Source organism: Platichthys flesus, chromosome 20 (genome assembly GCF_949316205.1).
Source record: "Platichthys flesus chromosome 20, fPlaFle2.1, whole genome shotgun sequence".
NCBI lineage: Eukaryota > Metazoa > Chordata > Actinopteri > Pleuronectiformes > Pleuronectidae > Platichthys > Platichthys flesus.
The window spans coordinates 392,501-447,799 of NC_084964.1; the positions used below are offsets into that span (position 1 = coordinate 392,501).

General features: G+C 39.9%; 2 protein-coding genes and 1 pseudogene across 10 annotated transcripts; all 3 read left to right on the forward strand.

The window, feature by feature from the left end:
- The first annotated feature begins 270 nt into the window (after positions 1-270).
- Positions 271-6,975, forward strand: hhex (hematopoietically expressed homeobox). Its single transcript, XM_062414067.1, has 4 exons — positions 271-936; positions 3,966-4,144; positions 4,691-4,741; positions 4,860-6,975. The coding sequence occupies exons 1-4, from the start codon at positions 540-542 to the stop codon at positions 5,091-5,093; spliced, it is 861 nt and encodes a 286-aa protein (XP_062270051.1). The 5' UTR covers positions 271-539; the 3' UTR covers positions 5,094-6,975.
- Positions 6,976-25,376: 18,401 nt separating this feature from the next.
- Positions 25,377-26,437, forward strand: LOC133931757 (general transcription factor II-I repeat domain-containing protein 2B-like; annotated as a pseudogene).
- A 3,617-nt stretch (positions 26,438-30,054) lies between these two features.
- ccdc57 (coiled-coil domain containing 57) lies at positions 30,055-54,780 on the forward strand. Of its 9 annotated transcripts, none has more exons than XM_062413731.1 (7): positions 30,055-30,158; positions 42,310-42,467; positions 43,250-43,450; positions 43,584-43,742; positions 48,248-48,797; positions 49,825-49,899; positions 53,219-54,780. In XM_062413731.1, the coding sequence occupies exons 1-5, from the start codon at positions 30,060-30,062 to the stop codon at positions 48,273-48,275; spliced, it is 645 nt and encodes a 214-aa protein (XP_062269715.1). In that variant the 5' UTR covers positions 30,055-30,059; the 3' UTR covers positions 48,276-48,797; positions 49,825-49,899; positions 53,219-54,780. The 9 variants fall into 9 exon arrangements, with proteins under 9 accessions (XP_062269715.1, XP_062269716.1, XP_062269717.1 ...); XM_062413732.1 differs by lacking the exon at positions 49,825-49,899 and having other exon boundaries at positions 48,248-48,533; positions 48,656-48,797; XM_062413733.1 differs by lacking the exon at positions 49,825-49,899 and having other exon boundaries at positions 43,584-44,195.
- The last annotated feature ends 519 nt before the right edge of the window (positions 54,781-55,299 follow it).

Genomic DNA, 55,299 nt, shown 5'->3' on the forward strand with positions numbered 1-55,299 from the left:
ATTTTTTTTGTGTGTGTGTGTGTGCGCGCGTGTGCGTGTGCGTGCGTGTGTGTGTGTGTGTGTGTGTGTGTGTGCGTGTGTGTCCCAGTAGCTGCGGAATAGCCTACTGATTCACTTGAAATACAAGAATCTCTTCTACACTGCCATCTTGATCACTGTGGCGCCATTGGAGCTGAAAATAAGCCAATCAGGATTGGTCGTTGGCCACCTGCAGGAAGTTGACCGCACTTATCACCACCCACCTCCGCTTGCAGCCAGATAACAGGCTCAACAGTTGGACCGAGTATCTGCTTGTTCACCCTTGCAACGTGATGGACACCAAAACACTCTAACGGTGTTTTCTACAAACCAGAGGGACTGTGTTTGGTGGGTAAAGGGCAGCCCGCAGACTGACGCTTTCACTCAAAGTTACAGTAGATGGTTAATAGCATGTAAAAACTTGAGAGTATTATTTAAAAACGAAAGAGACGTGGCCGTTAAATAGGAACGCTTTGAGACTGTAAACTGAGTTCCAGTGCACTGCGGCGGCAAAGAGCACCATGAGCGTCCCGCTTTTTGCACCAACTCCGATCCAGCCGGCTCATCCGACTCCCTTCTACATCGAGGACATTCTGGGGACGACTGCCTCCACTACCTACTCTCCTTCTATTTCTTCATCCTCCGCCTCTTCATCCTCCTCCTGCTCTACGCTGACTATCCCCACACCGACCCTTGCGTCGGCCAATTCTTCGTTCACGAGTGTAATCTCACCGTACCGGGCGCCGATTTATGAACCCACGCCGATCCACGCGGCGCTGTCTCATCATGCAGCTGCAATATTGACTACGACGTACGCCACCGCCGGGGCTTTTGCTGGCCCCATCTACCCGTTCCACCACCAGCACAACCGCTCCATGGGGGAGTACGCCCAGGCTCTGCTGAGGCGCGACCCGCTCGGTGAGTTGGGCATATGACTTGCGTTAAACAAATAGATAATTTGTGGTGTAGGCGTAAGTGTTGTTTGCCCGTTTATAGTGAACGTAATTCACAGAAAAAGTCCCTGAAGATTCTGCAAGAGAAACTAACTGATCTAAATTAAGCCCATTTCAGCCTAACAGTCAGACTTGCGCAGATGATCTGAGAGCACTTAACATACTGTGCATTAAAACGATGTTGTTGTTTTTTCACAAACTTCGTTTCAGTACCAACGAAACCAATTTTGCATAAGTGTATCACGCTTGGTCATGCTTGCATATCGAGCTTGCGATCGTATAGTTACATATGACCTATACCTAAGTGAGTGTGTAGTCTTGGTAGTGTAAGCTGTTTTATTTAGTGGCTTTATTATGGAAGGTTGGTCGGCTACAGTTGCTCTGAGTGTTCGGTCAGGTCAGTCCTGAAGAAACAGTTGTGCCTGACCACGAACATATGGGTCACATTGTCATTGCAACAGACATATTTGGGGCCCTTCATTCCATTCAGTCTGCTGTGGTGGTGGTGTGCGTGCGTGTGTGTGTGTGTGCGTGTGTGTGTGCGTGTGTGTATGTGTGTCTGGGTTGGCGTGGGGGGGGGGGGGGGGTAGCCTTGACTCGTTTTCCTTACTCCCATTGTTCTGAAACATCAGAGGCGCAAGTGAGTCGGCGGCGACTTAAACATATTTGTGCTCTAAATCACTTGGTATTTCACTGCGCTCTCTCTCTCTCTCTCTCTCTCTCTCTGTCTCTCTCTCTCTCTCTCTCTCTCTCTCTCTATGCCAGCTTTATCAGGTCCTGGTTCAAATGTGGTAACTGGATCAAATGTAAGTGTCACATATAGACACTGGGGGCAGAGGTTATGTCTACTGTTAATGGCTCGCATTCTTTTTCATGTGAACATTTGTCTCCCTGTCGCTCTGTGATCCTCTTGTGTGACAAGCGGAACGACTGACTTTGTGTTGCGCTAAACAAGCTGGGCCTTTCCGTTCATAACGGAAGCCGCAAACCTGTCAATAGGAATAAATCTGCTTTCAGAAGCTGTTAAATGTTTTCCTGGCTCACCCGGCCAGTCACTTCCTCGGGAGCCCGCTGCACGCTGCTGATTATTTTATCGACATCCTCAATACAGACATATTCAGGAAACACTCGGCCTCTGATAGCCCGGGATCCGTTTTTCACATATTGTTACACTTCCTCTGGCTGGCCAGCGAGGAGGTAACATGGTTTAGCGGCTAGAAGAAAATAAAGCATACAGAGCGGCACGACAGACCTAATGGGATCTTAGAGAAAAGATAAGGCTAGTTTGAGAGCAGGCAACAATAATAAAAGAGGAAGGTTTGGAGTAACGTAAACGAGTCTCATACGTGACAAGCAAAAGAACAACAAGGCCCTCTCAAAGAATGATGTTATGAATTTAGTGTGTAGGCCTGATTTGTGTTTATCCACACTCCCATTTTTTATTTTGTGAAACTTTATTAAGGTGACGGAATGTCCGACTTGCATTAAAGCAAATCAAAGTTTGATGATGAAATCAACTCGAGTTTTTTTTGGTTGCTTAACAGCTCTGTAAAACACAACAGCGAAGATAATGGAGAAGAAATACAAACGGCTGCTACAGTCTACAGTGAAAATAATAATGATGGAAATTATAATAATTATATCATTATAATACACAATAAAGTAAAATTCAGTATTATTTTTATATAACTTATATTACATAGCACATTTAAAAAGAACCGCTACATTACAATGCCATTTGAAATCTAAGACAGCAACATTATATGGATGTTTATCTAAAGCTGATTATAGTAGCAGTTGAAACGGATTTTCTCCAGTTTCAACACTATCTCCTCCCTCTTAGCTGTTTATAGTTCATTTAATAAGCTCAGCTTCACCGTAGCCCAGCTATTTATTTTAATAGGAATAAACACCGATGAATTAAGGTCATCGGAGAGAAAAGCTGTCGACACTAAGAAGTCAGTGTACGTGTGATCTCGACATTGTTTTAATCAGAACAGTAAACAATACATACATCATAAATACTCCCGAATAAAGGACTTGAGGTCTTTACAGAATCATTAGGAATTCCATGACATCTTTTTGTTTTTAGAAACAGATCACATGGGCCTGGATTAGCTAACTTCCTTTGGAAAAGAGCCGCAGTAAGGTCTTTGACAGCAGTTTCGACCGCAACAGATTTATATTGTGTCAGTGAGTCTGTGTCTGTTGGTGGATGCTATCGCCTATAATCACGCCACAAAGGAGGAAGCACATGCAGCGGATATTTGGCCATAGTTTTTGGTCTGTCACGACCTTCCTTTAAAGACAGCATGCAGCAGGCCTGTGGGGGGTGGGGGAAGTCTTCCCGGCCGTTAACTGCAGAGGAAACCAGGCCTGAACCCACTGCTGCGTCCTTTCCCTCAATAAACCTTTACCTTCATTTCAAACAACCCGCAAAACGACTTATCTGAACTCTAACTGTATAGTTTCACCACTTTATCTTATTTTTAAATCATAAAGTACAGTGAGACTGTTTGTGTGTTACACAGTCAGAGGTTTTAATGAATGTGTGCACATGGGTCGCATGCTCATGATCTGAAAGTCTTCTTAGTTTTTTATTTTTATTTTCAGTGTCTGTCCATTTTCCTTCGATTCCAATTTTAAAACTCGTAATGATATTCAGCTATATAAGCAGTCTGTGTAAATATTTTGAAAAACTAGAAAGTGATCATCTTCAATTTCGATTCATTAGATTTTTATTCATATTTTAAGCTTAGACTGTATCAAAAGCTTAGACGATTTTAAGGGACCGTCAAGTTTTTCCCTAGCGAGAGGAATCTGAAAACATTTAACTTTCAATTTGGAAAATGTAATAACATTGCCTTTAACAGAACGTTAGTGATACAAATGAGCCACATCCAACAGTCAAAATGATGGCGAATATCCCCGTATATAATGCAACTTTTTTGGGACTTGTATTAAATGCGCTGTTCTTCCCTCCCTCCTCTAAAGGGAAGCCGCTGCTATGGGCTCCCTTCATGCAGCGGCCGCTGCACAAGAGAAAAGGCGGCCAGGTCCGGTTTTCTAACGACCAGACCATTGAGCTGGAGAAGAAGTTTGAGACGCAGAAGTACCTCTCTCCTCCAGAGAGGAAGCGATTGGCAAAGATGCTGCAGCTCAGCGAGAGACAGGTGAGAATGAAGGAAACATTTATAATTACATGAAGAAACCTCAAGCGGAATCAGACTCAATGCGAGAGAGAGAGAGAGAGAGAGAGAGAGAGAGAGAGAGGGGACGCCAGGACCAGTTGTGTTACTGCAGACGGGTGTTTCTAATTAAATGAAATAAGAATGACATTTATAGATGCAACGATAAAAGCACCAGTTAATAATAATAATAATAATCAATAATTTTGAATGAGAGAGAGAACACAAACTATGGGAGAGAAAAAAGACAAAGCCTGACATGTTTTCTATAGCCATTACTTTAAATTGTTAGATGAATTCTCTAGAAATTATGGACGATGATGAAGTTTCACTCAATTAATAGTCCCTACCAGCAAAAACAAACTGACACCTTTCAATATTGAAATCTTCTTTGACAATTTCAGATCTGTTCGGATAAAAACATTATAATTATATAATCTGTTAATAACTGACATAAAAATGGCAAATTTGATCTGGAGCAAGATTTTAGCTAAATGGAATATATTTGTTTTAAATTGTTCCTTCTCCAAGGTTAAAACCTGGTTCCAAAATCGACGTGCGAAGTGGCGAAGACTGAAACAGGTGAGGACTTTTGACAAATGTCACATGACAAGCATTCATTAAAATTAATTCTGTTCAACCAGGTATACAGTTGTCCAGACCCTTCATTTATAAAGTCATCTGTTTCAATTTCTTTCAGGAAAATCTTCAGGGAGGTAAGAGAGAGCTGGAGAATGACAGTCCAGCTGGGAGGAGTAATAAAGGTGATGAGATGATCGAGTCGACCGTGATGCAGAGCCCGGAACAGAAGCAGACAGTCTATGTGCGCTCTGTGTCCCCGCAACACCTGCACACAGCAATGGACTCTAACGTGACATCAGACGACACTGACCAGGAGCTAGACATGGTGGACGACGAAGAGTACACACGGTAACTGCAGTTCTGAAGGGTTTCGACACTGGATCCAATGGACATTCAGAGTTGGATGATGAAGGCCAGCAGAATCTTCTCACACCTGATTCTGCTCACTCATCTCCATTCAGACAGCTTGACAAAATAATCACTGGTGTAATATTTAGGTAAAGTTTACATCACTTAATCCTCCCATGACATGTCTTTTTGTATATAAAACATATTCGTTTTGATTGTCACTTTGTTATATTGATCACGGTAAATGACTTGTAGTGTATGTTGTTCTTAATTTAGGCTGTTGCCTTAAAATATGATATATGAAATCAATACAGACCAAATAATGATGTGGTTAATTGCTTTTAATAATAATAAACACTTTTTCTGATAAGAATAATTTGTCAAACTCAGCTAGAATTTTATTACGATTTAGTACTTTTCCAAATTGCTACAGGAAAAAGAAAATCGATAAATTACAACATTTTGGCAAAAAACAGAAATATAAATGAATATAAACAAGTTAATAAACCAAAAATATATAGTATATAGTATTTAAACATATCAAGACAAATTTAGCCTTTATCATACATGGCCATTAAATAGACATAATTTGAACGAGAGCAAAATATTGAGTTCACAAGGGGAACATACGTTTTAAGAATGTCATGTATATTCCAAGGCTGCTTGTTTAACAAATCATATGGTCTGCGGTCAATCAGGTTAATAACATTAAATCCCAATTTAAATGCTACCTATGTAGCTATGGTTGGCTGCTCTCACATGAGATCTAAGATATTTGTAGATTGTAGTTTTTTATCTTGTGACTTAATTATACACAATGATAAATCATTAGACTTACAGTTGGAATTAAGTGAAATTATATCCCCCTTTCAACTGGTTTAATCGGACCCTGTTGGTAGTCTGGAATGTTTCATCTACTTAACTAATAATCTTGTTTTATGTACTACAATAACATCATTTTTCGGAGGGATTTGGATAAATGGTAAATAGTCTATATCTAGCGGTGTTCTAGTCTGGCTCACCACTGAAAGTGCTTTACTGTTATGTGTTTTCCATTGACCCTCTTTAACTAATTCATCATTCAATGCAGGACTTTCTCTATGAGAATGGGGAATTTGAGGTTCAGTATCTTTCCGAAGGAAAAATATAGGGAAGACTGCTCTACCTATGGTTTAGTTTACATAAGCAAGAAAAACTATATGAAAAGTTATGATGGAGAGGAGGTAATTAGAGCTTTTACTTAGACAAAACATACATTGAATAATTGGAACAAAGAATAAAACAAAAATACAGTTATTCACTATGACACTTTCACAATTTATTATATGATTTAAGATTTCGGATAAGCCTAACGTCATAGATGCATCAATAATTGTATGTATAGCTGATCAAGTTGTTAGTAATGTTAATTGCTTAATTAGCTACTCGGTTTAATCTATATCTGCATTAAATTCTAAAAACTCATCAATTGTTCTGGGTGAATTTTTCAAACTTGAAAGTAGTCACAATTGATGCACAGACCGGGAAATTGTTGTTATGTGTTTAATTTATTTCAAGCTGCCACTGGACGTGAGGGTCCTACCGTAGCTGTGTATAACCTGAACAGAAGATTCTTGCTGGTGAAGAAAACTCTGGCGCCTATGTGCACCAGTCCTTTCTTGTAACAATTTCAAATACCCATACATTTTTATGATAATGTGCACAGTATGATGCAAATTTGTTTTAGCTTTCATACGATGAAAACAAATTACACTCCGTAAGCCATCTGACCTCAGAAAACAAGACACTGTGAGTGTGACAAAGTTTATATCACTGAATGTAAAATCTGATGTTGAAACATATGTTGCTGGATACATACGTTTCCCACATAAAGCCTCATTGCTCTATTTTACTGCCTCCTAATTTCCCAGCAAATCAAAGTAGCCACAGATTAGCAAACAGTTTAGTCCATGTCGATCGTTGTCCAATCACCACCTTCATCTTCATATAGCTTATCACTGAGCTCTCATGCAGACACTGTGAGTGGGAGTTTTGCAGTAAGTAGATTAGGTTAATGATTGAGTGAACCTTCAGAACAGCAGGAATACAGACAGATAGCAGGGCACTGATTGATAGTCATACAATATGTTTGCAGTAGTTTTTAATATGAGGAATGTTTAAAGTTGTTGAGACATTGAGACATTTAAACTGACATTATGGCCCTGATTTGTAAATTAGGGAAGAATTTTTTACCATTTGTTATTCTTAAAGGCAAGGGGTCATTGCTCCCATAACATGATTGAGTTGCATTACTGAGGTTCAATGGCCTTCCACGTACAAGACTATTCCTAAACCAACAGTATGCACATTGATCTAAGCCTCTGTATTGTGTAATGGTTCACAAATTGTGCTGGGTAAAGTCAACATTAGGGGGAATAGCACACACAGTTGGTGGGTAAAATTTTAAGCAGATAGCTGGCCTGTTCTTGAGTGCCTGTCTGATCTGGTCAATTCACACAAACACTCACACACACACACACACACACACACACACACACACACACACACACACACACACACACACATACACACACACACACACACACACACACACACACACGCACATGCACACGTACACACACGCACACACACACATATAAACGTACACATAAATATACACACAAATTAGTGTATGCATTACGTATGATCAATATTGGACATATTCTTCTACTAATGACCAAATATGACAATGAATCTGAATAAAATACTTAAGTGTTCTTCAGAAACAACCTTAATTTATCTGTATTTGATGCAATGTAATTCCTGGAAACCATAAAAATAAATTATAGAGTAAAAGCAATGGCACCTGAATTATAACAATGAAAAGTCTTTCATGACTGTATCTGCATAGTGTTTTATTTATTTTCCTACAATGTCTAGATCAAATAAAGTTGATACTTAATTTTTTGTCGAGGCAATTTAATGCTTGTGGTTAAGGTTATGAAAAGACTAAAAAGGGTGGCTTGAAGCACATATATGGTGGGTGTGAAGTGCAAATCAACATCAACATCATAAAAAAATTGAAAATCACAACTATAAAATACAATTGCAAACTGGGTAGGGGGACTCATTCAACAACATCTAGCCTACAAGAAAAGGCATGTGCTTCATTAGGCACAAACTGAGGAAAAATGCAAGAGGGCCAAAATTGTCTTCTGCTTTGTGGTTACAGTTTCTGTATTGAGAGTTGTTGTGTTTTGATTTGTTGCTGCTTTTTACCCATCTGTCAGGATTTTCCCCTGTAATGTCATTAGGTTGTAAATATTTTTTTTTTCCAGTAGTTGGCTCAATGGAGTTCCATGTTAAAGGATTTTATGTCCTTACATTTTTTGAAATATTAGCCCAGATGTTCATGTGGACTGAAGACATTCTCTCTTTTGTAATAAAGTTTTTATTGACCTAAACATGTACAAACAGACAGCACAAACAAACATTATTATTACTTTGGGTTACAAAATACCAAAAGACCTGTGTGAAATACACCCAATAAGAACAACAAACAAACATTTAGCAGTAAGAGTAATACAACCAGATCATCAGAGTGTCCCAGCAATGCTTTGAGCAAGCAAGCGTTACCATGTCGTCTGAAGGTTCTCAACTTCATTGGTCATTACAGATAACATGTGTTCATATGATAGTATTTCCAACATAGATTCCCTAAATTTCGTAATATCTTGAGAGGATTTACTTTTCCATAATCTGAGGATCATTTGGGCAGCCGTGAAACCCCTGACCTTAATGACTGCAAAGTCAGATTTTAATATATTGGGGAGTTCTGTAAGTCTTGGTGATACAGATACCGTCGTTCCTATACACCTCTCTATGTATTCTATTACTTTTTTCCAAAAATCCAGTCATCAAAATTGTAAATTGTAAAGTAAAAAAGTTCCTGTCTCAGTCTAACATTTCCAACTTCCTGTTAAACTTAGAAAAAGTAATCTAAAACCTATGTTTACATTTATGTTGAGTAAATTTCCCTCTAGCGTAATTTACAGAAGACATTCTCAAACCTCTGACGATGACAATTTTCCACACCAAAACTATTATAATCTGATTACAATCCTGAAGAATTTAGCCGATACATTATTAAAATATTAGACTAATAGTATTATACTTTCCAGCTACTAAACAAATGAAGATATCCTGGGTCATCTGGGGTCTGATTAGGTAAAGTCCTTTATTTGTCTGTAGCTGTTATCTATAGCTGTTATCTGAAGTTGACCATTCTGATATTCAAATGATTTTTAGATCAGGATCAGTGCATTCACTTTGTAATAGGATGAAACCCTCATTGACAGGACAGTGTTACCACAATCTATTGGCTGTGTGTGCGTGTGTGCGTGTGTGTGTGTGGGGGGGGGGGGGGGGTATTGGTGCACACAAGTTAATGTGTGGTTATATTTGAACGACTGAGGAATGTGTTGACTGTTGACCTTGGCCAAATGGCATCCATTATCTCCCCATGCTGAGGCCTCCCTCCTCTGCTAAGCTGATAAATTAATGAGAGAAAACATCTCTTACATCGATACTAGTGTCGCCAGCAGCCACACAGACAAAGAGAGGTAGAGGAGGAGGGGGAGAGTTGGAAAGGAGGAAACTGAGACAAGCATATACAGATAGCATGGACAAATATACTTGGTGAGACACAGGTTGATAGAATTAGTGGAAAATATAATCTACTTATTTTTGTTTATTTATTCCAGCATTAACTTCCTGTAATGATTGAGAAATATGAAATAGACAGAAGATGAGCGCAGATAACAAGATGGAAGAGTATAGCCTTCAGTGCAGTATTTAGGTGGAAGCTAACTATTCTTATTGATTATGTGTATGACTTAAAGACCAAAATATAATAATTTCACTTGGACTTACGTCCCTCCATAGGTGTGAAATTGAACCAGTAACAGCATTATTCACAAATACAGGAGTCCAGTAATTGGTTTACTGGAAAAACTTGTTTTGTAATTCAACACAGTTTTAATGGTAGAGTATCTCTTTTAATGGAACTATATCATATGCTGGTTTTACCTAATTTGTAGTTATGCATAAAATACTCTATGCTTTATAGCTTGTACACATCGGTTTAAATATGTATGTATAATCCTCGCAAAATGTCTATTCCAAACATTATACTAACAAACCTCATAAAATCCCTCATAGCTGTTGGCAGAATTATCCTCCCAGCCTGGGAATATTTAGTCACCCTAGAATTGGCTGGGCACTGATTTATGTAGAAAGAGAGCCAAAAAAATTTACCTTGTGGTTTTCTGGGTGGCAGAAGACAGGACCAAACGGTTCTTTGAAGATTTTTAATGATAGCAAATTCACATTACGAAGAGGGAAGGTGTGAACCAAGAATGGAAATGGAGATTAACATCGTCCTAGTCCTCGGGTCATTGCATTGCGCATTATTAATTCATGATATATATTTTTTTGTATTTCCTCTATATTTTTCTAAAAAACATTAAGTACTAAAAATAATTAAGAATATCAAGAAATAAAACATAATCCTTGTCAAGTAATTAAAATAAGATGAAACAGTTAAAACTGCTAAAATAAAATATCTTGTAGACCACTTTGATAGCATGGATAGAAAATACAACACAGAGCTTGTGAGTAGGAAAGAACAGAGCTGACTACTGTGGAAGCTTAGGTTTCATATTAATGTGAAATACTATTATATTATATATACTTACTCCATGTTTTTATGTATATTGTGAGGACCCTGGCTTTATGTGTTTTTTGGATGTTTTCTCTATTGCAGGTGTTTTGCCCACCTCTGTGCTAAGTCTGCTACGCTCTGGTCTCCTACTTTGTTTTGCTTGGCTTCCTATTATAAAAGTCAGGCTCCATTAGATCGACTGATGTGTCATTCCATAAATGTTCCATTAAAAAGGTGTGTGTAGACCTCCCTTTATTGTTGTGGTCTAAAACGAGCTGGTCATAATAAAAAAAACTCCATGTCATCCCTATGATCCATGGTCCATGTCAGACATGGAGGATTCCATGTCCTCTAAACCTATTTATTTTGGTTTCATTAGAACAAAGTATGAATATATTTATAACCTTTTTCATGCATTTATTCTGAATTGTAAATCATAGGTTTGATCACGTTTCTTACATTAGGTTTCTACTTCAGGGTTCATATTTTCAATCAATCAATCAATCAATCAAATTTTATTTGTATAGCCCATATTCACAAATTACAATTCATCTCATAGGGCTTGTCATCTAACTAACTTCGGTGTTGGTTTTTAAATATACACAAGCTCAAAAACCCTACCCTATGACTCGAACATACAATTATTATAAAATGACACAATATTGAATCATTTAACAGCTGAGTGATTTTGACCTTTGTTTTTTTAAAACTATGACTTGATGTCCCTTTTCTTGTTTCGGCTCTACATTTTGTTTTGTACATTAATAATACAAAATGCATTAGACCTTAAAGATGATTATTTGTAGACTTCAGTCCATACCTGTTCTGTAGAAATAATTCCAAACAATATACTATAGACCCAAACAGTACTGCCCATTTAACATTCCCCCTTTAACTTCTCACAATGCAAAATCCACTTAAATTTCAATTTGTACATTAAATGTATCTGTCGGCCTTTGTTCAGCATCCCATATGGTGAGTCAACACTGAGGACTGGAGTTGTCCGAGGAACCATTTACCTTGTGTGTAAAAAGAATCCACATCGAGACATTAATCCCTTAAACAATGTTTCAATAGATTATGCGTGAGAGAGGCCATTTGAAGCAATGGAAACCAAGGAAAGAAGGGACAAGGGGGCCTGGCAGATTAATTCCTGTGTCAGCTAAGGAGATATCACTCACTGATTCATGGGTGCACTCAAGTGTTCTATTTGCTTTTCAATTAGGCCGTATCCAAATGGAGGATAGCAAGGTTTTAAAAGTATTCATATGCTAGTCAAAAGAGTACAGGATTTTCTGCTTCACCATCCAATTTAGATAGCCCATCTGAACAATTAGCTGCTCAAACAAACTGCCCTGGCAGGGTACACACACTGATAATAAATAGCTATGGCCCAATGTTGCAAACATCCGACTGAATTAAGGTGCTATTAGGGCACAAGTGAATTCAAAAAGACAATGAATATGTGCTGGAAAGTTGCGAATATTTTTCCACTGCAATAAAACCATACATATTTGGCTTTTTCACAGGGTTACTGTTACGATGATGGACAGATGATCAACGGTAACGTAATCAACCACGTCATCAAAGTGCCCTTGGGTTGAATTTGTTTTCAACAAACATGCCTACCGCTGGAGAGCTGAGATGTGTAGATACTCCCATTGAGTCTGTTTTAGAAGACATCGACAGCGCATTCATTTTGAAACAGGAACACAGAACGTGGAGGCAACGCCAAAGCACCGCGCTAATCCCTATCGCACCGGCGCTTGGCTGTTCACACCGGACACTGAAGCGACGCTGAACCGCCGGGCAGCGCTAATAATATCACCCGTTGATCCAGTAGATTAAAAGCATATACTTACTTGTTGCTCCAACATTAAGCAACAGCGTCCCAACATTTGTCTTTCTTGGTGTTGTCTTTATACAACATGTTCCGAGGATCATACAACTCACTGTACTTCTCCACTTCAATTATTAATTTAATGTCATCCATGTTGAAGAACTTCGCTGTTTGCTCCGTTAAATGTCGGGTGTCGGGGGTAAATTACGTATTCTCCACTCAAGCCTATGTGGAGAATACGTGGCCCCCTCTCTCTCTCTTTTTATCTGTATCACTGCTTGTGTGGCTGTAGTGGATGGGCAGAGGGGGACATTTAATAATGTTATTGGTCAAATTAAAACTCCAGGACAATAGAAGGGGACTTCAAAGTATGGGATGCATATTTGATCATTTATATCATATAAAATATGTCATCAATATAGTTTAAAATCATTTTTCAGTGTATTTCCTGGTGCGATACACTCGAGTCAAGCGCAAAAAATATACTCAACGGCGAAACGTTCGCTGCACGGCGCGAGGCAGCTGTGGCGCAGCGCGGCGTTTCAGCCTCCAGTGTGACCCGCACAAAGCTTTAACATGGGAGTGGATGGGAGCCAGCTGTTATTTAAGGCTTGGCGCTGCGCTGAAGGCTAATAGTTGTCCTGTGGACAGATTCTCCCACTTCATTTGTCGATCTTTGCAGCTCCTCCAGAGTTACCATGGGCCTTTTGGTTGCTCCTCTGATTAATTCTCTCCTTGTCCAGCTTTTCAGTTGGGGTGGATGTCCTTGTCATCGTAGGTTTGTGGTTGTGCCATATTCTTCCATTTCAAGATGAGGGATTTTATGGTGCTCCTTGAAATGTTCAAAGCTTGGGATGTTTATTTATAACCTAACCCTGCTTCATACATTTCCACAACTTTATCCTTGACCTGTTTGGTGAGCTCCTTGGTCTTCATGATGCTGTTTGTTCAGTAATGATCTCTAACAAACTCTGAGGCCTTCACAGAACAGATGTATTATATATAGAGAAAACAACATCGGAAGTGTTTCCAGAGGACAGCTCAAAGTGATGGACACTGCTGCCACAGGAGACACAAAAACGTCCAATACATCATTCAAATTCGGTTCCACACAGGGGTCGGCAACCTGTGGCTCTCTAGCCAAATGCGGCTCTGCAGTAGCTCCCTGTACATTGTTGTGCATATTTTTCGCGAATGGTGAACTTAACGAATCAGTTTTCATATGATTAACGTGAATTTAACAATGAATGTGAGTCACGTTCATTTTTTAAATCATAATCGTATCAGGCCATCATAAAATAGAAGGAGCGGGCGTGTGTGTCAGTGTGTGTGTGGACTTGCGGAGTACGTTGATGAACTGCAACATTTACTTCTTCCAAGTCTTGCACAAATCCCCATTAAGAAAAATAGGTGATTTTGGTGTAATAGTTACAGGTTCAGCATATTTAATCAGACCAACATCGTACTCATGTTGGGACCACAGAGTACTTGAGACTGTTGAGAGTGATGCATCAATGTCAATAGGATCAGCATGCTGTTTGGGAAGAGAATGTCGAGGTGCAGATGAGACAGTCAGCACAAAATTGGAGGAAGTAAGCTGCATAGTGGCGAGTTGAAACCACAGACTTCCTGTAGACATTCAGTGATTTGCTATAATACACTGTGTCATATTGTGTGAGCATCCAATCAGCTGCAATTTTCTATTCTCTTACCCCTTGGCCCAAATCTTTCCATTCACCACTGATGTGTTTGGAAAGTGAGACATGAGGAACTGAGTCGGCCACATCAAAGAATGGCAAGGTCATGACCTTTGAGTGTACCTCATGCCCATGTTTGGTATTGAGACCGAAACAGAACATTTGTGATCAGGCCAATAACCATTTTAAAGTTAACTTGTCTTGTGTGTGTTGTTTGTCCAACCAAACTGTTTCGTATTCTTTGTCTAGACCATAATGCATTTGTGTGGTCACATACATATCTTTTGGAGAGTTTAGACAGTTTCACATGGACGTATGGTTTGTTTTGCTGTGTTAACAAGGTATGAATGCTGTTGTTAGAATACAAGCCTGCACATCAAATCTCTACCCATTAGATTAACAGTTCAACAATGGGACAATATTAGGGTTGTAAAATTCCAGAATTTGCATTGTTATTTTTACTCTTTAAGTTCCCCATCTCAGATTCACTTGCTAAGTATGTTCACTCTGCCCCCACAGTATTGCAATTACAGTTCAGTAGAATCACCCGGTAATTCACTGTACGAAGTCCAGGTCCTGGTTTTCTTAAACTCAGGAAACAAATGAGACAGGTCCAACCTTCTCCATTTAGCTAACCATGTTAGTTCTATAACACTATATTATAATTCCCTGAATTTAAGTGTTAGTAAAATAGAACCGAAAACATGCAAGCAATATTAACCAAATTCTCACCAGTCTATTCAAGTTCAGACTGCTGGGGTGAGAAAAAAAAAACTGAATCTGGAGTCTGGCTTCTCAGTCTCACCTAATCACGGAGCATGAGGCTGGATGCTTTCGAAGTCCAAGATGATCAATCAGCTAGTGACTCCCAGTCCAGTCGCATCCCAGGCGAGCGATCAGGTTCTGAGACAAGCTGTCTTTGCGAGTTGTATTTCAAAAGTTTTCTGCAGAAAGGATCACACAGGCAAGGTGGAGGTTGCAAGTGAGATGGAAAGGGAAGTGTCTATGCTACTTTAAGTGTCTCTGTGTTGGTTATGCCCTTCCCCAAAACACTCATGGGGTTGTTTGAATTTATTTTTCTGTGTCTGGAACATATAGTCTGTAAAGGTGTGACTTATAGGCTGACTCCTAAATGTGTTGGAGAGGAAATAGTGTTATGTATGGTAAGGCTGTTTGTCAGTCAGCTGAGTTCTTCGAACAAAGGATAAACAGGGTCCAACCAGAGTACAGGAAAAGTCACGACAGAGTTCAGGTGACTTCAGAAACAACTTCTGCAAGACATGAATAGACAATGGGCTCATTTGCTGGACAGTGGGTCCACATGCTTTCATAAAGTTAATGTCGAGCTGTACCCTTGATGGAAATAAGCATGAACTAAGTTGTTATTAAGTAAAGTAATAGATATGGATTATTCAGTTACAACAGACACAGAGGAGCTGACATCCAGTTTGTTGAGCATAACAACAAAAAACGTTTTTTATTGGTGGGTAAAGAATAAGTACACTGCAGTGAGATGAAAGTCTAGCCACTGGAACTACTACAAAGCTGTATTGAAAATACAGATATTTTAAGTATAAAGTGATTGAAAGACACTGGACCTGAGTATTGAAGCCAAATATAAATACGAATTCAAAGATATATAACCAAAGCTATTCAAATTAAAGATAAACATAGGCAGTAAATGTGAGAGTCTGGCAGCCTAGTGACATGGTTAATGCGTTGGTAAAACACCATCTTACCCTTAATACTGGATCCCCTCAAGGCTCCATGCTGAGCCCTCTGCTGAACTCGCTGTACACCCATGACTGTATAAACATCAGAGAGCAACATCTTTAACATCTTTAAGTTGGCTGACGACACAGCAGTTGTGGGGTAAATCTCCCAATGCAACAAGGCAGTCTACAGGACGGAGATCATCCACCTGGAGAGCTGGTGCATGCAGAATAATATCCTGCAGCAAAACTATAGAACTGATTGTGGACTTCAGGAGGAAACAGCGGAGCGCCATTCTGGATAAGTGGGTCTGCGGTGGAGAGAGTGGACAGTTTTAAATACATCACACTGAGCCTGTTTTGGTCACTCCATGTAAGGAGACCAGTGAAGAAGGCCAGACAGTGTCTCTTCCACCTCAGCGACTCAGAGACTTTAAGCTCCCCCTCAAGGTGCTCAGGAACTTTTACATCTGCCCCATCGAGAGCATCTTGAGTGGGAGCATCACAATCTGGATGGGCAAGTACACTAACAAGGACCGGATGCAGGCACAATAACACATTTCACTGCAAGATGTACAATGCATTATTGTGTATGTTACAAATAAAGCTTATTTAATTGTTATTTTATCTTATCTTAAGTTTAGGTTGTCAGTAATGCAGTGTGTGACCACCTCAATGTTTCTTTGCTGTAGGGTTCCTGCAGTACACTCCATTCATTGGAATTAAAGCAGTCCCTCAGAGCCTCCTCTGCCTCTGGAAACCATTTTCTGAAGGACCCTGTGGTAGTGGGTTGCCTTTGTACTAGGGCTGTAACGATTCTCAAATCGAAACCAAAACCATGGTCCAGATGTCCACTGTGGGAGACGCACACAAACACACACACCCTTACTCCTTTCCTTTACTTTGGGTATTTTTGTCGCATAGTTTTATGTGAAGTCAAGTCCAACATGTTCTTCTCTTTACTGTTCCAAATGTTGCTTAATAAAACCCAGAAATTTCCCCCCATACTTTTTCCTATGTACCCACTACATCACCCAGAGAGAGTTCACCGTTGTTCGAAATGAAATCAGTTGTTCCCTTGAATAAATACAGCTTCCCTGACCGTCTTGCAAAGACAAAAAAACATATCAATAGGATTTAATGTGAGCTGCCAAATGCGTGCTGTAAAATAAGTAAAATGTGAAAACTAAGTAGGAAAACAACAAATCAACACATTACACAGACAATATTTGATATTTTACCAAAATAAGCCTGTTTGCAAGAAAGCAGGATGTCACCACCCATCTTATTTCTTGGTACCTACAACAAAATTATATTTGTAATGTTCAGCAGCCTGGTGAGGACAGTTACTACTGTCCAAGCATCTCAGGAAATAAGATCTTGAAAACTGAGGGGGACATATATTGGACCATTATTGACAAATGTGTGTCTCAATCTGTCTGTGTGTAATCAGATTTGTGAATGTTTAGAAGAATCTCCAAATGTGTAATGATATTTGTGAATGTGAACATGGATCTGCAAATCTGTATTTAGAATGCAGACATGAAGGTGAATGGCTGAAAAGTCTGAGTATTTTGCTTTAAGAGCCGAAAATACAGACAAGTCATCAGTTTCTGCACAGGCAGCCTCTCAATTGGTTGTTTTTTAAATGTGACTTTTGCGACACTTCAGCCGTCACAGATTTGCAAATGTCTAAAGCGATCTGTAAATTGTGTGGAGATTTGTTTGTGTTTTCAGGAGGTACAGCCTTCATACCACTAGGTGGTAGTAGTGCCTGGTGGACCACAGACAGCACATAGGTCGGAAAAAAACATAATCGCAGAGTATTTCTGTTTGCCAAACTAATAGCCCCATAGAGAACACAAATTCCAAATTTGCGAATGGAATTTGGCGTTACGCTGCTATAGACATACCAGATGGATGCTATAGACATACCAGATGGATATATAACCTTGTACTGTCATCTAAGAGATTCCTTTAGCCTTTGATTTTTGAGACAAAGCAGAAATATTTTACAGTTTATATGAGCATGTATGATCACACAAACGTAATCAACATATTTAAAAAGAAATTTATAAATAATAAAGACAAGTTCTTTTATTATCCATGTTGTCTCTCTTGGGTTCTTCTTTCCTACTCTTTCTGCCTGTCTCTGTGTCTGCTGAGTCATGTGGATGTTCTTTCTTCACAGAATGCAGTCGTCACTGACGGCTCCCAGAGGATTTGCCTATCAGTAACAACACATGTTCTGCTATTTAAAAAAACAAGCTATCTAACAGCACACATGCAGGGTGTATGGCTACACTGCTTTGCTGAACACCCATATGTGTTTGTGAGTGTGTGTGCCTCTTTGTGTGTGTGTATGTGCCTATCTCTCACTTCCCCTTTCTAAATGAACACTGGGCCAATTTCACAACAAAGACGGACTGGATTAGCAGCCTTCACAGACACATGTTCACGGCGACAAGGTTACATACAAGATTATACCAAAACAGTTAACCTCTAAAGACAAAGTGTTCTTTGAAGACTTGACACACCAAGCATACCTTAAAGAACTTCGGCCTGATCAAATCCTCACATATTCTATTTAAAGTTGCATCGACTGCAGCTGACTGGAAGAGGAGGAAAAAGAGACAGAAAGAGTGCAAGCCAAAAGAGTGAAATGGTCAACCATGTATTTGGAATTAGTACCTGAAGGCCAATGTATATCATATCAGGGCCTCAAAATATAAAAGTATTCAGTGTAAATAAAAATTAATACTGCAATGCCGACCCTATGAGTTGTATTTTATTTCTGCTTATATTTTCTGGTTGTGATGGAAAACTAATTATTTGTCCATAGAGTGTCGATGTACATTAGAGGGAAGCATTGACCTATATAAATCTGATAAAAAGAAAATAAGTTTATATTAAACCTTTTATTTGGAAGGACTCAATAACACAATGGCAGCATTACTCTCTGTTTTTCTTTTTACTGTAACAGACCAAAAACAACACTGAATTTTTTGTTTGTTGAAGCTGTGCCACGTAAATATTTATAAAAGTAAGTAAGTCCATTGTAGACCTAGAAAACAAAATCTGACTAATATTCTTATCTCAAAATCAATTAAGTGGTTGTTATAGATCTTAATTTAGCACATCAGCAAAGTCAGCTTATTTAATAAAAAGGTTCATGAGAGCCACTAAAAGGACCTTTAGAACTCTTAATTTCCTTAAATGCCACATCTTTTTTGTAATTTTTTTCTCCAAATTATTCCTTCAGTATAAGTACAAATATTTAATTAATCTGCTAATTTGATCCATTTGAATATTTAATCTTTATACAGGTTCACAAACACTACTCGCTGTTAAATTACTTCTCATTTCACAAGTTTAGAATATATTTGACCCTGTCTCGAGCCTGAACAAGACAAACAAAGACTATTGTCAAAAATGACTGTTTTGTGTTTGATAAACCTGTATGGCAGGATGAGATGGATCTTCTCTTTCAGAGAAACAGAGGTCAAGACGCCACAACTGTGCAAACAGAGACTGCACTGCAAACATTTAAACAGCAGTCGTCGCTCAGCAGGTATACTGCAGCCCCACCATTTAGCAGGATACAGTTGATTAAATTATGTCTTGCTTTGGTATTTTGTTTATTTTCCAAAGTAGAACTCAGTTAGATGTTTACTCACCAACACATATTTAACAATCACCATGATTTCCTCACTCATGGCCATAGAACACTTCCAGTATCAGAGACAAAAAAAACTTTTAAACTTTACTGTAGGGATGACTACACTTATTTTAGAAAGAAACAGATTTCTCTGGGAGTAGAAAAATCTTTGAAATTGCATCTACAAAACCTAAAGAGGAGAAGATAATAAGAATGAAAAGGAGGTAGATTAAGGTAGAAGAGCAAATACACATTCCTCCTTGTACTCCATAAAATGTGTCCACTTGATGGAGACAGAAGAGAGAGCTGAGAGGTTTATGTCTACTGAGCAATAATCATGCATGTCAGATGTCAATGAGTGAGCAAGCCAGTGTAAGTGGTGAATGTAGCGTAAACTAGACACTCAAACACCCATCACAGCCTTTTGTCCTGCTGACAAGAGCTCTTTACAGAGACACACATACACCTACAACAATCTTTTCAAAGTCAAGCCCACTGTCCATTACTGTTAGCTGCAACAGCAGAATCCTGTTTGCTCCTTTCAGAAAAAGCTGCATTTAAACAAATATATTTAAGCTGTTGCTTTTTTGGGGGCTTTTATTGCCTTTTTTTTATGGATAGGACAGACTAAGCTTGTGTAAGGGGGATAGAGTGGGGGAGGACATGCATACATGACCATGGGTCAGAATTGAACTCAGGCTTCTAGAGGTTGAGGCATTGCCTCATTGGGGCAGCAGCTCTACCAGGTGAGCTACACACCTCCCCAGACTTACATATTTTAAATAATATACACAATTTCCACTTTAAGGGGTTTTATCAGATAATTTCAAACACAAGCACATCAACAGGTACTTAGAACTATAGCCTACACCTGATAACTATTAAATTATATTTTTTATGAATTTTCCTATATTCATCTTTCATTTTAAAGAAAATATAGTGATCAGATATAGTGTAACATGATGCAATTTACAGTATTTACTTTAAGTGAGAAACTAAATGCAAATCTATGTAATGTGTCAAAGTGTTTTATGACAAAATGACACCTGCTTATATACTTTTTATAATATGTCATACACATATACAAATATGCTGGACTACACTAGAAGCCATGTGTAGGGAAAGGCATTTTGACAGGCAGTAGTCTTTTATTTATACAGAAAGAAGAAATGTCTTAATTTTTTTTACAGTATCTACAATGTGTTCTTATCATATTGTTCATACACGTATGTGAGTAAGCAAGATTGTAATTTTATTTCGCAAATACTTATGTCAAACATTCTGCAGGTTATATCAATCTATATATCTAAAAACATAAGGGGGTCAACATACCTTGCACAACAGCATTCATATACATGGAGCTCTGGATGTTGGTACGTCATTGTAGTGTGTCTTTAAGTCTCTAAGCTATCTCTCTTTGGCTCCCTCTGCAGTTCAGCATCAGTCAGCTGAGTTAAGATAGTTCATTGGGGTGGTGAACAATGATTCAGAATGTTCACCACCACCACTCTTTCAGTGTCTCTAAAGTTATTTTGAGAATTTTTTACCAATCTTTCATTGAGAGTCTTTTAACTTTTTCCTTTATATGCTGGACTAACAGTCTGTCAGTTAAAGACATGAATAGTTTAAATAAAATTGTGAAGATCTGCTCTAAGATCACTGGCATCCAGCTCAAGAGCATAAGTTCATTGTGGAACAAACAAGCAGTCCAGAAAGCCAAATGCATTATCAGTCAGCCTGACCATGTCCTCAATAAAGAATTTAAACTAATGCCTTCAGGGCGGCGCTACTGTTCAATCAGGACAAGAACAATGAGGTACTCCCACTCTTTTATCCCTGCAACCATCAGGTTACTAAATGATGACAAAAGTAAGGAGTAGGTGGAGAGCACACCAGTGTTGCTGGGTGTTTCCAGGGGCAGGGTGGTTGTTACTGACGGGCTGAAATGAATTGTGAGTTAAATGTGTGTGTTGGACTGCCTTTGATATATGTTTTTGTCTACCTCCTATTGCTATTTATTGTATTTATTAAGTAATCTATTATGTGAGACTGGAAACTGTGAACTAAATTGGCCATGTTTGGATAAATAAAGTTTTCTAATCTAATCTAATCTAATACAACAAATAATTTTATTATTTTACTACATAAAACAAGTATACAGTAAACACAACATGTTTGTTGGCTCCTGTAATTGTAAAGTTTTTTCGTGCTTTTGTTATTTTCTGACCCGTTCTGATGTGTTACACCTGAGTCCAACCATCCCTGCCTCACTTGTGTCTCCTTTTTGGTCATCTGTTCAGCTTCCAAGTGTTACCTTTTGTTTTAGTCTGCAGCGGTTGAAATACTGATGGAAACTAATGACAATGACACACCCATTTCTGTTGTTTTATTCTCATGACATGATCCCCCAGAACTTTTGTGTGAGCTCCTGATTTCTTCTCTGTCACATCTGTCCAGTCAGGATTCACAATTAACATCAAACGTATGAACTTTTAGTTCACAAGTTATCACAACATCATTATCAGAAGTAAAAAAAGAGTACATTGCTGCAGATAAGATGACGGACAGCCACCAGCGGATATGCAGAAGCACCTCCTTAAGTGCATGTGCAATGGTCACCTATTCCTCCTCGCAAAATTGTAATCTTAAGAAAAACAGACTTAAGTTAAAGACTGAGCAATAACAGCAAAATCAACAGTTACCAGTTCAAGTACAGAGCAAGTTTAAAAATCAAACAGATAACCAAATTGCAAATTAGCAAATAATAACACAAAGAGAGGAAATATTAAGGAAGTTAATAAGTGAGTAAGTAATTTAAATTTCTGTTTGGGGTCCAGTCGAAAGATATATTTAACATATATTCATATAAAAGTGCAACTTTTTAGTTTAGTTTAAATTATCCATGAAAATTTCCTTTTAGACATTCAAAATAAAGGGCCATGGACATTGACAGCCTCACAAACGGCATTACAGATTGCATGAAATTCTGAGTTCAGAAAACCGTACCCACAACGCACTTCTGTTGTATCTGTTTTATAATGCAGACAGTCCTGTAATGGTTTTCGAAAACTCCGCCGCTTACCCATGTTCCGTTGTCTGCACTTCATCCCCTGGATCTGTCAGAAAAACGTCTTAACAGGTTAGGTCCTTGCAGTATCTGAAAAAGAACAATGAATTAGACGACAAATTCACTCTTTCGGTATGTAACACTGGATCTATAGTGCACCTGATATGTAATATTGACATTTTGATTGCCTATAAGGAAATTAATAAGCTTTTACAGGCCATATCTCTAATTGAAAGGGGGAAATATACTTCGACATCGCCTCTGCCTGTGTAGCCCACCTGGCCTACTGTCAGTTGTCTCAGTGGCGCTTCAATGAAGCTTACATTCACATTTTGCAGATGTCATTTTAAATGCATCTAGAATAGCACTCAGAAGAGCGTTTACCTCCTCCAATGGCCAACAGTTCCCTTTAATTTATTCAAATCGCAGCTAATTTTTTGTATGAATGTATTAGTCCCCTAAAAATGAATGATTCTTGTCATCTAGATTAGCTGGTCTGGCTTCGTGACCTAAAATCATCCCTTAATGACAAGCTTTGACCCAAATCGAGGAAAATGTTCAACTTCTCAAACGTATTTAATGAAAAGATGGTGAAGTTTGAACCTGAGATAGTACAGCATATCACTAGCCTGGATGCCAGACAAACTTAGCCCCGCCCACAACATTTGAGGTCGGGAAGCTCAGTCTGGAGCAGGGCTGGGCATTGTACGGCCCCGGGCCACATCCGGCCCGTTGGCTGTCCATGTCCGGCCCGCGCGAGGTTGATTGTAAATTACAAAATAAACTTTTTTTTCTAATTTTACCTCACGCATGGACTTAAGCTGCAGTGCTTTTATTTTTAAGTGTTTATTCGGGTAATGACGCAGGACGTAGATCCAATACCTGTGCATCGCCCAACCACCTGCCCCCTTGACCCCATCCCTTCTCACTTTCTCCAGTCTATTGCCCCTGACCTTCTTCCTTTTCTTACCCATCTAATCAACACTTCCCTGTCAACTGGCTGTTTCCCTAATTCTCTGAAGGAGGCAAGAGTAAATCCTCTCCTGAAGAAACCCACCCTGGACCCGTCTGAAGTAAATAACTACAGACCTGTCTCTCTACTTCCCTTTGTTTCCAAAATTCTTGAGCGTGCTATCTTTAATCAACTTTCCTCCTATCTTAACCACAATAATCTTCTTGACCCTTACCAGTCTGGTTTCAAGGCAGGTCACTCAACTGAGACTGCCCTCCTTGCTGTCTCTCAGCAGCTTCACACTGCTAGAGCAGCCTCTCTCTCCTCTGTCCTCATCCTTCTAGACCTCTCTGCTGCATTCGACACAGTGAACCACCAGATCCTTATTTCCTCCCTTCAGGACCTCTGTGTCTCAGGCTCTGCTCTCTCCCTGCTCTCTTCCTACCTCAATGAACGCACTTATAGGGTAACTTGGAGAGGATCTGTGTCTGAACCTTGTCCCCTCACTACTGGGGTCCCTCAAGGTTCTGTCCTTGGTCCTCTCCTCTTCTCTTTGTACACCAACTCCCTCGGCTCTGTCATTCACTCACACGGCTTTTCCGACCATAGCTATGCCGATGACACCCAACTAATCCTGTCTTTTCCCCGATCAGAAACACAGGTAGCAACACGAATCACTGCCTGTCTGACCGACATCTCTCAGTGGATGTCTCAACACCACCTGAAGATTAACCTTGACAAAACTGAACTTCTTTTCCTTCTAGGGAAAGACTCTCCCATCCACGACCTGACTATTAACTTTGACAACTCTGTGTTAACCCCCACTCAGACGGCTAGGAACCTGGGCGTAACAATCGACAGCCAACTCTCCCTTACTGCCAACATTACTGCAACAACACGGTCCTGTAGATTCATGCTGTATAGCATCAGGAGAATACGCCCCCTTCTCACTCAGAAGGCGGTGCAGGTTCTGGTCCAGGCTCTGGTCATCTCACGTCTAGATTACTGTAAATCCCTCCTGGCAGGTCTACCTGCTACTGCCATCCGACCTTTGCAGCTCATCCAGAATGCAGCAGCTCGACTGGTTTTTAACCAACCTAAATTCACTCACACTACTCCTCTCCTCCGCTCCCTTCACTGGTTACCAGTGGCTGCTCGCATCCGGTTCAAAACACTAGTACTTGCGTACCATGCTGTGAACGGATCCGGTCCAGTCTACATCCAGGACATGGTCAAACGTTACACCCCACCCCGTTCACTCCGCTCTGCTTCGGCCAATCAGCTCGTTGCTCCCTCACTGCGAGCTAAACACTCATCAAAAACACGACTGTTTTCCGTCCTGGCTGCTAAATGGTGGAATGAGCTCCCCATTGACATCCGGACATCAGAAAGTCTACACATCTTCCGCCGAAAACTAAAAACATACCTCTTCCGACTTTACCTTGAATAATAAAAAAAAAACACTAACAACTTTTTGAAACTAACACTTTAGTAGCACTCAAATGGCACTTACTTATAGCACTTTGTAGTTGTGCTTTATTTGAAGAAATTGTACTTTCTTGATTCTTGTCGTCCTTGGTATGTACCCTCGGGTTTGAATGCACTTATTGTAAGTCGCTTTGGATAAAAGCGTCAGCTAAATGTAATGTAATGTAATGTAATGAATCATCCAAGTCTGACCGGGAAAAATGTCGGACTTTTGAAACGTGTTCAAGATATAGTGACTGAAATCGACCCAGATCAGAAATTGGTATTTATACATTGTATAATACATCAGCATGTGTTGTGCAAGTCAGTGCTAAAGATGAACCATGTTATTGATGTTGTCACTAAAATAGTTAACTTCATTAGGGCACGAGCATTGAATCACAGACAGTTTGTTGCACTTTTGGAGGAGCATGAGACTGAACATGGTGACATAGGCTACCACACAGCTGTCAGATGGCTCAGCCTGGGCAAAATGCTAAAAAGAGTATGGGAGCTGAAAGCAGTGATTCAAGAGTTCTACAAAAAAAAGGCAAGGGCATCCCAGAGCTCTCAGATGAGGACTGGATGGCAGATTTTGCATTTGCTGTTGATGTGACTGCACTGATGAATGAACTGAACACCAAACTGCAAGGCAAGGGCCTATTTGTTCATCAAATGCACAGCCTGGTGAAGGCTTTCATGAGAAAGATGCAGTTTCTTTCAAGCCAACTGGAGAGCAACAATCTCACTCACATGCAAACCCTGAAAGAAGTCACACCATCAGCTGATCATCTTTGCAGGTACTCATCCATGCTAGGAGCACTGCATGGTGAGTTTTCAAGGCGATTTGAAGATCTCAGAATGATCGAGGATGAAATGCAGATGATTTCCTCTCCCTTTACCTGTAGTGTGGATAATGCACCCAGTGATGTTCAGCTGGAACTCATTGACCTGCAGTCTGATGCGGTACTGGCAGAGCATTTTAAATCAGGATCACTGCTAGATTTTTACTCTTCGCTCAAGGAGGAGAACTTTCCAAACATAAGGAGACATGCTCAGCAGATGTTGGTTCTCTTTGGCTCCACCTACATATGTGAACAAACATTCTCAGTGATGAAGTTTGCTAAATCCAGGTATAGATCCTCTCTCACTGATGATCATCTGGCAGCTGTGCTTCGCATCTCCACCTCAGACATTCAACCTGACTTTGATGCACTTGTGAAAGCCCGACAGAGACTAGATTTCTCTCACTGAACTGAAATAATGTTTTTTGTTTAGTGGGATCAAAATGTTTCTATTACTGTTTTTGTTTACCATTGTTTTGGGAAATTTTATTGAATAAATAACTTTTTGTAAGGCAACCTCGCTTTTTCATTGCTTAACAGCTTGTCAAAACAATGCTATATACTGCTTTTATAAAGAAATATAATTAATATTAAGCAGAATTGAGTTCGGCCCCCCACAATATTTTTTGTTTCTCATGTGGCCCCATGGAAAAAATAATTGCCCACCCCTGGTCTGGAGTCTCCCCGTTGGGGAGAAACAATGCCCGAACAGAAGCTGTTCGGACCAAACAAATTGTCAGGGCGGGCTTTATACGATGATGGACAGTTGATCAACAGTAAACGTAATCAACCACGTCATCAAAGTGCGCTTAGGTTGAATTCGTTTTCAACAAATATGCCTGCCGCTGGAGAGCTGAGATGTGTAGATGCTGCCATTGAGTCTGTTTTAGAAGACATCGATAACGCAGTCATTTTGAAAGAGGAACAGAGAAACGCGATCAAGGCATTTGTAGATCGAAAAGAGGTTTTTGCCGTCCTTCCTACGGGATTTAGACAAGTTATATCTATCAGATGGGTTTTTGAACACCTTCTCTTGTTTGTCCCTCACCGTCTGCTTCATGTGAACAAGCTCTAATCTCAATATGTGTGTCTCTGAGGGAGTGAGCGGGGCGGGCTGTCCGTTCGCGAAAAATATGCGCGACAGGCTCAACACTGTTCAGGAAGATTAAGATGATTAAGATGCATTTATTAGTCCCAAACACATCCACAGACATGCAAAGGCACACTCATGCAGGTAGGGAAATGTAATCTCTGCTTTTGACCCATCTGGTGCAGGACACAAAGAGCAGTGAGCGACCATGTACGGCGCTCGGGGAGCAGATGTTGGGGGAGTAAGGTGCCTTGCTCAGGGGCACTAGACAGGGTAGGGAGACTCTTGGATTTTTGGACAGATCAATCCAGGTTTGTCTTTTGTTGTCTCTCCGTGGAGTCGAACCAGAGACGAACCAGAGACCTTCTCTTCCCATAGTCCAAGTTTCTGCCACTAGTCCTGTCTCTCCCGTAGAAGCCACTGCAGAGGAGCTAAAGAGCCTCGGGTTGCCGTCCCTTGCTACGGCGAAAGAGCGATTTGTTTACTGCTCCGCCATTAAAGAGATGCGGACGTTAAAACATTGGTTCGGCTATAATATTAATTTATGCCTCATGGGGCGCGCCACACAGTTTGAGAATCACTGCTCTTTACAGTGAATCCCCCGTCCCCCCCCTTGTCCGTTCCACTTGGGAGACCCAGAGGTGAACTGTCCCCCAAGTCCACCTGTCTCCCCTTCTCACACAGCATCAAACAGGGGCGCCTGCAGTTGCAGGGGGCGCCAATTTGCCAATTCCCCACACAGTGATATGATAGATCAGTGGTTCTCAACCTTTTTTCAGTGATGTACCCCCTTTGAAAAAAAAAATTCTGCCGAGTACCGCCTAACCAGCGCAAAGCATTTTTGGTTGAAAGAAAGATGTAATGTGATTTATTAATCCTTGTAACAAGACACATTCAAATTTAAAACTCCATCAATGTCCATAACATTGCTCATTTGTAGTGGTCTCTCTTGAACTATTTGGAAATAAAAATATATAAAAATAACTAAAGACTTTTATTATTATCTCAATATAAATAAAGATTTGTGCACATCAAAATAATTATCAATTTAAAGTGACCACTTTTGGGATCATAATAAAGATATTTTCTCAAGTTGAACTCATGAACTTAATTACAGCTAAACACTTCTTCCCAAAAATAAATCATTAACTTAAATAAAAGATTAGCTCAAACATATTTTTTAAATATTTTTCATCCTAAAATATCTTCTTTAAGGATCGAAAAGAATACTGACAGGTAGCTTGTTTCCGTTTGCTTCGGGGAGGCTTTTCGCATCGTGTCTTGAGATGACCTGAATTCAGAAAGTTTCCTCTTAAAAACTCAGGTGGCTTACCAACATGACTTTCATGTTTTGTCTAGAGATACCGCTGAAGATGTGGTGGCTTAATGCCACTGTTGGCTAATCTCGCCCCACAGAAAAAACAAAAAGTGTAAATAACCCAATCTATGTTATCGTTAATATTGTTAAGTGTCTTTCTGTTATTTAATCGTGAAATATTTGCCTGCTTTAAGGTCATACAATTTCATTTCCGTTTTTGTATTACATGCTTTTATTTTGAAAGGGTACCGGTAGAGACGCGGACTTCTTGTTATGAATCATTAACTTCACGATGGAAAACTTTTACGTTTTAGCAACCCTCCGAAGAGGCACAAGCTCTCACGTTGTTGTTCAGGGAAGGCTCTCTGCTCTGGTTTCGCCTTCTTTAGCGCTTGTCCCTCCGTGTTTCAGCAGCATTGCTGCTGCACTTCCACTTGACTCCATTGTTGAAGTTTTCAAGGCAGGTGATGACAGGTGGCATGTGCCAGGTTGGGTCAAACCATCGGTATGGGGGAAACTCTGTTTTTTTAGGATAATGAAATTGAAAAGCCTACTGAATATAAAAATTTAGTTCATGAACTTACACTTATATTTGATTGAATATTTGTTAAATAACAATTTTTCAAGGATTTTTGAATGGATGCTAATTTTAAATATATATAAAAAAAGATCTCAAGTACCCCCTGGAGTAAAAATATGAAATATGAAATATGAAAATATCACATACTACGTTGCTCTGATTGGTTGTAGGTCTATCCAATTGAGCGAACAGGCATTTTTTTCCCTGCTTCGGTTGAAACAAACCCCATAATCATAGCACAATGGTGCGGTATCAGACTCATATTCTGACTAGAAATATGAGTATGACAACGTCAGGCTAGCATATCAGTATGCCAACACAAAAAAACAAGTTTAATGATAAACCAAAAAGACCAGCAGGTGGCGATGCTAGAGAGGGAAATATTCCCTTTTAAACTCAATTAGCTGCATTTTAATTAAAAAACAAAAAGTTCATCTTAAGGACACAAGTTAATACATCACACATAACAATTCAGTAACTTCAGCCTTTTTTAACAGACTCTGGTTTCATGCACAAACGTGAAATAAAAAAGTCCAACTTCTGAGAAATAGTTTCAAAAAGACTAAAATTATTTAGCTTTAGTTGAGAATACTAACTCAATGAATCTATGACAACCAACAACACTGATCCTATTCACACTTCTTAACAAATAGTGTTAAGGGGCAGTCCGCTGCAGAAAAAATCTCCTTCAAAATAAAAGCACAGGATTTTCTTCTTAACATTTTTTTTTGCCGAGGCAAACGGCCCGCGACCCACTGATAAGGGTCCGCGACCCACTTTTGGACACCAGTTGAGAATCCATGATCTAGAGTCATTCATTATACATGCACAGTTTTTGGGTAATGCTCCTCTATATATACACTCTATGGTAATGCTACTGACTCACAAAAAAAATAATCAACCATCAAACGCCGATGAAAACACTTATCATCTATGGCGGAGGTTAAAACTGAAGAAGTAGAATGAAAGAAAAAAACGGGTAGGGCACGGAACCATTGTCTGTCTCAGTAGCAAGGGGACTGATTGTCAGACGTACTGTTTCCATGGATACTTTCTACCACAGAACGACTCGAAACACATTGCTTAGTTCACTGCTATCACTTCTAAGTTTACCATCGCAACAAAGGCTGAAGCTCCTCGTGGTAGGCTACATTACTTTGTTTTGCCTTAGTGTGCATGTGTGTGTGTGCGCGCGTGTGTGTGCATATTGTAAGCAAGAATCTTTTGGAAATCAAACAATGAACTCTGGTGATTCAGGCAAGCTAGCTGTATCCGATCTCATGAACACAGAAACAACATTCAAATGACTCTTAATGAGTTCAAACCAAAATGGGTTTTTATTGTTTACCGTTAGTACCATTACTCAGTGAGTCAACAGCTTTATTCTCCTGTTTTGATGCAGCCTTCACTGCAACTGTAGATTCTCGTCATCTCAGAGATTGAAGTCACCAATAATTAATTTAATATCAAGTAATCAATAATATGTGGAATTAGGGACATGGTTATAAAACATGGAAACAATAAAATAGGCCGTTGTTCCAAGGCTGCAAAATTTAAAGCAAAAACTTCACTTTTTTTTATCAGTTGTTTATTTTCTATCTTATGATGTTTTATTATCTTGTGTTGTAAAAATTGAAAACTCAAAACAAGCCATGGACAATGATTTGCAGCACAACAACAGGGTAATGCCTAAGCAGTGTACTTGATAAAACAAGATTATCAGAAACAAAAAAAAAAAAAAAACATTTTAGAAAATGTACAAACGAATAGGATTAATTGGGGTCTATTTGTTTGGGGTTTTGAAGCATTTTGAAATGGATGAAAATATATAAAGCTATATAAGCGTTCTATGTTGCCCATAAAGCAAGAATCAATATTAATGGATGCTCTACCAATCGCATTAAATTTGAAAGAATCTTTCCATCAGGGATGCCCCTCCCTCCAACCCTTTTTGCAATTTACAATGAATTTCTGGCACATGTAATGACAAAAAAAATCTGCTCAATGATGCAGCCACGTCTCAGTGAGGGACAGTAAATCTATGTTGTAATCTGAGACTAGTTCATTAACTAAAACAGCCTTTGATGACAATGATCTGATGTTTAAAGTACCACTACTGTTAAGGGAGGCAGAGGAGAAAGTAAACATGAGACACTCGGAGCAAGAGAGAGCAGTGGAGCAAGAGGGAGAGAGCGAATACATCGCTGCTATGTAGCTACGAGGGTGAGCTCAAACAGAACACAGAATAACTAAGCACCAGAGAATAGGGGTTGGTATGTGTGGGTGTTTAACTATAGACCGGTGATTTAAGCCGTAGTAATACAGAGAACCAGCTGTGTTTAGCAGAGGAGCTAGATAAGAGAGCGACCAGCGGCAAGAAAAAAGGATATGACGCAGCACGCTCACCGTAATGATGTATCTCTGACGTACCATTGTTATCTAAGTTTATTAGGTGTGTTGTTCATTGAGATTCCTGATTGGACAGACGTAGAGAAGAAATCTTGCACTTGTAATATGTTTTTTTTTAAGAAAAAAAAAAGAACCTAGTTGATTCTTGTCGTTCTGGGTTTGTACCCTCATAGTTGAGTGTACTTATTATTGTTAGTCAAAGGGATAAAATCATCAGCTAAATTAATGTAATGTTATAAATCAGGAGCTCAGATCATCATGTGGGAACTCACATAAGTTCTTGATCTTGTCAAGAGAAAAAATATTTATGCGGGCCTGCCATGGTGCAATTACGAATACTTGTTCTCCTTTCGAAAAGGATAGTCCTGTGTATCCTATGCTAATGTATAAGATAGGGAGCATTGACTCTCCTTTCGGGCGGTTTTGGTCCTGATGGACCGCAGCCTTCTGCCCAAGGGAAGAATCTCAACGAGTTTGTGACCCGGGTGGGAAGGATCGGCCACAATCTTGCCTGCACGCCTCAGGGTCCTAGAGGCAAACAGGTCCTGTAGAGATGGCAGATTGCAGCCAATCACCTTCTCAGCAGAACGGATGATACGCTGCAGCCTCCTTTTGTTGTTTGCGGTGGCAGCAGCAAACCAGATGGTGATGGAGGAGGCGAGGATGGACTCGATGATGCAGGTTGTCTTTGGCAGGTTGAATTTCTTAAGCTGCTGCAGGAAGTACATCCTCTACTGATGTTCAGCTCCCATTTGAGGTCCTGGGAGATGATGGTGCCCAGGAAACGGAAGGACTCCGCAGTGATGACTGGGGCGTCTATCAGGGTGATGGGGGTGGGTGGGGCTGGGTTCCTTCTGAAGTCCACAACCATCTCCACAGTTTTCAGAGCATTGAGCTCCAGGTTGTTCTGATCACACCAGGTCACCAGATGGTCAATCTCCCAACTGTAGGCGGACTCATCCTCACCAGAGATGAGGCCAATGAGGGTGGTGTCATCCGCAAGTTAAGGAGTTTGACAGACTGGTGACTGGAGGTGCAGCTGTTGGTATACAGGGAAAAGAGAAGAGGGGAAAGAACGCAGCCTTGAGGGAAACCGGTGCTAATGGACCTGAATTCAGAGACATGCTTGTGACATGCTAGTGAAGGGCCATGTTGACTGCATCGTCTACAGACCTGTTGGCTCTGTAGGCAAACTGCACGTTAGTGGAGTGGGGGACTCTGGGCTTGCAATTTGTAATCAGCCTTAGCCCTCTCCAGACAGAGGCAGAGGTATTGGCTGAGAACTGTTGTTAAGAAGAAGAAGAAGAATTGCACTGTAACCCTTGAGATACAGGTACACTTTATTGGTCCCACACACCCACATGCACACACACGACATGCAAGGGGGGGAATTTGTTTTCTGCTATGACCCATCTGGTGTACACAGGAGGACACACAGAGCAGTGGGCAGCCATGCACGGCGCCCCAGGGAGCAGGTGTTAGGGGAGTAAGGTGCCTTGCTCAGGGCACTTAGACAGTGGGGTGGGGTAGGCACTTTGACAGTGTGGAACAGATCCAGGTGTTGTCCGTCCAGGTATGTTGTTTTTGTTGTCACTCCCTGGATTCGAACCAGAGACCACCGTCGGATTTTCTGCCCACAGTCGCACTCTCTGCCACTAGTCCACCACCTCTCCCCAACCAGGGTTTGTTGGAGTTTCTCAGAGTACAGATGTTTAGCTTCTCTCACCTCCTTGCTAAACCTGTATTTCGACTCTATAAACCTGTCTCTGACTCCACTCCTGAAGGCCTCTTCCTTCTCCAACCTTACGTTTTTGGGTTTGGCTGTGAACCAGGGTTTGTCATTATTGTAAATCACCCTGGTGCATGATGGAACACAGCTGTCCTCCCAGAAGCTGATATAAGAAGTCACAGCCTCTGTACACTCATCCAGACTATTAGTAGCAGTCCTGAACACATCCCAATCTGTACAGTCAAAGTACACCTGAAGATCCTCCACAGCTTCACTGGTCCACTGCTTTGAAGTCCTTACAATGTGAGATATGCATGTAACATACATACAGAAAGAAAAACAGACAGACGTTATTTTTGGTAGATGGTATTAGTAGTTGATGGAAGAAAACTAGGGATTAAATACAGCACGTTAATATGAAGTAACAAGAGAGGAGGCATGTCTCTCCCTAATATTAGAGCTTATTTCCTTTCTGGCCAGTTAAAAATAATAGTTCACTGGTGTGATGGATATGATGTTAAATGGATGGAAATGGAAAGAGGATGGGGAGGAAAAAGGAATTGTAATCAACATGCATAAAGACATTACATGCCAAATTTAAGTATTCAAATATGTAACGTGGACTTAAAGATTTTTTTTTTAATAATTAAGATTTTTGTCTTCAAGAAAATAAATCAATTAATTGGGGGAACAACTAAAGAAGTTTCACAAAGGAAACTTATATACAAAGATAGAAAAAATGGAGGGCTTGGAGCTTTGGATCTGGGTTTAAAAATAGGTTTCTGTAAAATATATTATGATTATTAAAAGAAAAGCAATGTGGATTGGTGAAGCGTTGAGCTTGACCAAAAAGAAAGGATGAGACAAAAATTCCATACCATTCTCCAAACTAGTATAAAATTATTTTATAAATGATTTTAAACCCCTAAATATCAACTGGATTGAGATGTACTCAGAAAATATCTATACTAAACTCTGCGTATTTACATACAAGATGTGCTGTAGTTTTGCACCGAATCACTATCCCCAGTGACGTGGTCTACAAACAAGTAATCTCTAACCTGAAAAAAAAGAATATTCAACAAAAGATTCTCAGGCCCTTGCATTTGATTCATTTATAAATTGTAATATTGTGGAGAATTAACCAAATTTACATATCAGTGTTTCCCCCAGTAAATGTCCCAGTCAAGGTTGTAAGCAGGTGGCGTTGCTGTTGGCGCGGCGCGTAGCGGCGCGGCAAAAAATTTTGGGGGTATTTTGCTCAAAGATGCCAGTACGCATGAATGAAATAAACAACTGTTTATTTCAATATAAATAAACAACAGTAGGTACAAATGTTGTGGAAAACATGCAGACACTACAAAATAGGGTTTAAGCCGGTTTTTAAGAAAAATCAAGCTGCCTCGGAAGATGACAGTTTGTGATGTCGGATTCCGTTCAAATTAACCGCCTATTCATTGTGGACGGCAAGAAAAAAAAAGTTTTCGCGCATGCGCACCTGATTCTGTATGATTTAACATGTACGCAAATAAGCATCATTCTTTGTGCCTTTTTTACGTAAATGGTATGCCACATAAGCCTTTACGTTACATATCATTCATGGACCAATTAAAATCGAGATATTACTACACATTTACGCAGCTTAAGGCCAATGTATGCTACTCCGAGTCCGTTGCGGACTGACGGACGGACGGAGCGGACGGACCCTTTTTGATTTATAGTTCTACGAGCCTTTTTGTTGTGAAAACAATTCACCGCCAGAACAGTAGATGGCGCAACTGAAGTCGAGCTTAGAGAAGCCTACCTCATGAGGTATATAGAAGAAGTCCACGCTGGTTTATTTACGTCCTCCCGGCTCCTCACACACAGTGAACGATGGCAGCTAACAGAAAAAGGATGTTGATGACGCGACAGTTTTTGCTGAATAAAGTGACACCCAGCGGGTCATAATGCTTATGTTATCGTGTCTTAACGCAGCGGTTCCCCGGTCTTGTTTCCAAACTGTGTTGCTAATTCAACAGCTGCAACAGCTTGAAGCTACACGGAGGCAGCTAGCTTCCCCCCAGCTTCCACACACAGTCAGCAGGGACACCCGATACTAACTACTACCGTTAGTTAGTATCGATCTAAAGTGTTTGCTTCTAACCTGACGGTGTTTGAGAAAGAGTGTCATGAGCCGTGGGATTAAAGTCAGCGGGTTTTTGCGCTGTTCCCACCGCAGTTAGCATGGTGGTTAGCCCGCTAGCCACGTTATGAAAGTTCGTTATAACAGTATGTGACCGTACACACGTGCCGTAAGTGCTCTAACCAGCCACCGTCAGCCGGACAACGCCGCTGGCTTAACACACTTGTCACATTAATTATAGAGTCGTAGTTGTGATTTTGGTTTATTGTGATGTAGGGAATGGAACAGGAAGTTTCCATTCCGAAATGCTGGCGTTAGCGGACCAATCACAGTCAAGGGCTATCCGTGGGCTCTCCGCCATTTCGACGTGTAGTTAGAAAAAGGAGAGCTGCACGAAAAGCTCTCCGAGGAGCCGCGGAGAGGCACGGAGAGGGCGTTCCACGTTGGAGAAGGCGGTCCTATCTGTCCGTTATGCTGTAGTCCTACATAATGATGAATGCTGTCTTTTATTTTTAAGTTGAATAGAAGTAGTACCGGTAGTTTGAATCGGCGAAGGTTTGACTTGTTGCCTTACGTTTATTCTGCCCTCGGTGTGAGGGACGGGTCCGTTAAGTCGATGGATGCGATGTTTAATCATTTAGACCAAACTACAGTAGGCTACGGGCAAACCTGAAGTCACCGTCGTGACATTTCATATACGTCCCGTCTGTGTGTGTGAGTGAGTGAGTGAGTGAGTGAGAGAGAAAGAAAGAAAGAAAGAAAGGGAGGAACTTATTTGAAATCGGCCGTGCGTGCCTGTTTGTTGTTTATTGTTTTTGATTTAACAATATATAGGTTTAGAGAAATCTGGCTTTCAGAACTCAGTGCCTACCCACTCACTGACCTCACCGCACGTCACTGGCGGTAGATTGACAGGTGACTATGATAGACTATGCAACAATATATTCAACCACCAGATGTCGCCGTCTCAATTACACTCAAAAAACTTTATTGGCACGACTAATGTTGTAAACAGTATTACCTGAGTATTATCAATGCCATTTTTTTTTTTTTTTTTCAACTTTTTTTTTTTTTTCAATACATTGGTAGTCAAGGCGGGGCCCTAGTCTTGTTAAGGCGGCCGCCTTAACAAGACTAGACCATGAGGAAATACTTTCATTTCATGCCTGTTTCAATGTTACACCTAATTTATATATGTATGTAATGTTTCTCTGTTATTAAATTAAATAAAGTCTATTTAAAAAAGAAAGCAGATGTGAGGGAATCTCGGTAAAAGCAATGATTAGATATCGCAAATTTGCATTGACTTTCCAAGACCAACTGAATCGCTTCATCTCATTTAACCTACAAACCGGGTTTGATGCTGTGAAACAATCACATTTTTGGACAGAGTTAACTGAGATGCTCATCATATGATACAGAATTCAAACCATATTGGATATTAAATAAGATAAGATAATAAGTAACAAATGATACAAATACAAGTAAGACGGCAATAGATTGCACAATAGCCAAGAATTGCACCGGTAGAAATGAATATTGCACTTGTAAAAAGTGAAACCTGAGTTGAAAATGATGTCCAAAAATGTGTGCGTGTGGTCTTCTGGGAGCATTTGTAGTTGTAAAGTCTTACTGCTTGAGGAAGGAACGACTGCCTTCACCTTTCCTTGATTAACTTTGTGTGGAATGGTCTGTGGCTGAAAGAGGTAGTCCTGCCAGTGGTGGGATTTGTACATCCGAAATGACAGCTTCGCCATTATTCTCTTCTATCCCACTACCTCCACTCGGTCAAGGGGTATCCAAGGACTGAGCTGCCCCCCCATCAGTCTATCCCGTAACCTACTGTCAGCAGCTGAAATGCTGCTGCCCCAGCAAACAACACCAAAGACGATGGCTGATGCCACCATAAAGTCATAAAAGGTTTTCAGGAGCGCCCCTTGGACTCAAAAAGACCTCAGACTCTGAGCAGAAATATTCTACTACTGAAAGAGTTAAATATAAAAATATCGAACCAGCAATAGGATACATGTGGGAATCAATCCCATCTACGTACGTCCCATTCTTGTTAACGTGATTAGTCAAGAAAGCCTTGAGGGAATTTCTTTAAATTTGGCACAAACATTCACTTATATATATTTGTATTTGATAGCAGTTATGTCATTGGGATTTTAAATTATGTTTAGTTACTTGTAGAACAGAACCTGGTTTGATTTTCTCTATAGGTTGTCTATAATCTCTGTCTCCTGGCTACTGTTAGAGGTGCATATGAATATAGAGCTCAATGACTTGATGACTCCTGCTGCAATACACCTTTGGAATCACTTCTAACTTTATCCCGGAAATGCTTACGTGCACAGTCTTTTACGCTCAACAAAATGACAAAAGAAAAAAATGTCTGTACATTGTTACGATTGCAACAAGAAAAAAAGAAAAAATTTACCTGAATATTGTGTTTGTGGTAGGTGTAGGTGTATCCCAAGACCAGCATGCAGTCAGATGGGGACACTGGACTGAATCTTGAGGCCCATCTGGCATATAAAGAAAGAGAGTGGAAGGAGCTTCAAGCTGTCAGGGTTCATCAGCTGGAATGTTCTCTCAAAAAGACCCTGGAGGAGTGTTCCACTCTCAGGTATACATCCCCCGCATTTCAAAGTAACAGTGAATGTGAATCTGCTTGGAAAGTACATTTTAAGAATTCCAACAGACTCTTCAGACAACTGTTGGCTGGTGTTGACTCCCTGGCAGGAAGTTAATAGAATCTACCCACTGTTAAGTAAATTTCGTCTTTACAGTTCATAGCCAGAGATACCTCTTCAACAAACAAGATCAGATCAGGTGAACCAGGGAGAGTTGATTTGCCAAACTGAGGATAGTTGGCCAATAACTCCCTCAATTCAAAAGGCTGGATATGAGCATATGTAATGTTTTACAGTTTCTACAATGAGCAAACAATTGGTGACAGCCACATTTCCCAGAGCCAAAGTTGGCATCACTAAATTATGTTTTGTGTCCAGCCAATATTACAAAATCAAAACATAATCAGTTTACACTGATTTGTCTACCTCTCGCAACAGCCTGTGGCCTATGGGGCTAGAACAGTAAGTATTGGCATTAATCAGTACACTGTTGTCATATAACCCTTTTCTGCCCAGGCAGTTCCAGGGCCATTTCAGAGCTAGTGCCCTAATGAAACCAGTATTTTGTGTTTTGACGGTGCATGTTTGAAACAAATTTCGAAGGGAGATGGTTCCGCAGTTCCTGCAGACTTTATACGCCCGGCCCCCTGGTATAAAGTCCTCAGAAATCCAGGATTTTTTCTGGATCTTTTTGAGACAGGACATTTCCGATTATTGAGAGGGCAATGAAGCACAGGTATCTCATTAGATAAAGTTATAACCTCTGTTTTATCTGAGTTTAATGAGAGAAAATCTAGGGTCATCCAGCTTTTTATGTTCTTGAAACATGCTTGAGGTTTAGTTAATTGATTACACTGTTACACTGGTTTTATTGATAGGTATAACTGGCTGTCATCCACATATCAGTTAAAATTACAGTGTGTCCTGATAGTTTTCTTAATGGAAGCATATACAATAGTCTTTGTTATATCTTAATTGTAATAAATATCTAAAACAAAGCCACTTCCTGTTTTACAGAAAAACACATTGAATACAATGTTTACAGAAAAAACTGGTTCCCAACGATAGCGAACAAAACACAAAACCAACAGTAACACCGGGTTCACACCGGACGCAGAAGCGCCCCAAAATGCTGCGCAGTGTCAATTCACTCTCACGCATTTCTCCGCGCCGGTCAGCCCGCGATTCTGCTTTCTCTGCTGGTTGTTGTATGCTCTGTTCAATGTAGGGCTTCGGGAGTAAATGATAGCCCCCCTTCGCGGCACAACCGCGTCCGGTGTGAAGTGGCGTAAGTTTGGAAGGAATCAGTGCCTCAATTTAAAGTGTCAATTGGCACTCCAGACACTGGGCTCTCAATCGTCGCCTCCGTTAACAAAACCATATTAAATGAAACAGGGTTGTTGAAATGTACAAATTTGAAGTTTTTTTTTTTTTTTTTTAATTAGTAGCATTACTGTCATTGTTTTTCCCCTCAGGGAACTTTTCCAGCACTCCAAACACCACGGTCTAGCTGTTAGCATTAGCTCACCTGTCACTGGGCGTCTTAAACCGATGACGTTGCAGTCCACTAGTTTCAAATTAAAGACATTTCCAAGCCCAGTAGAGGGCGCTCACAGCCCACACATGGGTTGGGGCCCAAAGGTTGAGAAAGTCTGCTCGAGGGAATCCTTTCACATTTGGCACAAACATTCACTTGGATTGGATTTTGGTGCCTGGAGTTTAAAGGTCAAGGTCACGGAAACGTCATATTCCTGTGAATGTGATATTTCCGAACTGCCAGTGCGTGAATTTCATTATACATCTGGCCCAATTCACTTGGTCTAAATCCTGATTAGTAATTGAAGATCAAAGGTCAAGGTCTGGCTGACCTCTGGAAGGATGTGAAATCTTTCAAAAATGGCACAATGTTCAGTTGGACTCATTCGATTCCTGTGGTCAAAGGTCCAGGTCACAATGGCCTTTAACTACATCTTCTTGCCTCTTTATGGTGATATTACCAATGTAGATTATGCTAATGAGAACATTTCATAAATTATCTGATTTGCCAAATTAAAAAGAACCAATTTCACTGTTCAAACCCCTTTCCTGCTACGTGTCTAGTTGCTGATTTACTGACAGATAGGGATGTATACAGTGAGATGCATTAGCTCCAAAACAATTGGTGGTGCAGAATAAAGTGCAAAGGTTGATTGTATCGTCCACTAACCTGTTTTCTTGGTAGGGAGACTAGAGGATGTCCAGCGTGATGGATCTCATAACCACAGATATAAGGGCAACACCAGTGATGCCGGTAACGCGTTACTCTAATCTGACCACTTTTTTCAGTAACGAGTAATCTAACGTGTTACTATTTCCAAACCAGTAATCAGATTAAAGTTACTTGTCCAAGTCACCTTGCATTACTATTTCGGTATTTGTGGTTAAACCGCTGGGCACGTCCTGCGGTCCTGGGCCGCGGAGCGGTGTCCGTCGGCGCTGCGGAAGGCGGGGACTGGTTGGAGGGGACCGCCTCAGCTACAGCGCCCGTTGGGGGAACCCTCCGTTAGCGCGGGGGGAGGGGGGCCTCCGGCGGTTTCTAATAAAGTGAGTGTTGGCTAAACCAGTTGTCATTTTTATGTTGAGGCGCTGGGGGTGTTGTCGGCAGCTGCTGAATGTAACTAATAAAGTAACTTGTAATCTAACTTAGTTACTTTTAAAATCAAGTAACTTTTAATCTAACTTAGTTACTTTTAAAAGCAAGTAACTTGTAAAGTAGCTATGTTACTTTTTCACAGTATGGCAACACTGGGCAACACTGATACAGTCTATTGATTTGCGATTAAGGATTGGGATGATTGTGTTGCTTTAGTGATCTGTTGTGTATAGATGTAAAACGTCGGCATGGCGGAGAGCCCACGGATAGCCCTTGGCTGTGATTGGTCCGCTAACGCCAGCATTTCGGGACGACATCATTGCCGGACCTCAAACTTCCTGTTTCATTCCCTAAATTACAATAAACCTAATTCACAACTACGACTCTATGATTAATGTGACAAGTGTGTTAAGCCAGCGGCGTTGTCCGGCTGACGGTCTACGGTCACATACGGTTATAACGAACTCTGATAACGGGGGTGGGAACAGCGCAAAAACCCGCTGACTTTAATCCCACGGCTGTCGTGACACTGTTTCTCAAACACCGTCAGGTTAGAAGCAAACACTTGGGAGTAGTTAGTATCGGGTGTCCGTGCTGACTGTGTGTGGAAGCTGGGGGGAAGCTAGCTGCCTCTGTGTAGCTTCAAGCTGTTGCAGCTGTTGAATTACCACGAGTTTGGAAACAAGACCGGGGTACCGCTGCACTATGACACGATAACATCAGCATTTTGTTTCGCTGGGTGTCACTTTATTTCAGCAAAAACTGTCTCGTCATCAACACACTTTTTCTGTTAGTTGTCATTGTTCACTACCTGTGAGGAGCCGGGGGGACGTAAATAAACCAGCGTGGACTTCCTCTATATACCTCATGAGGTAGGCTTCTCTAAGCTCGACTTCCGTTGCGCCAACTACTGTTCTGGAGGTGAATTGTTTTCGGAACAAAAAGGCTCGTAGAACTATAAATCAAAAAGTGTCCGTCCGTAACGGACTCTGAGAAGCATACATTGGCCTTTAGTTGGCATTAAGCAGTCCTGCAAATTATAACATGACTAAAAGTCAGTGTACAATAATAAGTGCATGCAGACTCACCACAGTGTACAGATCTATTTGGACAACTCGTATATTGTTATCTACTTTACTTTTTTTTTACTTAAAATAACCTATTTGTGCATGTTATAATAATTTGATTTGCACAAAGTAAACATTGTTCACATCTTCCAGTCTGATCTGAATCATTGTTATCATGGCCTACACATTTAAGACACATGTAGTTTCACTTCATCCACTATCATTCATTGCTGTCTTTGGAAAATGTTGGCAAGTATGTAAGATAGAGAGCAGTGAAGACCCATATTTGTGTAGTGTATAGTAACCAAGCAGATTTTTGGTACTACACTGACTAGTGGTAATTGCAATGCTTTGAATGATGAGTTTTGTTATAGTGACTACATAAGTGGTACCAAACATCGGCTTTGTTATTGTACTGAAAAGCATTTTGAGTGACTAGAAAAGTGCTTTATAAATACACACCAATTCTCATAGTGCTATATAATTAAAGACCAATTACCATATCACAATACATGTAACAGTGTTATAATCTACACATAGTCATTTATCTGGTTGCTCTCCTTTGAAAAACAGGAGATTACAGCAGTGTTGCTGTCTCTAGGTATCAAGGTGAAGAGATGATGGGATCTCACTGTACATTTAGAAATTATGTTATCATCACCCTTGTTGCTTCATGTGTGTTGTTCCTTGTCCAGGTAAAGATGCTATCTAAAGAGACTGAAGTTCACTGCCAGGCTCAAATGCAGGCTACAGAGGCTTTCCAAACATTGAAAGAGTTCTGTCATCAGATGCAAACCCAGCTGCAACACCAAGACCAGGAGTTCAAAGTCCTCATTGATGTCAAGGACCACAGGTATGGTGTACCTGTGGTGTATGTGTGTCTGTGAGTATTTGTGGTGGACATGTATTTCCGGTTTGTTGACTATATTCTGTCTCAGGATAAAAGAGCTTAATATTGAGGCTAAAAACTGAAAAAAATATAGAGTAGGAAAACATTATCAAGTGCGTGGTAAATAGCACAAAGTCCTCAAGCATATATTAAGTAAGAATTTGTGAAATTGCTTTTAGCAGACTTGACTGTGACATCAGGTGCTTAGTGGTGCCATCCCTTTTATTAACGTAAATCCAGATACCAAACTTAAATGCATTGACTCACACATAAATTGTCCTGTGTATCGCCCAGGTTCTGTCATGTTAGGCTCTTTTCTCTGGTACCGCTCTGTCTATCTCTTTCTGTCTGTGGCGGCTTTCTCTGCCACATTTAATGATTGGGAGTGATTAGCCAACTGGAGGTGCTCTCCTGATCCATCTCTACGTTGCTGTAATAACAAATATGCATACAGTACATACAGTAATACTTTTGAAGAATGGAAGTGAAAATTTCACGTGATCGCATTTGTGTGGATGCAGGATGATCATCCGAGTGATGATGGGGCTAGTGAAACTCATAATAACTGGGTTTGACTTTATATAGTTTTTATTACTTTGAAGCTTTGTTGGGCAAACAAATGTTTCTCATATTTAGTTAAAGTAATAGTAATGGTCCTAGTCAACTTGTGCACAAAAGCCAAATCAAGCTGTCTCAATATGTAAATATTTCTCCAAATGTCTAATTGTATGACTGTTTCTATCAAGATATAAGAAAGTGCTCTTGGCTCTGAAGGAGTGCGATGCAAAACTAGAGGCTCGGTGTCACACCTTCACAGAGCTAATGCAGAAGGCTGAGAAACGCATTGACAAACTACAGGAGAATATTGAAGTTTTGACTGCACAGCTACGCTGGTCTAAGAAAGACCATGAAAAGTCCATGGAAGAGAAAGATGCGATAATTCAGAGGTGAGACAAACACTAGTTCAAAAGATGAAACGAAAGAAAAATATCTTCATATCGGCATTAACCAGAGAAAGTGTGTTATATGTATGTGTGTGTTTGTGTATCTGTGTGTCTATGATTCTCTGTGTTTTCAAAGGCTTCATGAAGAGGTAAAAACAACTCAGACTGGCTGGGACAAGTACATCAGTCATGTATCCACAGAGATGGTTGTCAAGAAAACTGAGATGATCAACCTGCACGACAGAGAATTCAAGCTTAGAGATGAGCTGGATAGGGGCAGGGAGGAGATAGAGAGGTGAGAAAACAGGAAAAGGTAAACATCTTTAATTTGGTGAAAGGATAAACTGAAAAACAAAAGCATGAAAGGATTTGCTATTATCTTGAATATGAGATACATGACCTGGTCTGAGTTATTTTGGGTAAATAGTCTTTAAATGGTCTGTATTTAGTGCATATAGCGCTTTTCTAGTCTTGATGACCACTTAAAGAGTCTTACAGTACAGTTTTACATTCACCCACTCACATACACATTCATACAGTGCATCTATGGGGAGCATTTTTTCTATGAGAAAAGCCAACTCACACTTTAAAATGTCTGTTTTGTGCTGGTTTGGAGAATGAAAGAAATTTACAACAGATAAAAGTCCAGGTGGAGCTGGAGTGGCAGAGACACTGTGAGGACATGAAGGCCAAATTCATCCTTGCCAAGCAGAAGCTGATACAGGAACTAACGCACTCTAGAGATCAGGTTAGATTATAAAAAATCTTCATTTGAATAATCTGTCCCGCCCTAACGCACTCACATGAGGAGAAATAGGTGGTGAACTAGAGATGAGGGAGGAGAGACAAATTTTTGACCAGTCAGTTGAAACGTTCGTACTTCCAAGTCCACCCTCCACACGCCCACTTTCAACCATAAATGGTCAATGCAAAGCACGTCATGAATATTAAATGATGCTGCTGACCAATGGGTTTCTATGCTGACTCATGACAGAGTAACAGCATCAAGCGATGAGAAGAGGAATTGAAACTTTCCTCAATCTTTTTTGTTTTTAACAGAATTATCATTATATGCTTGTGTTGATCTGTGTGATACTGGACTCAGTTCAGCACAAAGATCACAGATCAATAGAATCTATATTAGCTGATCAGACATCGCTGAGCCCTCACTTCCTCCTCATCCTTTCATTCGCATGCATCCATCATGCAGAATCACGCACCAATGTCACAGCAGTATTTATTTATTTAGAGCAATTGGACCGATTACCTCACATCAGGGGATCATAACCTCCACTCTGGGATCATATTTGGAAAGTGAATAGTTTTTCTTCATTTCTTGTATGTGACCTCCAGAGCGCTCTGTGTGCCTGATGGCACAGTCACGTTCACTGCAGTGATTGGATGATACATTCACAGTGTTAGAAGATATTATTAAAAACCAATAATGACTGGCTCTGTAACAGCACTGTTTGATGGAATCTGAACGTAATTAGCTATAAGTTGTTTTATATATTTTTCAATTAAAAGGTTTGTGTGAAACAGATATGTCACACAAGCACAACTAAAGCTGTTGGTTCAGAGGTGGTCTGGGCCACTAGACATGCCTATTTAGCAGAAATTCCTACACATACCGGTGCCAAACAGCATCTTAAAATGGATGTTTTTATCACTTCTTAAATCTAAAATATGACATTTCCTGTCACAGCTAGGGGGCAATATGATTATTATTGAATATAATCACATTCAGGAAACAACCTTTGTCATACATGGGAAGTTTGAGACCGATTGGACAATATACATGTAGGTTTCAAGCCCTTCCTGTTTTCTGGATAATCATCAGAATTCAGGCCAGGGCCAACCGGCAGCCAGGCCCTGTGAAAAAACTCAACAAATTGTACCTTTTAATTAAAATGCACGGATTTTGAAGCACGTGTGAAAAGTTGCATGTTAAATCCAAAAAGGATGACTTTCTATTCCGTATGACGTTATACACGTGTACAATTAGATTTCTCTAGGCAAAAGAAAATAAATAAAAAGACACTCATTAAGACCCACATGTGAGGGATACCTCTCCCAGGATGGACAGAAGTGTAATCTATTCCACGTGTAATGGAGAACATCAGAAAAATAGGAGCATTTACAACATTGATTAGAATAAACAGTTTGTAGCGTAATGGAAGGTCAATGAGTTGAAGAATTATTGTCAGTAATGGTAGAGTATCTAAGTAGAAATATTGTATATCAAGCAGTCTTGTTGTAATCATAGTCCACGATCAGCAGCCACCACTCCAGCGAGAGTGAACGTCACTCACAAAGCGACACATGCAGAGAGATCTGAGCTATTTCACGTGAAGCAGCCGTTAGCTGATTTTGTTGAAGAATAGTGGAGTCCTCGACACACACGCATGATCTGACACCATCAATTAATAAATAAACACATTTTCGTAAATTTGCCTTCTAAATAATCCCAATAAAAATTGAACCAAAATGACCATGAACTAGTTCATGTTTGGAACCAGTAGTTAAAAATACAAAAACAAATTAACTATGAACGTGAACTAGTTCATTCTAAGTGTGAACTGGCACAACACTGAGTATTACTATATACATAATTTATAAGCTGTGTTATCAACTATGTTTTGCGGCTCCAGACAAATTGTATTTGGTGGAAGAGGGGGCAAAATTGCTATTTTGATGGTAAAGGTCTCCGACCCCTGTTCTAGACCTATAGCAGCATAACCAAGAGTAGGTCAAAGACAAGCCTGGATCAGTTCTAACTATAAGCTAAACCTAGAGAGGGTGTCTGAAAGTGGGAGATGATTCCTCAGGAAAGGAGGTTGATAGCAGAAAGCTCTGACTCCTACTCCACTTTTAGATACTTTAGGTACACGTTAGCCTGAATTCTGGAAGCGCAGTGCTCTGGTCGGGTGATAGTGTTCCATGAGCTCTTTAAGGTATGATGGTGCAATATTATAAAGGACCTTGTAGGTTAGGAGAATTTTAAATTCGATTCTAGATATAATCAGAAGCCAGTGAGGTTAAGCTAATACAGGAGAAATGTGGTTTCTTTTCCTGGTTCTTGTCAGGAGACGTGCTGCAGAGTCTTAACGACTATCTGCTGGAGTCTGATAATAAGGGATAACTTCATATCAGGGAGTACGCACAAATATGTGCTTAAACCCTGCGTATTAACGCTTGACGCATGAGTCTCGGATTCATCAATATTGTCGTACCTAAATTTGTTTGTACTCTGTGAACAAATTTAGAGATTCTTCAGACCATCCTCAGACCATGACTCCACCAACCTGCGATGATGCAGTCATGGATGAATTAATGCATTTTGAGTGTCTTTAGTACAGTTGCAATCAGAAATATTCAACCCCCTCACCTCAATAGACATTATAGTGATGTGGATGACAGATAATGACAATAATTGACAAAAAAACCTTATCAAACAACAAAAGATATTTATTGATGCGTATTTTAGTTATTTTGACAACAGAAGTTGACTTAACTTTGAAGTTCAAATGAAAAATGTAACTCTTTCAACACATGTGCATGTGCAGTATTATTCAACCCCCCAGCTTCAGTACTTTGTGGCGCATCCTCTAGAGATTTTGCTTTGGATCATTGTCTTGCTGGAAAGTCCAATGATCACCAAGGTTTAATTTGTCAACAGAAGGAATCCCATTCCTCTTTAAAATGGCCTGGTATTTCTGTGAATCCATGATGCCATGTACACAATAAAGATTGCTAGTTCCTGCCGCAGAAAAACAGCCCAACATCATCTTTGACCAACCTCCATGCTGGACTGTGGGGATGGTATTCTTCTGGTCATAAGCCTGTCCTTTCACACGCCAGACATACCGCTGGTCTATATGTCCAAACAGTTCCAGTTTGGTTTCATCAGTCCATAGAACTGTCACCCAAAACTCTGTAGGCTTATCCAAATTCCTCCTGGCATATTCTAGTCGACTTTTGATGTTGCTTGTGGTCAAGAGCTGAGTGCGTCTTGGAGCCGGCCATTAAGTCCTTTATTATTCAGTGCACGTCTTATAGTTGCCACTGCAGCCCTTTTACCAGCCTTCATCAGGTCATCCTGTAGGTGTCTTGCAGTCACACAGGGATTTATCTGAGTTGTTCTGACTAAGTTGCTGAGGGTCCTTGATAAAATGCTGGGCTTTCTTCCACGGCCAGGCATGTTTGAAACTGCTCCATCAGTTGTAAACTTCCTTATAATGTTCCCAATTGTGTCTCTTGGAATATAGTTTTTTGGGGAATTCTTCTTCTGCCCAAGGCCTTTCAGGTGTGATGAAATAATCTCCTCTCTCAGCTTTTGTGTAAGCTCCTTTGTCTTTCCCATGATTGCAACTCACCTTGAATACCTTCATGGGTGGGGTTTATATATGCATCACAGCTGAAGCAAATGAAGGATCAGTATAGAGTTCCCAAAGGGTTAATAATGTTTCAACTCAACTTTAGGACAAAAAAAACTGTCAGACAGCTTTAAAAACAACAATATTATATAGGGGTTGAATAATTGTGACATGGCTATCTTAACAAAATATACTGCTACACACAAATACTACATCATGCATTTTCCGTGTTTATTTTCTTTATCATTCAACTCCTAAAGAAGGCATCCCAAGATCAAAGAACAAGATTCTGTCTACTTTAATTGATAAATCCTTAAAATCTTTGGGGGTTGAATATTTCTGATTGCAACTGTATATATCCCCCAATAAATGTTTTACATTTTGCATACAGTACATTAATGAGTGTGTATTTATCTACATACAGGATTTCATACCAAGAGTTGAACTTCTAGCATCTGAAGAGATCTGCCATTTGAAGGAACAGAACAGCATCCTGCGGGCTGCATTTACTCAGATGAGGAAGGACATGGAGTGTCTCAACCATCCTCTGTTCGACTCCCAGGCCCAGCCACAGGCAGCCTATCCTCAGCCAGTTCAGCTTCCAGGATCCCCTGCTGCTACATCCATCACTGCAACATCTAACACTGAGATAGCAACTAGACTATCTCCCCATTGCACCAACCTCTCTTCAAAAGTCAGGAATATATTCTGTGAGCTGCATCCAAATTGTTTAATATTTAATCTTATCATCCTTCCAGAATGCACTGGTAGAACAGCTTCAAGAGAAAAAATTGTAGTATTCAAAGGCCTCATGTTTGTTTAAAATGTCCAGGGTACAAGAGGCAACCGTCCTCTTCTGCATACCAGGTTGAAGCAGGCAGCATTGTGTATCGCCCATCTGATCAGCGAGAAGCAGCAGCTAATAGAGATGGGCAACTACCTTCGTTCACAGATTACCAATGCTGGACTACAAGGTAAATTACAGACATGCCTTCATAGAAACCACATTATGGGAGACGTACTATGAAAATGTTTATTTTATGAATCTACTTTAAATATCAGGGTCATCTTTTTCAAGAGGCTGCCTATAGCCCAAAACATGTTAATCAGCAGTCTGCTGCTGAGAGAGCTGCAAACACCAATCTGCTTGCCGATGTTCTTGTAGCCCATTTCAGCCTTTTGCATCTCTAAAATCTTGTTCCTGATGTCCTTAAACAGTTATTTTGTCTTGCATATGGTGGAGAGGTTGGAATATGATTAATTGATTCTGTGAACAGGTGTCTTTTATACAGTGATTGTCTGGATTTTTTATTTGCAATTCTGTGTTAAAATAAACCTACCATTACAATTATAGACCGTTCATTACTTTGTAAGTGGGCAAACTTACAAAATCGGCATGGGATCAAATACTTCTTTCCTTCACTGTTTATAATGGAGGAAAAGGACAATTACAAAAGATAGCCATCCACAAACATCTAAAGGGACCTAGGCATGACCCTGGTTCTGCGTATTTGTTCAAGAGATAGTTCAATGGAATAGTGAATATTAATAGTAGAAAGCCTCATACATATGAATGGCAAAAATTATGCAATTTTCCCCGGAAGAATATTGCTGTGCATATCTCAAATGTTTTTACCATAGGAAGAATTGAATTACAGATATCTGCAATATATATCTAGTCAAACTATTCAATAATTAAACTGTTAAAGGGGTAGTAGTTCACTGAAAAATTTAAATTTACTCATTTACTCACCACTATGCTCACCATACATTGCTTTTTCGACCTGAGCCTTTGTTGGAAATATTCCAAAGACTCAACTTTTCAAATATGAAAGTTAGTTTACGTATATAGTCACCACCAATGCATTGGATTTTACGTTCAAAGTTATTAAGATTAAGATTAAGATGCATTTATTAGTCCCAAACACATGCACAGACATGCAAAGGCACACTCATTTAGGTAGGGAAATTTAATCTCTGCTTTTGACCCATCTGGTGCAGGACACACAGAGCAGTGAGCGACCATTTTCGGCGCCCGGGGGGCAGATGTTGCCTTGCTCAGGAGCACTAGACAGGGTAGGGAGATTGGATTTTTGGACAGATCAATCCAGGTTTGTGTTTTGTTGTCGCTCCTTGGAGTCGAACCAGAGACCTTCTCTGCCCATAGTCCAAGTTTCTGCCACTAGACCACCGCCTCGCAATGTTTGCTGTTACTCCCGTAACACAGTCAAATGACAGTAGAAATCCTGAACTGTTGTCAATAAAGCAGTTTTGTATTTGTAGTGACCCTGTTCGAAAGAAGCCACTGCGGGCAAAAATTAGGAAATGTCCAGTTTCCACATCAAAGGTGATTTATTACTTATAATCAGCAGGGTTTCCAAAACAAACAGAGGACAACCACTTTCTCTGTCGTAAGCCTCTTTTCCAAAAATATAGACAATAACAATTGCTATGACAACATGATTACCTGAAGGTACAATGACATCTGGCATGAGGTGGTGATCAGATCGGTCCTTCAATACTTTTGAGTAAATGATTGCATGATGAGTAGCAGGTGTGTTGGGTTCTGAGGTCCCCCACTAGCAGCACACACAAACAGGGAAGAACAAAGAGTGGGCACAAGGTGTCCAGAAAAAACATACAGATCACATGCTTACAATAAACCAGCGTTATATCAGTTTTAACCAATGGGACAAAACTAGTCCAAAGGGATCTTTAGCTTGCAATTACTAGAAAGTTAAAAGCCTTCTCAGTGGCAATAACTCATGCCACTCACATTAATGGTGGCTCTGGCCGATGTGCCCAGTCAAAGAATATGATAAAGTGTTAAAAGCTATTCAAATTACTATTAAGATAATGATACAACAGTATTTATTGTATAATACTGTTTAAGAAATTAGGCCACTCTTGGTCGAAGGTATTAACTTAGGCAACAAGCAATTCACTAATAAGTTTATTAGAAATATCTAGCATCACAACATTTCCCTGAGCGACTGAAACAAAAATATGTTATTTGAGATTATAGTGAGGATAAAGTGAGGAAAATAAGTAAACTTATCTTATTAGATCCTTCCTAAAGCAGAGGTCAAGCCTGATGAACAAAAATGCCCTGAAACTTTTCTTGTTACTGGACTATTTTATACTCATTAAATGAAACCCTTCAGTTATTTATTTTATAATTGTTTTTACCTTTGGGCCTCTGATGTTAGTGTTTCTTTTCTCTCACTACTGTAGCAACACTTATGTCAACTTTGATAAATGAAAAGCATTGAGGTATGTATTTTTAACAATACATTTCAATAAAAAAAACAAAAAAACAACTGAGATGTTGGCGAGCAGCACAGAGGCAGCAGAACATCATGAAACGTCTTCTGAAATTTTTTATTGGGTGGTTCGGTTCATTTTATAATTCCCTTACTGGCCTTATTTTTTTTAATGAGTGTGTTAATCAGGAGGTCAGGAAAAGAGCAGGTGATGTTTTTTTTACCAGGAAGACAAACACAAATTTGACCCGCTCTTATCTGCCTGTGATTGGCTTAGAGGCAGACTAGTGCAGGTCGGCTTTTGCTGTCCTAGGAAAAAACATTCTTGCAGGACACAAATGAATGATACGCACAACAGGTGATAAGTGGGGGAACGTTATGCTGATATGCCGTATACCTGCATATACTCTGCACCACATGCACTGAATAACAGAGACAAACAGCTATGTAAGAAAAGTCTAACCTGTTATTGAGCTTATGACGAGAAGTGAACACATTTTGCATATACACACTTCAGGAAGAACCAGTAGAATGTCCTGCCTTGCCATTCTCTTGAAGGCCTACACAGCGGCATCTGTCTTTTGCCTGGACTGGCTATTTTCCCAGAAGAAGTAGCTTTAACCTTATTAAACAGCAGCTTATTTAAACCATGTATATTCTCTCATAGAATATAATTTAGTTACGATGTATTTATATTTACCTGTATTTTATTTGTTGTTTTATTTATTCTATTCGAGGGGTGACAAACCGTCTTTTCCACTTTGAAATTACAGACAAATTCACAGAATGCCCAGATGTCCCAATTTTCCAGTAGCACTTAAAACCAGCAAGCATTTGTGAGTCTGTGGAGCGGAGTACAGATGTTGTCTCAAAAGTCCACACACATGTATAAGCTGATCAAATATAAAATATATATATTATTAGGTTTGCAAAATTCCAGGAATAATCAATGTTGGAAACTTTCCATGGGAATATACGGGAATTAAAGATAATTAACAGGAATAAACTGGAAATGTTGTGGGTAATTTATACTAACTGTATTTGCCTTGTCATATGAAGACATAAATATAAACATTTTGTTTTGTCATAGGATGATTTGAGCCCTGAGGAAACTTTGGGCACTTGACTATATGCTTCTGCATCTTTGTGTCATTCTTAACATAGGTCTTTGCACAGTATTTGCAAATGTACACAGCCTTTCCTTCTACATTGGCTGGGGTGAATGTCTCCTCACATGAGATAGTGCACGTGGCATGGTTCTGTACAATAAGATGTGAATTTGTAAAAAAAAACTAATGCACTGCCAGAGATATAAATGGTTAGCCAAACAGTTGGAATCGTCTGTAAAAATATTTTACATTGATGGATAAATGAATAGAAATAGGCTAGATGAACAGATGAACAATCCTCAATCAGCATGCTAATATATTTTCCCAGATAAGTCAGGTAAGTTAGAATATACTCCTAACTTACCTGACTAGTCCTGCACACTACAACAGGCCTCAATAGCCCTGCTATAGTGTGCAGGATGCTGGAAATTATCTGTGTATGTGATGGAGAAATTCACAGTGGAGGGTTGACCTTCAACATGCAGCGTGTGCTGCATTCCATACATCTTTAAACTAGATTTTTGAATGAAGTTTTTATTACTCAGCGTTTAATTTGCGTAGTTGTTTTTTCTTCAAAATTCCCCAAATTCCAGAGCTTAACTTCCCATTGAAAGTTTCCGGAAATTGTCCGCCCTTTTGCAACCCTGTATATTATTCAGTTTGTGATATGTGTATGTATAAAAATCTCCATATTTTTCCTCCATATACAGTATACACACACACACACATTACATTACATGTCATTTAGCTGACGCTTTTATCCAAAGCAACTTACATTTTTAGAACACTCAGCATTTATGAGGGGCCATTTTAGGGGTTCAGTATCTTGCCAGGGTTCGAGCACCCGCTCTATCCCTTAGGCCACGCTCTCCCACACATATATATATGTATATACTATATATGGAGAAAAAAGGATGCAAATAATTTAATTGATGGCCAGAAACCTGAGATCACAGACACATTTTGACACTGTGTTATATGTGACATCCATTGAAAGTGTACCGCTCTTGTCTTTACCTTAAGGTAACGGTAAGCTGAGCAGGAGGGAGACAGTCTGGTGTGGTGGTGCTTAAGTCCAGATGAGGGTGCATGGTGTCGGTGCTCCCTTTCATAGCCATTCACTAACTGATGTCCAGCACAGGATGAACCCTGGTCATGTCCTTCTCAGCCTGTGACAGCAGTAAAGCATACTCCAAGGATCTTGAGTAGCATAATTACACTTTGAGATAAAACTCAAAAATCATAATATATTTATATTCTTATAGCTGCTATCATCATCAGAGCTCCCATGACTGAGCAATTGACTTCAATTTGAAAATAAACCTATAGGCTCCTATTTTCAAATGTAAGTATTTTTGGGGCAAATATTTTGTTTTACTGTCTTTTGATAAAAAAATATTCAAAACATTATTGCAAGACTTGTTCTTCAGATTGTATTGTTTACTTGATTGACACATACACATACAAATCTAAGAGTAACGCTGCAGTAAAATGTGCTAATATCTGACTTAAAGGTATACTGTGCATGAATAATAATGATAGTATAGTATAATAGTATAATCATCGTAATAATTATATTATTATGAATGTTAGAAGTCCATTTTTTCCTGTGTAGACAGGGATGCTAGACTTAGAGCCTACATGTGGATGAGGACATAGATAGGCCCTTTGCAATATTTACAGTTGCAAGGGCGGCATGTGGTAGCATATCAGCCCATTACTGGCAGCTTGAATACAATAAATTAAAAGGATGTTAGTTCAGTAGAGGGAATAAAATGTGAGAGTATCAGCGACCCTTTGCTGGGCTGCCTAAATTAGCTCAAACAAGCTTCATTAGATGGGTAATGGAATTACTTTCAATGAAACATTGGCTGCAAAATGAATTTCTCTCAAAGACATGATCTGTGAAATGTACTTCTGCTAAAGAATATGAGACAAGAAATAAATTTCAGAAAGAAGAGCTATATATGTTAAATTCAAATATTATACTTGGTGATCATTGTGTTTATCATTATTTATCATTTTTTTGACATAACAAACTGATAAAGAAGGCTGGCTCCGTCATTGGCTGAAAACCATATTTGTTCAAGTGGTGTTGAAGAGGGAGGCACTGAACAAACTGTTATCCATCATGGACAATGCCATGCACCTTCTCCACCACTTAGTGGACAGACAGCAGAGAACTTTCTCCAACAGACTGGTTCAGGTTCGGGTTCCGCACGGACAGATACAAGAACATTTCCTGCCTAAAACAATAGACCATAACATTTTTCACCTCTGTCAAAAGGTGAACCCTCAAAACCATTGCCCTATAGTTTAAGTCCACACCAAAACTCCTGCAATAACTGAATACATTTTGTGCATATCTTATATGTATATTTTACTGCACATTTTATGTTCATATTTATTCATATTTATTAATTTTAGTCATGTTCCTACCTTTAACTTTGCAAATAACTGCTGCAAATTTGCATGCTCGTCGCTTTTGTCATATTTTGTTCTTTGCTCTATGTGCAATGACCTTTACATGCTGCTGTAACACAATAATTCCTTAATTTGGGATCAATAAAATCCCTCCATCTGTCTGTCTGTCTGTCTGTCTGTCAAGCCAGTCTATAATTAAAAATGTGATCTATGATTTCATCCAATGAATCCATCAGTTTGCTTCTGAACAAGGGTCACAGTGGGTTTATTAAGCCTGTTATTACTGGTTTACCACAGTAGGTCAATGGTAAAAAGAAAAGCAGGCATGATGTTTCGTTAGAACATCATGCTATGTGAAGTCATGAACTCCAGTAACCCAGAGGAGTCGGACGAGCGTTCATGTCTACGTCATCATCAGGGCCCCGCCCTGTAATCACCCTATCTCCCAGCAGCACCCTCCCGCCTATGGTCATTGGATTAAACCTCACACCCCCACCCTGTGATTGGCTAATTTATATGCTTCCCAGAACACTTCGGCGTGTGTACCCACGTTTCCCAAACCAGTTCTGCACTTTAACGTTAGGCTGCCTATCAGCGTAAAATTCAACAGGAACACGTAAAGCCTGATAGGCTGCTTTTTAAGAAAAGGACGAATGCCTGAAGAACTAAAACATATGATA

What these genes read in the sequence shown, in the direction of transcription:
- ccdc57 (XM_062413731.1), top strand. Translation starts at nt 30,060, where the DNA reads ATGGATACTTTCTACCACAGAACGACTCGAAACACATTGCTTAGTTCA. An exon ending in ATTGATGTCAAGGACCACAG is followed by an intron (nt 42,468 to 43,249) that starts GTATGGTGTACC and finishes GTTTCTATCAAG; the next exon opens with ATATAAGAAAGTGCTCTTGG. An exon ending in AAAGATGCGATAATTCAGAG is followed by an intron (nt 43,451 to 43,583) that starts GTGAGACAAACA and finishes GTGTTTTCAAAG; the next exon opens with GCTTCATGAAGAGGTAAAAA.
- hhex (XM_062414067.1), top strand. Translation starts at nt 540, where the DNA reads ATGAGCGTCCCGCTTTTTGCACCAACTCCGATCCAGCCGGCTCATCCG. An exon ending in GCTGAGGCGCGACCCGCTCG is followed by an intron (nt 937 to 3,965) that starts GTGAGTTGGGCA and finishes CCTCCTCTAAAG; the next exon opens with GGAAGCCGCTGCTATGGGCT. An exon ending in AGTGGCGAAGACTGAAACAG is followed by an intron (nt 4,742 to 4,859) that starts GTGAGGACTTTT and finishes AATTTCTTTCAG; the next exon opens with GAAAATCTTCAGGGAGGTAA.